This window comes from Phyllobates terribilis, unplaced genomic scaffold, assembly GCF_046119375.1.
Source record: "Phyllobates terribilis strain yellow unplaced genomic scaffold, ASM4611937v1 Scaffold_7__3_contigs__length_470593459, whole genome shotgun sequence".
Taxonomy (NCBI): domain Eukaryota; kingdom Metazoa; phylum Chordata; class Amphibia; order Anura; family Dendrobatidae; genus Phyllobates; species Phyllobates terribilis.
Window position 1 is genome coordinate 416,831,827 of NW_027362767.1, and position 72,089 is coordinate 416,903,915.

Here is a 72,089-nt window from a genome sequence, read left to right on the forward strand (position 1 = left end):
CCCGGTGTGCCGTCGTGCTCTCAACAACGCAGTTACCGGTAAAGTCCACCTAACCACAGACACGTGGACAAGTGCTTGTGGGCATGGATGGTACATCTCTCTGACGGCACACTGGGTTAACATAGTGGAAGCCGTGACCCAGTCTGCCCTTGGGACAGAATACGTACTCTCGACGCCAAGGATTGCGGGCCCTATGTCAATCAGGTTTGCCCCCATGGTCTATAGCTCCTGCACCTCATCCTCCTCAGCCTCCTGCTCCTCTTCAGCCTCCATCTCCGAAATGACCACATCAGTCACAAGCTGGAAGCACTGCAGCACTGCCTCGGCCAAGCGGCAACAGGCTGTGCTGAAGCTAATATGCTTAGGTGAAAAACTGCACAATGCTGAAGAGTTGTGGAGAGCTCTGAAAGAGCAGGGAGATCTGTGGCTCACACTGCTGAACCTACAGCTAGACATGGTCGTGTGTGACAATGGCCGGAACCTGGTGGTGGCTCTGAGGCGAGGCGAGCTCACACACGTACCATGCCTGGCCCATGTGCTTAACCTCGTGGTTCAGCAGTTTCTCAAATCCTACCCGGAGCTGCCGGATCTGCTTGTTAAAGTACGCCGCCTGTGTGCCCATTTTAAAAAGTCAGCTATAGCTCCCGCCGCCCTTGCAGTGTTTCAGCAACGTTTGCAGCTTCTGGCTCACAGAGTGATGTGTGATGTCCCCACGCGTTGGAACTCTACACTGCAGATGTTGGGATTTGTGAGCAGAAGAGGGCAGTTGTTGAGTACCAGCATCAACAAGGCCGTCGGTATTCAGTTCAGACTCCACACATAAGACCTCAGGAGTGGACATGGATGTCAGACATATGTACCATCCTCCAAAACTTTGAGGACTCCACCAAGATGGTGAGCGGCGATGACACCATAATTAGCGTCACCATCCCGCTTCTCTGTCTTCTGAAACGCTCTCTGCTCACAATCAAAGAGGATGCATTGCAGGCGGAGCACGATGAGATGGAGCAAGGAACCATACAGGGTGATTACACACAGCCAAGCCTTATCTCATCCCAACGTGGATTGGGTGACAATGAGGAAAAGGAGGAGGAGGAAGGACAGGAGCTAGTTTCATGCACTATAGACGGTACTACCTGCACAGCTGTCATACCGTCTGTTCAGCGTGGATGGCCAGAGGACAGAGAAGAGGAGGAGGAGGAGGAGAGCATGGTCAGTAGTGTTGAGCGAGCACTAAAATGCTCGGGTGCTCAAAGCTCGGGCCGAGCTCACCGTGATACTTGGGTGCTCAACCCGAGCCCAATGTTAGTCTATGGGAGACCCGAGCATTTTTGCAGCGGCACCCCCGGCAGTCTGTAGAAAGCTTAAAAAGTGCCCAAAACGATAGTGACAGTGCTCAAATGACATGGGGACAGCATGGGGATCGCCCCAGGAAGCATTTATGACCCCCAGGTCACTGCTGTCAACAACGTGGTCAGAGGTATTAAGCCACTTTTACGGGCTCACAATAAAACGTTCAAAAACAAAACTGAAACTGAAAAAAAAAAGAGGATTTAGATGAAAAAAAGAGGACTTTTCCTGGCCCCTGAGACCTGGGGCTAAGTCTAGCAATTTGAGCAGCAGCAGCACACAGGACTGTAATGCAGTGTTTGTTGGTATTACCACTGCGTCTCCTATACAGCCTGCCTGCCTGATATCTGGGATGGATATTAGTCCTGAGAAGGACTGTTTGTTTGATTTTGCAGGCTTTAGAACCCCTACACTGCCTATTTCGCAGTATAAATCTCTCCCTAGCTCAGCAGCACTCTTCCTACACTGTCTGATCCGGAGCGACTGTGTCAAAGATGGCGGCGCCCGGTTTTAAATACTCGAGGTGACGGTGTGCGGCCAGCTAATCACTGTAATGCCCACAACCAACATGGCTGCGGCATTACAGTGACTGGCTGGCAATTCCTGCATGTTCATTGGCTCTGTAAAGAGCGCCAAACTTGCAGGGAGGAGACCCGAGCTCCCGCCCAAGTAACCCGAAAATGCTCGGTGCTCGCTGAAGATCCCGAGTAGTGAGATGCTCGGGTGATTACCGAGCAGGGTCGAGCATGCTCGCTCAACACTAATGGTCAGTCATCCTCTTGGTGAGGACACGGAAGTCTTACCTGTTAGTAGTCTGGCACGCATGGCCGAGTTTATGTTACTCTGCCTTTCCCATGACCCTCGCGTTCTCAAAATTTTGAGTGACAGTCATTACTGGTTGGTGACACTTCTAGACCCACGCTACAAGGAGAACTTTATATCTCTTATTCCTGAGGCGGACAGGTCTGCAAAAATGGGGCTGTACCAGAAGGCCCTTGTTGCGGAACTATTAAAAAAATTCCCATCTGAAAAAGATGGTGGCAGAGGGCACACTTCGTTGGACAACCAAGGAGTACAGGCGAGAGAGACACAACTTCAATCCAGCAGAGGCAGGGGAACACTGTCAAAGTTCTGGGAGAGTTTTCTCAGACCCTTACATCGGACAGGCCGTGAGGCGCGGGGGGTACTCTCACAAGGAGTGCAAAGTTTGGGAGGATGCTGAGGGAGCACCTTGCCGACCGTAACAACGTCCTCCGTGATTCCGCTGTGCCTTATAATTATTGGGTATCCAAGCTGGATACGTGGAATGAACTGGCTCTCTATGCCTTGAAGGTCCTGGCCTGCCGCCAGCGTTTTATCAGAGCGGATTTTTAGTGCCGCAGGTGGAATTATAACTGATAAGCGCATTCGCCTGTCAACTGAAAATGCTGACAGGCTGACTCTTATAAAAATGAACAAGGGCTGGATTGGGCCAGACTGCTCAACACCACCAAATGATAGCAGCGTAACATAAACTCCAATCCAGTGTCTTTTCTTGGGAGGTGTATTCCCATGCACCTTTTCACACCCACACATGGGTATACGCTTCCTGATTTTGGCTATTTGCTCTTGTCCTCCTCCTTCTCCTCATCCTCCAGCACCATATCACCAGGGTGACTGTGGTCCGTGATGCAACACCCACCTAATTTTTTTAAAAGGTGTTTATGATGCCCGTAAAATTTTTTTTTATACAGTATGTTCATGTATACCCCCCAGGGGTAAATGTTTGTCAGCCCATACACTTAGTGCATGGGCATTACAAGTATAGGAGGCCTGCTCCTTTCTAATGGGAACATTTTTTTATGAGGCCCTCCTCCATGTCTCTTCCAAGGGGCATTGAAGTGCCTCCAAATTTTTGGCAGCCCTTGCATTCACTGCATAGGCCAACACTATGGGAGACTCTCTCCTTTCTAATGGGAATTTGTCGTTACTGTGGCCCTGCTCTGTGTGTCTTTAAATTCTTTGTGGTGTTTTTACTAAAATTGGTCAGTCATTGGACTCACTGCATTCCCTATAACTGTATAGCAGACCCTCTCCTTTCTAATGGGAACATGTCGTACCTTGTTACTGTGGCCCTGCTCCATGTGTCTTTAAATTCTTAGTGGTGTTTTTACTAAAATTGGTCAGCCGTTGGACTCACTGCATACCCTATAACTGTATAGCAGACCCTCTCCTTTCTAATGGGAACATGTCGTACCTTGTTACTGTGGCCCTGCTCTGTGTGTCTTTAAATTGTTAGTGGGGTTTTTCCTAAAATTGTCAGCCGTTGGACTCACTGCATACCCTATAACTGTAGAGCAGACTCCTTTCTAATGGGAACATGTCATACTTGTTACTGTGGCCCTGCTCTATATGTCTTTAAATTCTTAGTGGGTTTTTTGCTAAAATTGTCAGCCGTTGGACTCACTGCATACCCTATAACTGTATAGCAGACCCTCTCCTTTCTAATGGGAACATGTTGTACCTTGTTACTGTGGCCCTGCTCTATGTGTCTTTAAATTCTTAGTGGAGTTTTTCCCAAATTTTGGCAGCCCTTGCAGTCACAGCATGGGCATTACCACTATAGGAGACCCGCTCCTTTATAATGGGAACATTTTTTTTACTGAGACCCTCCTCTATGTCTCTTCAAAGGGGGTATTGGGTTGCATCCAAATTTTTGGCAGCCCTTGCAGTCACTGGATACTCAATAACAGTATAAGAGACCCACTTGTTAATAATGGGAACAACAAAGCATAGCCGGCTGATGGCTCTCTAACAATAGCTAGGGCTGACTGCTGGCCTTTTAAGAATAGTAAGGGCCATCTGATGTCCCCATAAAAATAGGCTTTATGACTTTCAGAGTACCTCCATCATAAATAAAACAGGATGTGTCTGATGATGTGTCACACACCACATTGCCAGATAAGGTTGTAAAATGTTAAAATGACATTTCCCGGTGAATGCATTTGTCTTAAAAACATAAATAAAAAAACAACAAAACAATAGGATCTTTCTTTAGTATAAAAGACAGCGTCACCAATTTAACAACAATGTTATCACATTGTTCATCTCATGCACCTCCTCCTCCATCTCCGAAATGACCACATCAGTCACAAGCTGACAGCACTGCAGCACTGCCTTGGCCAAGCGGCAACAGGCTGTGCTGAAGATAACATGCTTAATGCTTAATTGACAAACTGCCCAGCGCTGCAGAGTTGTTGAAAGCTGTAACACAGCAGCCTGGCTCTCACCGCTGAACATACAGCCAGGCATGGTCGTGTGTGACAATGGGCGGAACCTGGTGACGGAGAAATGACAGCCAGGGTAGATACGGTTTCCCTCTATGCCAGTCCTTTCACCGAGCTAAAGAATATGGCTGTGGTGAAATACAACTCCCACTGAGAAGCTGTTTCAGATTGAAAAACATTGTGCCCACCAGAGGATTTGATTTTGAGGGCTAACCTTTCTCCCCCGCTCAAGAGCCCAATAGCAGCTGCAAAGTAAGCTCTATCATGAACTATCCTGAGGTAGAAGCCAAGGCACACCAGAGGATTCTCTGGTGGGACCGTCCAACCCTGCCAAGAAGCAGTCCTGGCTAAGAAAAGTGTGTGGGAAGGTTCCCGGACACTCTATGGCTGCTTTTTTTACTGAGGAGGAAACCCACGCAAACACGGGGAGAACATACAAAGTACTTGCAGATGTTGTCCTTGCTGGGATTTGAACCCAGGAACCCAGCGCTGCTAGTCTTCAGTGCTAACCACTGATCCAATGTGCTGCCGTTCACCCTCTAATATCTAACAGGCTGGAGAAACTTGCACCTACTGCCACTCTATCTTCAGATCCTTTGTGAGAAAATATATTTGGGCAGCCACTGAGTCTATCAAATAAAATTCCTTAGAAGGAAATTGGGGATGGCTTCGCTACTGGTACTGGGGGCAGTGCTAATACCATGGCGTCGTACCATAGTTTGCTGGAAATATTCCAGACTGATAGGAGGCAAGCAAATCCCCACAGAAAAGTACCAGCAGTAATGTTCAGGGACCCGCGCTTGTAGAAGGCGGAGACAACACGGGGAGAAATAGTGATGGCTGGGGACCGAGTATTCACACGAGGCATGAGGCATGTGGTTGTGAAAAGCTTCCGCCTCCACGAGCCGAAAAGGCCACATTTCAAGTGAAAGCAGCTTTACAGGACTTCCTGTGAGAAATGACACGCAGGGTAGATAGGGTTTCCCTCTATGCCAGTCCTTTCACCGAGCTAAATACAACTGTCAGCAAAAAAAGTTGTGGACTGGCTCCGTACTGTCCCTGGCCACATTCACCTGTCCACGTGTTTGTGGTTAGGCGGTCCTTCCCAGTAAGTGCACTGGGGAGGGCACGGGTAATGTTGTGGGACCCGTGCTTGTGGAAGGTGGAGGCAATACCGGGAAATATAGTGGCGGCTGGGGACTGAGTATGGACACCCGGCAGCCGCTGGCATGAGGTTGTGAAAAGCTTCCGCCTCCACGAGCTTAAAAGGCCATATTTCAAGTGCACAAAGCTGCCCAGAAATCTGGCAGTTTAGTGTTGCAGCCTGTGGGTGGGTGGCTGGCTGCATACTTGCACTTGCATGCCAAGTAACAGAAAACTAAGCAGATGGTGGCCTCTATCATCATCATGGCCTCACCTCGGCACTATGAACTCTCCTGAAGGAGAAGCCAGGGCTCACCGGAGGAGTCTCCGTTTCTCTGGTGGGACTGTCCAACGCTGCCGAAAAGCAGCCCTGGCTAAGAAAAGTGTGGGGGAAGGTTCCCGGACACTCTATGGCTGCTTTTTCAATGTGGATCGGCCATGCTTATGCATGTTATTTCTCAAACTGCATTACAGATCAGGCCATTGTCCAACTCTGTATTCAAGAAATTAAATGCGCAAAGAAAGATGTGTGTGTGTCAAAGCAGCACCGACAAGGGCGAGTTGATGTTGGATGGGCTGCCATTGCTTCTGCAACAAGCTGCATTACAGGACTTCCTGTGAGAAATGACATGCAGGGTAGATAGGGTTTCCCTCTATGCCAGTCCTTTCACCCAGCTAAATACAACTGTCAGCAAAAAAAAGTTGTGGACTGGCTCCGTACCGTCCCTGGCCACATTCACCTGTCTACGTGTTTGTGGTTAGGTGGTCCTTCCCAGTAAGTGCACTGGGGAGGGCACGGGTAATGTTGTGGGACCCGTGCTTATGGAAGGTGGAGGTGATACCTGGAAATATAGTGGCGGCTGGGGACCGAGTATGGACACCCGGCCACCGCCGGCATGAGGTTGTGAAAATCTTCCGCCTCCACGAGCTTAAAAGGCCATATTTCAAGTGCAAAAGGCTGCCCAGAAATCTGGCAGTTTAGTGTTGCGGCCTGTGGGTGGCTGGCTGGCTGCATACTTGCACTTGCATGTCAAGTAACAGAAAACTAAGCAGATGGTGGCCTCTATCATCATCATGGCCTCACCTCGGCACTATGAACTCTCCTGAAGGAGAAGCCAGGGCCCACAGGAGGAGTCTCCGGTTCTCTGGTGGGCCCGTCCATCCCTGCCGAAAAGCAGACCTGGCTAAGAAAAGTGTGGGGGAAGGTTCCCGAACACTCTATGGCTGCTTTTTTAATGTGGATCGGCCATGCTTATGCATGTTATTTCTCAAACCGCATTACAGATCAGGCCATTGTCCAACTCTTTATTTAAGAATTTAAATGCGCAAAGAAAGATGTGTGTGTGTCAAATCACCACCGACAAGGGTGAGTTGATGTTGGATGGGCTGCCATTGCTTCTGCAACAAGCTGCATTACAGGACTTCCTGTGAGAAATGACATGCAGGGTAGATAGGGTTTCCCTCTGCGCCAGTTCTTTCACCGAGCTAAATACAACTGTCAGCAAAAAAAAGTTGTGGACTGGCTCCGTACCGTCCCTGGTCACATTCACCTGTCCACGTGTTGGTAGTTAGGCGGTCCTTCCCAGTAAGTGCACTGGGGAGGGCACGGGTAATGTTGTGGGACCCATGCATGTGGAAGGCGGAGGCGATACCGGGAAATATAGTGGCGGCTGGGGACCGAGTATGGACACCCGGCCGCTGCCGGCATGAGGTTGTGAAAAGCTTCCGCCTCCATGAGCCTAAAAGGCCACATTTCAATTGCAAGCAGCTGTGAAAAATTTGGCAGTATAGTATTGCAGCCTGTGGGTGGGTGGGTGGCTGGCTGCATACTTGCGCTTGCATTCCAAGGAATGGGGTAGGGACAACTGAACGCTGCAGTGGGACAAGGACGTGGACGGTGATTGTTGCAAGTCTGCAACAACAGGTTCATGGCGGGAGGCATCTTCGCATGCGCCAAGGATCACTTATGATGGGCACACTTTTAGGCAGTGACCTGGGAGTCAGAGATGCTTCCAGAGGTCTTCCCCATGCTGTTCCCATGACTTTTCAGCACTGTATGCATGTGTCTGATGATGTGTCACACACCACATGGCCAGATAAGGTTGTAAAATGTTAAAATGAAATTTCCTGGTGGATGCATTTGTCTTGGTTGAAAGCATTGCAAAAGTGCAAAAACGCATCAAAAACGCTACGTGTGAACATAGCCCAAGGTGTGGAGGAGTATTTTTGTTTTTGGTTATTTATTTTGCTTTATATACATTGTACATGTCATGGAAAGGATGTTCCTTAACATATTTCCCAGGAAAATCCATTTTGGTTCGTTTTGGTATGTTTTATTGTGAGTCCGTAAAAGTGTCGTAATACTCTGACAACATTGTTGACAGCAGTGACCTGGGAGTCAGAAATGCTTCCAGGCGTCTTCCCCATGCTGTCCCCATGTCATTTGAGCACTGTTCCCATCGATTTGGGCAATTTTTAGGCCCTCTGCAGACCGCCGGGGGGAGCAGCATGAAAAATACTCGAGTTTCCCATAGACTTACATTGGGCTCGTTGCTCGGGTTGAGCACTCGAGTATTCCAATTTGCTCGACCCGAGCAACGAATACCTGAGCATTTTAGTGCGCGCTCATCACTAGTCCTGACGAGAGTGTGAAGATTATGGTATTCAGAAGTATAAGTCATCAGTCTGGTCTTCTGAGCTCTGTAGCTCCTGTTGACCCTTCTAATTATCTATGCCCAACTTTTCCAGTTGACGCCATTGCCCTTTTACTCTTTCTCTTAGTTTTCATGCTCCTTTCATCCTCCATCTTCTTCTTTGCTAACCTCCAGCACTTTAGCACCAACCTTTTTTTTGGGTAAATCTCACATGGTGCATCAGAAGCCTCCGAGCAAGCTGCTCTCCCTGAAGGTTTTCTTTGTGAGGTGCCGGAATACTGCGCCATCAGCATTAATACTACACGATTATCGAAATAGCGGATTATTCCCAGGGACTCTCGTTTCAAAATAATCGTGAAGTGTAAACAGGCTGCCGACTGCCCGACAAACGAGAAAAATGCTCCTTTGTGAGGTAAAAGATCGTCTATCTCAGCAGCACATCACCCTGGTCAAACAGCAGATGTGCTGCCGAGACCAATGGAAGTCTATGTGGACAGATCAATTTGCAGTTGTGCTCAAAACTTTACACACCCCGGCAGAATTTTTCCTTTCTTGGCCTTGTTTCAGAGAATATGATTGATAACAAAAAAACTTTTTCTCCACTCATGGTTATTGATTGGGTGAAGCCATTTATTGTCAAACTACTGTGTTTTCTCTTTTTAAATCTTAATGACAACTAAAATCATCCAAATGACCCAGACCAAAAGTTCACATACCCCTGTTCCTAATACCGTGTATTGCCCCCTCTAACATCAATGACAGCTTGAAGTCTTTTGTGGTAGTTGTGGATGAAGTTCTTTAATTTCTCAGATGGGAAATGGGGTATGTAAACTTTTGAGCACAACTGTATAACTTAAGTGGAGGCTTCCTGGCTAAACAGGCTAATAAATGTTACCGATTGGCAGTCAGTCATATAATGTCACTAGGCGGCTGGTGTAAACCCAAACAAATTTGAGGGGCATGAAAAAATATAAAAAAAAGAAGTATGGCCTGCAAAGCCAGCATGCCTATTCTTAAAAGACTCTTGGTTTTCTAAAAGGAGAATTTCTGAAAGCTGAGAAGTATGATTGTTAAATTCCCTACAATGGGTCCTACAGAAACGAGAACTTTTCCTGCAAGAAACAAGATCTCATAGAACTACAAAAACATAAAACTGATAGGTGGACCAGAAATCAGAGCTAAATGGGACATATTGTAATAAACAAATGATTACAGGGTGTCCCAGCCATCAAACTATATTACATTGTTTGCATAGTGGTTATAGCAGGATACATACTTGCCAACTCTCTTGAACATCCAAGAGGTCCCTAGAAAAAGACAAGACCTCCCGACTTCCAAAGGAGTTGACAACTCTCACAGGTGTCACTGAAGCCTGTTAAAAACTGGATTTGGTAGGCTTTGGTGATGCATAAATCCACATTCAGTGAGTATGACAGAAGCACTGGGGGCTATTGCAGAGGTGTGAATGGGGTCTTTTGTGATCACTCGACTCTCCTCCCGCTGCTCTGATAAAGTTGGCATGTATGGCATTAATATGAATCATTCACTCATTTCATGTTGCCTAAATCACGAGCAGCATGACTGCCACCAGGTATTTTTCTGCGTTTCAGAGAATATAGTTTGAGGAGTTGGCCCTGGACCATACAAAGGAATTAAGACTAGTTGGACACAACCTCCATCTGGCTTCTCCCTTCGCGGCTCCTAGTAATATTGACATGTCTCTCCTTATGTGCACATACATAGAAAAGACCTGTCAATCATATGTGGCGCCCTGCTGCGCATTGGTGCCACAGATCTCAGAGGGGTGCATGGACGGATTCCTCCACAAGAGGCCCCTATAGCATTCACACACCTCCACCTTCCACCTCAGACCAGCAGAGGGAGCCCGTTAGGGATATATAAAGGGAAGGTGGCAGTGCAGTATAAAGAACAGTTTCCTCAGGGGACAGAGCTAGTTCCAGTCTGTGAGAATCCAGTCTGTAGAAGGAAGCCTGTTGAGAGGAGCTGCTGCAGATGCTATCCTGCAGTGGAGCACAGTCCAGACCCAGGGAGCTCAGGTTAGTGAGCCCAAGGCGTGCCGATGCCATAAGAGCAGTGAAGAGTAGCGAGGCCTACTGCCAGTGTGAAGCCTAGTGAGGGCCCTGAGCGGCCGACGGCAAGTGGAGTAAGCGAGCTACATAGGGGGCAGAGGAGCTTAACCAGCTCACCCCAAGACCATATACCGGACACCGGGTCCGTGTCTGCAAGGATCTCTAGGACCAGCAGAAACAACCGGAACCCCTGGCGAACTACATGTCCCAGGAACACCAGAAGCTGACTGTTATCCCAGGGTCAGGAATCACAGAGGCCCAAGAGACCAGGGAGTGTGATCTCCAACAGAAGGCCCTACCACCAGGTCAGCAGGTGCCAGACAGAGACCAAGTTAGGCCTAGCTCCAGGCAGTTCATAAACTTACCAAGAAAAGGCAAGAAACAGGAGGCCCCACACCCGCTCACTGGGGAGAGTCCTGAAATGCACCCTTCACCCTACAGTGCCCTGGATCGTGCCTGAAACACCACCAGTAAAGGTACTGAAGTGAACTGTTGTGAGTGTGCCTATTCTTCTCCTGACCTGGCTGGGTCCACTCTGTCCTGCATCCCTTTTCCTACGCTGCCTTGAGGCCCCACTCCACCTGTGGGGAGCCGCACCAACTAAGCTGCCTGACCACCGGCCTCAGAGGACTGTAGCAGCGCTGGTGATCCTCACCAGACACCATGGGTGGCATCACGAACTTTTCCTATCCCATACACCTTTCCCCCATTATTCCCCCCTTTTTAAGAGCGACCCCAGGGTACGGGCCCAGGAGCCGACCACCCCGACATCCCCCAAGGTCAGGCAACAACAAGGCCCGGGCGCCGAGTAGTCCCCATCCCCTGGGTGCGTCACATACAGCCAGGCTCTAGTTCATGCACACCATTGTTTGGGAAGCATGAATGGATTGACAGATTCCCTTTAAGACAGATAAAATGAATGGCAATTAGTTGACTGAAAAGTGTCTATAGACTAATAAACTGTTCAAGAAGAGATGGAGTACAGATTCACTCGCAGTGACCGGGGAGTCAGAGGCCAGCTGCACACAAAAACGTATCTGTATGTATGGTATTACGACTCTGCCTTTACAATGGAGCAATGCTTTTACAATGGAGTCATTATCTCAGCCACCCTTTTGTAACAATGAAATGACTCTACATATCTTGCCCCAGTCTATTCGGCAATGCTGACAAGTGAGCTACAGAGCAACTGTTATTATGATAATTGTGACTGTTCTAGTGGTCATTGTATAAACTGCAATATTTCACCTTTTTATTTGATATTAACAAAAAATAAAGATCAGTAGCAATAAAAACTTAAAAAAGATTTTTTTCTTTTAAATAAAAACCTGAGTAGTGAGTAGAAAATTACAACATTTTCCGATGATGCATTCTTTTTACGTCGTTCTTATGATGATGGATCATACGCTATGAGTATCTTTGCCTCCTCTGCTCTGTTGGACCGGGTGGTGTATATACAGTTTACGGTAAATGTGGGGACTGTGAATAGAGGAAGCAGAGTTAAGAGGATTAAAAAATTTGGCAGTGAGAGAAGTTTTATGAAAAGTAGTTTCGACATAGAACAATGCGAGAGTTTGTGTCGTGGATCAAAAGTGTTACCGAAAAGCCTGAAGCTACAGAAAACAGAAGTGTCGTTCCTCTGTGCCAGCTGAGACACGTGGATCAGAAATAGAAGATATAGGAATTAGACTATGAATAAAATTGCATGTGCTCAAAAGTGTTGTAAGTGTGAAATCTGTTGGAAGGTACATTATTTCACAATAATCTAGACCTTATGGGGAGAGAGCTTAAAGGGGAACTCCACCTATAATTATCTTCCCACATGTCACAGAGATCATTGAGCCAATGATCTATGGAATATCAGATCAGTACAAAACCAGTTATATTCTTTGAAGAGCAACATGGCCATTCTGGAATAAGAAGTGGTCCCGGCACATACACTGTAGATCTTCAACACAGATCTTGTGAATGCTTTTTTTCCAGATGGAAAAGGTAAAGGTGCCCATACACATTAGATTAAGATTGGATGCACCTGCTCATATTGCCAGGATCATTTGATTGTCTATTGTGTGTGGGTTTGGAATTGAGTATTCATGTGTATGAGAGAACCTGGAGAGATAGCTGATAGATGACATCTGTCTATGGTCTACAGCCAGCTTAAAGTTGGCCATAAACTTTAGATGGCTGTCAACCGAACAATACTTCGGCCGATTGTTTGGCTGAAAGCCATCTCAGTGGCTGCTCCCATAAACAGGAGTACTCATTTGGCCGAGCTCTCCTGTGTTCTCTATGAGAAAGTTGCCACCTGAAACATTGGGTGGCGGCTTATCTCCGGGAGAACAATGCGATCAGTTGTCCAAAATTGGACATGCGCGATTGACATCTGTCCTGACCATCACTCGGCCGGCACCCCCATACATATTAAACTACTGCCTGCCGAACCAGTCAATATAGGGGTGTTTGGATGACATTAGTCTAATGTATATGGGGACCTTATGTGTCTTGTTTCGAAAATCTACCTTCAAATACTATCTTCGGGCATTTTTAGTGATAGAAGAGATTCTCGGGACCTCCATCCATCAACCAGAGCAGAGATCTAGTGCCCAAAGAGTCTCTCTCGCACTGGGGCATCCTGTCTATCCATGATTCAATGGATGCCTCCATAATTACTATGGGCTTGTGTGGCGCCCCTGAGGGTTCAGTCGCCACAGAGGTACTGCATCTCACCCAGAAGTGTGGTATCTCACTCTCAGGTAAGGATGGAGTGCTGCCCGGGACCCACACACTTGCATCCATTACACTCCACTTCAGAGGGAAGGGCGAGATTGCTTCTAAGGGAGAGCACAGTCCCTGGTCCCTAACTGGAGGGCGGAACCATGTAGTGGGTGTGGGTGGAGGAAGAGGAACAGGGGAGCACTTCAAGAGTAGTATAAAAAGGGGAGCCATCTTGAAAGAGTGTGAACAGTCAGAGGAGGACAGTGAAAGGAGCAGGAGCTCTGCAGGAGCTCTGCTCAGGAGCAGCGGGCCTGAGTGAGAGAGGCCCAGGAGGTCAGACTGAAGAGAGAAGAGGAGCAGGGAGGAAGGCTCCAGAAAGAAAGAGGGGATCCTAGGGGTACGGGAAGTGCAGGAGGCCACCTGTACGCCCGAATCTACCAGGACGTGGAGGGATCAGGCTGCAAAGGGGACCGGCCGCTAACTAGTGGGAATTACAACATTCAGCTCGATACTGGAGGCTTCTACATTTTCAGGGTGTAGTTGCCCACAGCCACAATTAATCACCAAAAAGGTAGGATCCAGGGAACTCCATGTTGTCCGCCAAGATCTGAGGTTACCGGCTTGGGACACTAGTTGCAAGGCGCAGGGCAGGAGGGCGAGAGCCAGCGCAGGAAGACGACCAAGAAAGGCACACAGAACGGAGTCCCGTTAAGTACTTCTGAAATACCTGAGGGATTGCTGAACCCCTGCCTCGGTGAAAGCAGAACGACGTGGGTGGTGATAATTTGGCTGTTGTAACCAGGAGCAACGTGATAATCGTGAGTAAACCTTGAAGACTGCACCCCACTGTCTCTGTGAATTATTGCTGCGCCATCACCAGACCTGCACTACACTGCACAACAACAGCTACCTCATCATTAACCATCACTACACTGCCCTGGAGCTTAGCTCTACCTGTGGAGAGCTGAACCAATTCTGCTGCATTACCAACAGCTCCAGAGGATCTGCTCCGCAGCGGCGGCTCTATATAGCCGCATACCACAGGTGGCGTCACGAACATTAAATACAAAAACTATAATCCCCTTTCTATAATAACCCCTTTTATTGACCACCCTGGGTCGCAGCCCGTGTCACCGCCACTGTGACATCTCCCGTAGCAACGACTGGCCTGGCTACCGAGTACTCCACGGCGAGTCACTTGTAATGCTTAATTTCTCCTGCAGGGGTGGTGCATAAAAACAAAACACTTATTAAAAACTTTTTTCCAAAGATTACAACTGGTCAATGAAGGTCAAAACAACAAAACTGCAAGAACTTTTTAGATGTTGCGCAATCTGGACCACCTACATGGTTTCCATCAGTATGCCGTAATGGCTATGATAAGGGGTTTTCTCCAGAAATAGCTCTCGAAATGTTTACTGGTAACATCCAAGTTCTCACAACATATGTGAATAAAGAGTTCTACCAGGTAACAAAACATCTCTGTTTCTGAAGTTTGTCCTCCCTCCCATGTAGCCTTTCAAGTGCCATTTCTCATCGTTACATTAGTTGACGTTGACTTTGGAGTGGACTTAACAAGACGGAGCGCTCCATCTCCACATTCATACACACAGTCATTGAGACACTTTAGCACATATTTGCACATACTCCACGGTAAAGATCACAATCTGGACTATTTCTCGGCTGTGGCAATACACACACAAATATCTCCGTCTTCGCAACGTCATAGCTCAGTGCCAAGCCTTGTGCAAACAACTCTTGGAAGCAATCTTTCTTGTGCAAAGCTCGGAATTAGCCGAGGTGTTGACTTTATGGCGCTTGAATAAATATTTCTGTGTTTGGAGTGACAGGGAATATGACATGTGCATGAAGTGTCCTGTGAGTCACGGGCGATGACGCGCTATTGTCCATGACTATTGCTTCTTCGTAGCAACAATGGGAGGAGAAAAATAATTTTGAAGACGGGAGGGAATTGGTAAGACTTAACTATTTCTGATGGTCTGGAAATGGAGAAATCCAAGAGTCTGTGCTTATGTGAAAGGAGGCATTACCACCCAGATGCCCTTAAGGGGCAAAACTCAACCCTTTGTGTTGTTGATCTTGGCAGGAATTTGTTGAAATTTCTTAAAATTTGGGTAATGTGCAATTTTATGGAGGTACTGTTTGTTACCCCTCTGGACCCCATGGAACTAGACCCTTTGTGGCTACTTGGTGGCCGCATTGGGGTAACTTTTAGGTTCCAGCATCAGGTACCGTGATAACCAAATGTAAGCAACGAAGGAGATTAGTTGGGCACCCTCGATATTAAAGGGGTAGTCCTGGACTTTAACATTCATGGTCTATATTTGGATTAAGTCCATCAATGTCTGATCGGTGGGGGTGAGACATCTAGTACAGCTTGCTGATCAGCTTTTCCTGGTGTTGGTGGAACTGCACAGCACAGCTCTGTCGACAGAATAGTGGCCGCGACCTGGTACTGCACATCCACCCCTTATTGATTTGAATAGGTAGCAGATATGCAGTACCCAGCCACTATACAGTCGACGGAGCTGTGCTGCGCAGCTCCGTAACTGATCAGTTCCATCCGCCGCCGACACCAGGGACAGCTGACCAGCGGGGGTGCCGGGTTTCTCGCACCCCCACCGATCAGACATTGATGACCTATCCTAAGGATAGCCCATCAATGTTAAAGTTCCAGACAACCCCCTTTAATAGCCTGTGCTATGGATTGGACATCAAGAGTAGGGTCTCCTTATTAGGACCTACTTGCGGAAGAGACACTCCTTGTGGAGTATCCCGAGCGTCTTCCATGCAATACAAGGACACAATTATTCCCAATTTTAAATTCTGAAATTATATTTTTTCAATAATAAAATAAACATTTTCTATCAGTTCACGTAATTTTTGGCAGAAATAATTTAATTGATTTCATACTAATGAGATAAATACATTGCAGCTCATTGTAATGATATATAACCAGCTAAAAAAAGAGTTGGAGTATAACATATTTACATTAAAGGTATTGTCAAACTATTTTTTTTATAACTTAAATGCATATATTTTGGGCTAAAAATTATTTTTGCTATTGGGTTTCATTAAAATTTTTTGCACCTTTTGGCGTTTGTTTCGCTGCACATTTAAGTGTGATGTGGTCATTTAATCGGAAAAAGACATAAAAGAGCTACAAATTCTCCTGTCAGAGCATCAGAACGAGCTCAAAGACAGACTCTTAGTTAACTCATTTTGCAGCCAGCAATAGACATTGCAACACAGGGGCTATTCAAAGCAAACAATGCAAAAATTTTAATGAAACCCAATTGCAAAAATACATTTTTGCCCCAAATACATAAATGTAGGTTAAAAAAAATTCCCCAAAGGTTAACAACCCCATTATCAGCCAAACCAGGGCACTAAGCAATGTCTACCCTTCATCCAGCTAAGTCAGACAATAGCAAAAAATATGTACACAAGGCATAATAAATATAATAATATAGTAATATAGTGCAGGCTACTTATCATACCGGCTGAGGCCTGTCAGCCTAATATGGGTTGGTGTCGGGGTGTACATGGAAGAAAGAAGGCCCAGACTATATTAAGGTTGGTGGAGGTTCCCGGGTAAAATATTTTGTTGGCCGTCTATCCCACATCCCCACATGACCCCCTACAAACCGGGCATTCCTACATTTGTTATGTATGGTCACCAGACCCTTTGTTTGCCTCCTTCTGTCTCCTCTGTTGAGATTGGCATACTGGTCCTTCTGCATAAAGATGGCCGCCTCATTGGCCTCAGATCCGCGGGAAGCAAGGTGGTAAGGGTGACCCATGCCTACCCTGATTTCCCTGTGTTATGGAGACTTGGTTCAGACTTAGCCCCGCTTCTTATGTGGCCATCTTACAGTAGATGCAGCAGTACTGGTTTCAGCAGGAGGCAAATGGAGGGCAATAGGCGACTACTGTGTTTTCCTGAAAATAAGACCTAATCCCAAAATATGCCCTAGCACAATTTTACAGGATTTTGTGAGTATGCTTCAAATTTAAGCCCTTCTCGAAAAATGTGCCCTAGTTACATTCAGTACTGGTGTTAGGGGTCCAAACTGGGCTATTGCCCATAGCCCCCACCCTCTTAGGTGCCCCTAGCATTTATATTCTGAGATTAAGACTGTTTAAGGTCCTTTGGTGACAAAACAGTAATGTGACCATGTCACCAAAGGTGCTTTAACTGCAGTAATCTAGAGAAACTAGGTTGGTATGTACTGTATGTGCAGTGTGTGTGTATATATATGTGTATATGCAGTGTGTGTATGTGCAGTGTGTATATACATGTGTATGTGCAGTGTGTATATACATGTGTATGTGCAGTGTGTGTGTATATGTGTATGTGCAGTGTGTGTGTATATATATGTGTATATGCAGTGTGTGTATGTGCAGTGTGTATATACATGTGTATGTGCAGTGTGTGTATGTGCAGTGTGTATATACATGTGTATGTGCAGTGTGTGTGTATATACATATATATGTGCAGTGTGTATATACATGTGTATGTGCAGTGTGTGTGTATATATACGTGTGTATGTGCAGTGTGTGTGTATATACATGTGTATGTGCAGTGTGTATATACATGTGTATGTGCAGTGTGTATATACATGTGTATGTGCAGTGTGTATATACATGTGTATGTGCAGTGTGTATATACATGTGTATGTGCAGTGTGTGTGTATATACATGTGTATGCGCAGTGTGTGTGTGTATATACATATATATGTGCAGTGTATATATACATGTGTATGTGCAGTGTGTGTGTATAAATGTGTATGTGCAGTATGTGTATGTGCAGTGTGTGTATGTGCAGTGTGTATATACATGTGTATGTGCAGTATGTGTATGTGCAGCATGTATATACATGTGTATGTGCAGTGTGTGTGTATATACATGTGTATGTGCAGTGTGTATATACATGTGTATGTGCAGTGTGTGTGTATATACATGTGTATGTGCAGCGTGTGTGTATATACATATATATGTGCAGTGTGTATATACATGTGTATGTGCAGTGTGTATATACATGTGTATGTGCAGTGTGTGTGTATATACATGTGTATGTGCAGCGTGTGTGTATATACATATATATGTGCAGTGTGTATATACATGTGTATGTGCAGTGTGTATATACATGTGTATGTGCAGTGTGTGTGTATATACATGTGTATGTGCAGCGTGTGTGTATATACATATATATGTGCAGTGTGTATATACATGTGTATGTGCAGTGTGTGTGTATAAATGTGTATGTGCAGTATGTGTATGTGCAGTGTGTGTATATACATATGTATGTGCTGGGTGTGCATACATGTGTATGTGCAGTGTGTGTGTATAAATATGTATGTCCAGTGTGTGTGTATATAAGTGTTTGTGCAGTTTGTGTATATACATGTGTATGTCCAGGGTGTGTATATACATATATATGTGCAGTATGTGTATATACATGTGTATGTGCAGTGTGTGTGTACATGCATGTGTATGTGCAGTTTGTGTATATACATGTGAATGTGAAGTGTGTATACATGTGTATGTGCAGTGTGTGTATATACATATGTATGTGCAGTGTGTGTGTATATAAGTGTGTGTATAAATGTGTATGTCCAATGTGTGTGTATACATGCGTATGTGCAGCTTGTGCATATATATGTGTATGTGCAGTGTGTGTATGTGCAGTGTGTATATACATGTGTATGTGCAGTGTGTGTGCATACAAGTATGTGCATAAATGTGTATGTCCAATGTGTGTATATACATGCGTATGTGCAGTGTGTGGTGTGTATATACATGTGTATGTGCAGTGTGTGGTGTGTATACATGTGTATGTGCAGTGTGTGGTGTGTATACATGTGTATGTGCAGTGTGTGGTGTGTATACATGTGTATGCAGTGTGTGGTGTGTATATACATGTGTATGTTCAGTGTGTGGTGTGTATATACATGTGTATGTGCAGTGTGTGGTGTGTGTATACATGTGTATGTTCAGTGTGTGGTGTGTATATACATGTGTATGTGCAGTGTGTGGTGTGTATATACATGTGTATGTGCAGTGTGTGTGTATACATGTGTATGTGCAGTGTGTGGTGTGTATACATGTGTATGTGCAGTGTGTGGTGTGTATACATGTGTATGTTCAGTGTGTGGTGTGTATATACATGTGTATGTGCAGTGTGTGGTGTGTGTATACATGTGTATGTGCAGGGTGTGGTGTGTGTATACATGTGTATGTGCAGTGTGTGGTGTGTATACATGTGTATGTGCAGTGTGTGGTGTGTATATACATGTGTATGTGCAGTGTGTGGTGTGTATACATGTGTATGTGCAGTGTGTGGTGTGTGTATACATGTGTATGTGCAGTGTGTGGTGTGTATACATGTGTATGTGCAGTGTGTGGTGTGTATATACATGTGTATGTGCAGTGTGTGGTGTGTGTATACATGTGTATGTGCAGTGTGTGGTGTGTGTATACATGTGTATGTTCAGTGTGTGGTGTGTGTATACATGTGTATGTGCAGTGTGTGGTGTGTGTATACATGTGTATGTTCAGTGTGTGGTGTGTATATACATGTGTATGTTCAGTGTGTGGTGTGTATATACATGTGTATGTGCAGTGTGTGGTGTGTATTCATGTGTATGTGCAGTGTGTGGTGTGTATATACATGTGTATGTTCAGTGTGTGGTGTGTATATACATGTGTATGTGCAGTGTGTGGTGTGTGTATACATGTGTATGTGCAGTGTGTGGTGTGTATATACATGTGTATGTTCAGTGTGTGGTGTGTGTATACATGTGTATGTGCAGTGTGTGGTGTGTGTATACATGTGTATGTGCAATGTGTGGTGTGTGTATACATGTGTATGTGCAATGTGTGGTGTGTATATACATGTGTATGTTCAGTGTGTGGTGTGTATATACATGTGTATGTGCAGTGTGTGGTGTGTATATACATGTGTATGTGCAGTGTGTGTGTATATATGTGTATGTGCAGTGTGTGTGTATATATGTGTATGTGCAATGTGTGGTGTGTATATACATGTGCATGTGCAGTGTGTGGTGTGTATATACATGTGTATGTTCAGTGTGTGGTGTGTATATACATGTGTATGTGCAGTGTGTGGTGTGTGTATACATGTGTATGTTCAGTGTGTGGTGTGTATATATGTGTATGTGCAGTGTGTGTGTATATATGTGTATGTGCAGTGTGTGGTGTGTATACATGTATATGTGCAGTGTGTGGTGTGTGTATACATGTGTATGTGCAGTGTGTGGTGTGTGTATACATGTGTATGTGCAATGTGTGGTGTGTGTATACATGTGTATGTGCAGTGTGTGGTGTGTATATACATGTGTATGTGCAGTGTGTGTGTATATATGTGTATGTGCAGTGTGTGGTGTGTATACATGTGTATGTGCAGTGTGTGGTGTGTATACATGTGTATGTGCAATGTGTGGTGTGTGTATAGATGTATATGTGCAATGTGTGGTGTGTGTATACATGTGTATGTGCAGTGTGTGGTGTGTGTATACATGTGTATGTGCAATGTGTGGTGTGTGTATACATGTGTATGTGCAGTGTGTGGTGTGTGTATACATGTGTATGTGCAATGTGTGGTGTGTATATACATGTGTATGTGCAGTGTGTGGTGTGTATATACATGTGTATGTGCAGTGTGTGGTGTGTATATACATGTGTATGTGCAGTGTGTGATGTGTATATACATGTATATGTGCAGTGTGTGGTGTGTATACATGTGTATGTGCAGTGTGTGGTGTGTGTATACATGTGAATGTGCAGTGTGTGGTGTGTGTATACATGTGTATGTGCAATGTGTGTTGTGTGTATACATGTGTATGTGCAGTGTGTATACATGTGTATGTGCAATGTGTGGTGTGTGTATACATGTATATGTGCAGTGTGTGGTGTGTGTATACATGTGTATGTGCAGTGTGTGGTGTGTATATACATGTGTATGTGCAGTGTGTGGTGTGTATATACATGTATATGTGCAGTGTGTGGTGTGTGTATACATGTGTATGTTCAGTGTGTGGTGTGTGTATACATGTGTATGTGCAGTGTGTGGTGTGTGTATATATGTGTATGTGCAATGTGTGGTGTGTGTGTATACATGTGTATGTGCTGTGTGTGGTGTGTATATATATATGTGTATGTGCAATGTGTGGTGTGTGTATACATGTGTATGTGCAATGTGTGGTGTGTGTATACATGTGTATGTGCAGTGTGTGGTGTGTATATACATGTGTATGTGCAGTGTGTGGTGTATGTATACATGTGTATGTGCAATGTGTGGTGTGTATATATATGTGTATGTGCAATGTGTGGTGTGTGTATACATGTGTATGTGCAGTGTGTGGTGTGTATATACATGTGTATGTGCAGTGTGTGGTGTGTATATACATGTATATGTGCAATGTATGGTGTGTGTATACATGTGTATGTTCAGTGTGTGGTGTGTGTATACATGTGTTTGTGCAGTGTGTGGTGTGTGTATACATGTGTATGTGCAGTGTGTGGTGTGTGTATACATGTGTATGTGCAATGTGTGGTGTGTGTATACATGTGTATGTTCAGTGTGTGGTGTGTGTATACATGTGTATGTGCAGTGTGTGGTGTGTATACATGTGTATGTGCAGTGTGTGGTGTGTATATACATGTATATGTGCAGTGTGTGGTGTGTGTATACATGTGTATGTGCAGTGTGTGGTGTGTATATACATGTGTATGTGCAGTGTGTGGTGTGTGTATACATGTGTATGTGCAATGTGTGGTGTGTGTATACATGTGTATGTGCAGGGTGTGGTGTGTATATACATGTGTATGTGCAATGTGTGGTGTGTATATACATGTGTATGTGCAGTGTGTGGTGTGTATATATATGTGTATGTGCAGTGTGTGGTGTGTGTATACATGTGTATGTGCAGTGTGTGGTGTGTATATACATGTGTATGTGCAGTGTGTGGTGTGTATATACATGTGTATGTGCAATGTGTGGTGTGTGTATACATGTGTATGTGCAATGTGTGGTGTGTGTATACATGTGTATGTGCAGTGTGTGGTGTGTATATATATGTGTATGTTCAGTGTGTGGTGTGTGTATACATGTGTATGTGCAATGTGTGGTGTGTATATACATGTGTATGTGCAATGTGTGGTGTGTATATATATGTGTATGTGCAGTGTGTGGTGTGTGTATACATGTGTATGTGCAGTGTGTGGTGTGTATATACATGTGTATGTGCAATGTGTGGTGTGTGTATACATGTGTATGTGCAATGTGTGGTGTGTGTATACATGTGTATGTGCAGTGTGTGGTGTGTGTATACATGTGTTTGTGCAGTGTGTGGTGTGTGTATACATGTGTATGTGCAGTGTGTGGTGTGTGTATACATGTGTATGTGCAATGTGTGGTGTGTATATACATGTGTATGTGCAATGTGTGGTGTGTGTATACATGTGTATGTGCAGTGTGTGGTGTGTATATATATGTGTATGTGCAGTGTGTGGTGTGTGTATACATGTGTATGTGCAGTGTGTGGTGTGTATATACATGTGTATGTGCAGTGTGTGGTGTGTATATACATGTGTATGTGCAATGTGTGGTGTGTGTATACATGTGTATGTGCAATGTGTGGTGTGTGTATACATGTGTATGTGCAGTGTGTGGTGTGTATATACATGTGTATGTGCAGTGTGTGGTGTGTATATACATGTGTATGTGCAATGTGTGGTGTGTATATACATGTGTATGTGCAATGTGTGGTGTGTATATATATGTGTATGTGCAGTGTGTGGTGTGTGTATACATGTGTATGTGCAATGTGTGGTGTGTATATATATGTGTATGTGCAATGTGTGGTGTGTGTATACATGTGTATGTGCAATGTGTGGTGTGTGTATACATGTGTATGTGCAATGTGTGGTGTGTGTATACATGTGTATGTGCAGGGTGTGGTGTGTATATACATGTGTATGTGCAGTGTGTGGTGTGTGTATATATGTGTATGTGCAATGTGTGGTGTGTATATATATGTGTATGTGCAGTGTGTGGTGTGTATATACATGTGTATGTGCAATGTGTGGTGTGTATATATATGTGTATGTGCAATGTGTGGTGTGTATATATATATATGTGTATGTGCAGTGTGTGGTGTGTATATATATATATATGTGTATGTGCAGTGTGTGGTGTGTATATATATATGTGTATGTGCAGTGTGTGGTGTGTATATACATGTGTATGTGCAGTGTGTGGTGTGTGTATACATGTGTATGTGCAATGTGTGGTGTGTATATATATGTGTATGTGCAGTGTGTGGTGTGTATATACATGTGTATGTGCAATGTGTGGTGTGTATATATATATGTGTATGTGCAATGTGTGGTGTGTATATATATATGTGTATGTGCAGTGTGTGGTGTGCATATACATGTGTATGTGCAGTGTGTGGTGTGTATATACATGTGTATGTGCAGTGTGTGGTGTGTATATACATGTGTATGTGCAATGTGTGGTGTGTATATATATGTGTATGTGCAATGTGTGGTGTGTGTATACATGTGTATGTGCAATGTGTGGTGTGTGTGTATACATGTGTGTGTGCAGGGTGTGGTGTGTATATATATGTGTATGTGCAATGTGTGGTGTGTGTATACATGTGTATGTGCAATGTGTGATGTGTGTATACATGTGTGTGTGCAGGGTGTGGTGTGTATATACATGTGTATGTGCAGTGTGTGGTGTGTATATATATGTGTATGTGCAGTGTGTGGTGTGTATATATATGTGTATGTGCAGTGTGTGGTGTGTGTATACATGTGTATGTGCAATGTGTGGTGTGTATATATATGTGTGTGTGCAGGGTGTGGTGTGTATATACATGTGTATGTGCAATGTGTGGTGTGTATATACATGTGTATGTGCAGTGTGTGGTGTGTATATACATGTGTATGTGCAGTGTGTGGTGTGTATATATATGTGTATGTGCAGTGTGTGGTGTGTATATATATGTGTATGTGCAGTGTGTGGTGTGTATATACATGTGTATGTGCAGTGTGTGGTGTGTATATATATGTGTATGTGCAGTGTGTGGTGTGTATATATATGTGTATGTGCAGTGTGTGGTGTGTATATATATGTGTATGTGCAGTGTGTGGTGTGTGTATACATGTGTATGTGCAATGTGTGGTGTGTATATATATGTGTGTGTGCAGGGTGTGGTGTGTATATACATGTGTATGTGCAGTGTGTGGTGTGTATATACATGTGTATGTGCAGTGTGTGGTGTGTATATACATGTGTATGTGCAATGTGTGGTGTGTATATATATGTGTATGTGCAATGTGTGGTGTGTGTATACATGTGTATGTGCAATGTGTGGTGTGTGTGTATACATGTGTGTGTGCAGGGTGTGGTGTGTATATATATGTGTATGTGCAATGTGTGGTGTGTGTATACATGTGTATGTGCAATGTGTGGTGTGTGTATACATGTGTGTGTGCAGGGTGTGGTGTGTATATATATGTGTATGTGCAGTGTGTGGTGTGTATATATATGTGTATGTGCAGTGTGTGGTGTGTATATATATGTGTATGTGCAGTGTGTGGTGTGTGTATACATGTGTACGTGCAATGTGGATTGTTGTTCCTTGGAAGGAAATTAGACATCGCCCTGAAAATCAGCCCTAACCCATATTTCAGAGCAAAAAATAATATAAGACCCCGTCTTATTTTCGGGGAAACACATGAGAACTGGATAATCACTATTCTGGCCACATTGGAGTGTCACTTTAAAGTCTTATTATGGTGTCGAGGAGAGCCACAAGCTTACATGGCCACCTTTACGCTTCTTCACTGTACAGGATCACTGACCAGACATCGGGCAGAGTTGACGTCAGGTGCCTCGTAGGTGAGCAAGAGAGTAAAGATCTAAAGAAACTTGTCCCATGTGCCTTCACTATAGTTTGGCCCTGGAGGTCTGCTTAAAGAATAAAAATAGAATTGCCATTACGATGTTAGGTCTTGTCACCCAGGACTGAGATCTAGGGTTTGGTTGGGTTTGGGCTGGATTTGAGGTTTTTTCCCGTCCATGCCCTTTCCATGAGCCAATACTCACGCCTTTTTTGCAAACAGTACAGGTCATCTTTATAGAGAAATTCTGTAGATGTTTTTGGTAGAAGATGAGCCAGAACCATAGAAGTTAGAAACATTTTGGTAGCCTCTAGTCCTAGAGTCTCTGTTGCCCCATAAGTCCTTATGATCCAAGTGGAGATCAGGATTTTAGGTACTGGTGGATAGTTTGAGGCTCCATAATGGTTTTTGAATTGCAGCCCAGGAGAAATGTTACCACTGGATTGGATCAACCAGAGCCAGGCCGACTCTCTCTCGGTTGGCCACATGGTCTGTAAATGTGGCATAATATATTTCTGATGTACGTCATCTCACGTCCTTTTTTCTTGACACTTTCAGCGTTGTGTAATATAGAGTTTCTTTTTATTGTTTGAGATTTTTTTTTTGTTTTTACCACATGTTCAAGATTTTTATGGACACTGAAGTTTATTTAATAAGGATTCAGAATCTCTTCATTTACCACATACACTGTGGGTCGCCGTCTCCTCCTACATAAGCGGGCAATCTGGAAATAGAAAGAGTAATATTCATTTTATTTGTATTATAATTCACATTTATCACTATTTTGAGTACGTAAAAGGGTGAACCCTAGATGTTCCATCATTGTGAGGACAAGCTGATGGGAGAAGACAAAGGTTTGTTGGCCGGTGTGCTCTGGCCTTGACATCAGGGTCGGTGGTGGACTGAAGACTGGGAACGGACTACCCACAGGCAGGAGACATGATGTGGGCCTACTGATAAAATTCAGTGTATTGTGTCTCTGCCTTTTGACATCATATTGTTAGGCAGATGATTATACAATGCCTTGGGCTTCCATACAAGGCAGACCAGGAGGCCATAGTTTGCCTCTCGTTTCTGTTGCAACCTATCATCACCCTACCATGGTGTTGCGGAGGTGCCACTGGGTTCTCTCTTTACCAAATTGTTATTGACCTCAACATCTGAGAGATTACAGCCAGGATTGGACCTAGTTCTGATCACGGCTGTTGCATTGGGAGCTGAGATATATTGCAGTCTCCTACCATGGTGAACGGCATGGGCTCTCTTCTTGAACCCATATCCATGCAAATCGTAAAAGTATGGTGGTTTGCACCCACCTTTGCTCTGTATATACAGCACAAGGCCAGAAAGGAGTGAACCTTTTCAATTCACTGTTTTGTATATACAGCTCCTATGTCCTAATTGGATATGAGGATAGTAATTAGATGGACTATATGTTTGGACTATATATTTTCAAAAATGCTACCCATGAACAGCCAAGAGAGGTTATTTTGGGGGGTCGGGGGAGGGGTTAAAGCAGAGTTATTCATTTTTTTTTTTTTTTTTTTTTAAATGTGTTGGCGAAGAGCTGCGTAATGAGGGACATTATTACTGGAAGGGACCCAGGATAGTGGACATTATACTTGGAAGGGGCCCAGGATGGAGAACAATATACTTGGAAAGGGCCCAAGAAGGGGGACATTATTCCAGGCAGGGGCCCAGGATGGGGGACAATATTACAGGAATGTGCCAGGATGTGCACATTATTACATAATAGTGCCAGGATGCAGACATTATTACATAATAGTGCCAGGATGGGGGACATTATTCCTGGAAGGGGCCCAGGAAAAGGGACATTACTAAAGGAAGGGGCTCAGGATAGGGGACATATTCCAGGAAGGGGCCCAGGATGACGGACATTATTACAGGAATGTGCCAGGATGGACGACATTATTACTGAAAGAGGCCAGGATGGGTGATATTCTTACTGGAAGGGGCCCAGGATGGGGGACATTATTACAGGAATGCGCCAAGATGCGGACATTTTTACATAATAGTGCCAGGATGGGGACATTAATACAGGATGGGTAACATTATTACATTGTGGGTGAACATATATGTCTTTATAGGATCTAGACTGCTACAATGACCCATACATATTTCCAACATGCATATGGGGGCCTAAGTCTAAATTTTGCAACGGGTCCCTCGGACTGTAGTTATGCCACTGCACCTAAGTACCTGCAAAAACCTCATAGAGCTGGCCCTGCCAGATGCACTGTTCACCCCTGTAGGCCTAATACAAGATTTATTTTTAGTTTAATGGAAACACATTGATCTGCATAGGAGCTTTTTACGCAAAAACTGTAGTATTTTTTATATTAACTATTTGCAAGGTTGTCCTCCTTTGTTTTGACATATTGGAAAAATATGAAAACAACCTATTAAGAAATTCGCAGTCCGGAATCCTTTTGCCTGAGCAGAAAATGGGTAAAAAAAAGCATTTCTTACTCTGGAGGACCCAACACTGTATAAAGCTTAATTTCCTCTGGAGGCGCTGCAGGGAAAATTAAAACTTGCTTATAATATAATGTAAAGTACGAGCATCAGGGCACTATGTGAACAAATTATCTTAGTGGGACCCTTCTAATAAAAGGCTATTGTCTGAAGAAGATTACTCCTTTAAGTCAGTAGGAAGATGTATCATTAGTGTTATCCTCCTTATTTATTGATTCAAAATAATATTCTTTCTTTGTATACTCACTGCGTAGACGATGCAGCAAAGACATGCAAGACACAGGATAACTGCCAAGCAAATGAGAATGATGGCCCAAAACGGGAGACCCAAACCTCCTTGTGTAGACTGGTTAGTACCTGGCAGGAAATGCACAAAATAAAATATTAACTCCATTATCAGAGGATTTCTTTTGTGATTTACCTATCTGTGTTGTAATTTTTTGGAAACTATTTAGGAATTTTTGGATTGGCTTCCAAAACAGCGTTCCATTGCTGGTGGCACAAACTTGTGACCACATGGCTGATGGTTGTTGGCAATAAAAAAAACAGTATTGTTGGCTTTTTGTAATAGCGGTATAATACTGGCATGATTATGGTCACATGTTGGCCCTGGTTCCCAATAGGGACCCAAAAGGTTCCCCTACCCCATAGTTTAGACTGCTACTATAAATAGAGTGTCATAATGTGAAGTCCTGATAGGACTTGTAGTACCCAGTCACTTGTCATCTACATCTGAATCCCTGTGGAGAACTGTAAAGGTGAAGGCCAATTGTGTTAATAAAATTGTGTTAATAAAACTTATAATATAAGAACAATGTATGGCCAAAAATGACATTGAATAGCCATTTTTAATGTTTTAATGACATATAGAATAATAATAGGCTTAAAGGGATTCTCCAACATTTATATAAAAAAAATGCTAAAAATGTAAAAAAAATAAACTAGTCAAATTTTTTTTTCCATTGTAGATCCAGTGCTTACGCACTGGTGGTTCTCTTTATTGTTTTTTTTACACTTGAACAAACTAGCCAATCAGTGACTACAATGGTCACATACCCAGCCACTAGCATCACCATTTAGCAATGGGAGCCATGTTGCCAGCAATATAACACATGACCACTGAACCACTTATTGGATACTGCTGTCCTGGCTGACCACTAAACATATACTGGGAGAAGGACCACTGGAGGTTTAGTACTAAATGTCTGGAGAAAAGAAGAGTTAATTATAGTGCTTTGGATAACCTCTTTAATGGCATAAGATAATGTGTGTAAACTTACTTACCCTTACCATTTATGATGGTATGGCTGGAAGAAGACACTTTGGCTACAGGTGTCGTCAACTCTCTAGTTGTATAAGATGTTGGTTTAGACTTGACAGTTGTCTCCATAGTACTAGAGGTTAGTACTGAAGTGGTTAGTTGTCTCGTGGTACTTGTAATTATTGCAGAGGACAGTCTTGATGTCCTTTTTGGGGTACTAGTAGTAGTTGTTGTTGTAGAAGTTTGGGTTCTGGTCTGTTTGGTTGTCTCTCTAGTGCTTCTAATTGTAGTTGTGGTATCAAGAGTAGTTTTTTTTCTGGTTGTAGAACTAGTAGTACTGGTCAGGGATGTTGTTGTCTCAGGGGTAGTTGTAGTTTTCATACTTGTAGTTGATTGCAGACTTGTTGGCTTAGGCAGCACCTCATGGGTTGATGTCTGAGTCGTTGTTGGTGTCGTCGCTGTAGTAGTAATTGTAGTTGTGGTATCAAGAGTAGTTTTTAATTGTAAAGGAGTTGTTTTCCTGGTTGTAGAACTAGTAGTGGTCAGGGATGTTGTTGTCTCAGGGGTAGTTGTAGTTTTCATACTTGTAGCTGATTGCATACTTGTTGGCTTAGATAGCACCTCATGGGTTGATGTCTGAGTCATTGTTGGTGTCGTCGTTGTTGGTGTCGTCGTTCTAGTAGTAATTGTAGTTGTGATATCAAGAGTAGTTTTTAATTGTAAAGGAGTTGTTTTCCTGGTTGTAGAACTAGTAGTGGTCAGGGATGTTGTTGTCTCAGGGGTAGTTGTAGTTTTCATACTTGTAGCTGATTGCATACTTGTTGGCTTAGATAGCACCTCATGGGTTGATGTCTGAGTCGTTGTTGGTGTTGTCGTTGTAGTAGTAATTGTAGTTGTGGTATCAAGACTGGTTGTTAGTGGTAAAGGAGTTGTTTTCCTGGTTGTAGAACTAGTAGTTGTCAGGGATGTTGTCTCAGGGGTGGTTGTTGGTGCCTCCATAGTACCTCTCTTAGTTGTAACATCAGCAGTGGATGATTGTAGTAAAGGAGTTGTCTCCATGACTTTTGTCAAATGAACTGTGGTTTGCTTGATATTAGTTGCCTGTGGATGAGTAGTTTGTAAGGTATTTGTCACTGTTGATGTTCTGCTTTCTTCTGGGGTTATGATGTGATCAGTGACTTTTGTGGTCTCAAATGTCTGAGATCTTGGCTGGTTTGTAATTATTGTATCTTCTTTGGTATTAATGTTTGTCGTGCCCTTGACAGCTGTAATATGTTCATGATCAGTAATGATGATTTTGGTCGTATCGCTTATTTTTGGTTTGGTACTAGTATCAAGGGGGATTTCTGTGGTATCTTCTTGATTATTCATGGTGCTGGTGGCCTGATAGTGCAATGTAATATCGCTCTTTTCTGTTTTGGTACTAGCATCAGAGGAAAATTCCGTAGTATCTTTTTGATCAGTGATAGTGTTGGTAGTTTGAGTGTCCAATGTTATATCACTTTTCTCTGGATTGACACTAGTATCAAGTGAAATTTCTGTAGTACCTTCTTGATCAGTGATGACATTGGATGACTTCATGTCTAATGTAATATCGCTTTTCTCAGCATTGGTACTAGCATCAGAGGAAATTTCTGTAGTATCTTCATGATCATTGATGGTGCTAGAGGTCTGAAATTCCAATGTAATATCATTCTTTTCCGGTTTAGTACTAGTATCAGAGGAGATTTCTGTAGTATCTTCTTGATCAGTGATGGTGCTGGAGGTATGAATATCCAATGTAGTATCGCTTTTCTCAGAATTGGTACTAGCATCAGAGGAGATTTCTGTCGTATCTTCTTGATCAGTGATGGTGCTGGTGGTCTGAGTGTCCAATGTAATATCACTGTTTTCTGGATTGTTACTAGCAACGGGTGACATCTCTGTCGTTTCCTCTTGATCACTGATAGTGCTGGAGGTCTGAATATCCAATGTAGTATCGCTTTTCTCAGAATTGATACTAGCATGAGAGTAGATTTCTGTAGTATCTTCTTGATCAGTGATGGTGCTGGTGGTCTGAGTGTCCAATGTACTATCACTGTTTTCTGGATTGTTACTAGTAACGGGTGACATCTCTGTCGTTTCTTCTTGATCAGTGATGGTGCTGGATGTCTGAATATCCAATGTAGTATCGCTTTTCTCAGAATTGGTACTAGCATCAGAGGAGATTTCTGTCGTATCTTCTTGATCAGTGATGGTGCTGGTGGTCTGAGTGTCCAATGTAATATCACTGTTTTCTGGATTGTTACTAGTAACGTGGGACATCTCTGTTGTTTCTTCTTGATCACTGATGGTGCTGGAGGTCTGAATATCCAATGTAGTATCGCTTTTCTCAGAATTGATACTAGCATGAGAGTAGATTTCTGTAGTATCTTCTTGATCAGTGATGGTGCTGGTGGTCTGAGTGTCCAATGTAATATCGCTGTTTTCTGGATTGTTAGTACTAACGGGGGAGATCTCTGTAGTTTCTTCTTGATCAGTGATGGTGCTGGATGTCTGAATATCCAATGTAGTATCGCTTTTCTCATAATTGGTACTAGCATCAGAGGAGATTTCTGTAGTATCTTCTTGATCAGTGATGGTGCTGGTGGTCTGAATTTCCAATGTAATATCGCTATTTTCTGGATTATTACTAGTATCAGGAGAAATCTCGGTAGTTTCTTCTTGATCAGTGATGGTGCTGGTTGTCTGAGTGTCCAATGTAATATCGCTGTTTTCTGGAAAGTTACTAGTATCAGGGGAAATCTTTGTGGTATCTTCTTGATCAATGATGGTACTGGTGGTCTGAGTGTCCAATGTAATATCACTGTTTTCTGGAAAGTTACTAGTATCAGGGGAAATCTTTGTGGTATCTTCTTGATCAATGATGGTACTGGTGGTCTGAGTGTCCAATGTAATATCGCTGTTTTCTGGAAAGTTACTAGTATCAGGGGAAATCTTTGTGGTATCTTCTTGATCAATGATGGTACTGGTGGTCTGAGTGTCCAATGTAATATCACTGTTTTCTGAATTGTTACTAGTATTAGAAGAAATTTCTGTAGTATCTTCATGATTAGTAATGGTGCTAGTGGCTTGAAAGTCCAATGTAGTATCGCTATCTTCTGGTTTAGTACTTGTATCAGAATAGATTTCTGTAGTGTCTTCTTGATCAGTGACTGTGCTTGTGGTCTGAGTGTCCAATGTAATAATGCTTATCTCTGTATTGGTACTAGTATCAAGTGAAATTTCCGTAGTATCGTCTTGATCAGTGATAGTGCTGGAGGTCTGAAATTCTGATGTACTATCACTATTTTCTGGTTTAGTACTAGTATCAGGGGAAATTTCCGTAGTATCATCTATATCAGTGATGGTGCTAGTGGTCTGAATTTCCAGTGTAGTATCGCTTTTCTCTGGATTGGTAGTAGAATCAGGGGAAATTTCGCTAGTATGTTCTTGATCAGTGTTTGTGCTGGTGGTATTAGTGTCCAATGTAATATCGCTTTTCTCTGGTTTGGTGCTGGTATCAGAAGAGAGATCTGTTGTATCATCTTGTTTAGTGTTGGTGCTGGTGGTCTCAATGTCTATGGTAGTACTGATGTCCTCTGACCTGGTGTGAGTATTAGAGGTAGTTTTTGTAGTGTCTTCTTGTTCAGTGGTGCTAATATCGTGAATGCTGACAGAAGTGGTGCCATCCTTTGGAAATTCACTAGTGGTAATCCATGAGAAATCTATACTATTCGTTAGTTCTGGGTTATTGCTAGTTATAGGGCTGGTTATTATTGTATTATCTTCTTTTTTGTTGCTGGTTTCATCAGAAGGAATAGTAGAAGCAGTGATCATGGAATAAAAAGTTTCCGCAGCAGACGTGGTCTCTGGAGAAGACACTCTATTGTTTGAGTGTTCATTAGTATTCCTAGTCACCGTAGGATTTACCGTGGAATTGCTTTGGTTAATTTTTTTAGTAGTTGTAGAAGTTTTTATTGGGATAGTGGTTGTAGGGTGGGTACTAGTAGAAGCAGTAGTGATCAGTTCAGAAGTAGGTTTGGGAGTACTGCTCGTTGAAGGGTGTGCTGTTGACCTTCTAGTAGTGGTCAGTTCAGAAGTAGGTTTGGGAGTACTGCTGGTTGAAGGGTGTGCTGTTGACCTTCTAGTAGTGGTCAGTTCAGAAGTAGGTTTGGGAGTACTGCTGGTTGAAGGGTGTGCTGTTGACCTTCTAGTAGTGGTCAGTTCAGAAGTAGGTTTGGGAGTACTGCTGGTTGAAGGGTGTGCTGTTGACCTTCTAGTAGTGGTCAGTTCAGAAGTAGGTTTGGGAGTACTGCTGGTTGAAGGGTGTGCTGTTGACCTTCTAGTCTTGTGGCTACAGCGTGGTTTTGTAGGTTTATCTGTTTGTGCTGCACACAAAAAACATAAATAACTAAAGAGAAAAGCATGGACTTTAATTTATGAATTGTTCTCATATAGCCTTATGTAGCTGTATATGTGGTATTTGCTAATAATGCAAAATCATCAAGATATTGTGTCTTACTTACACTAGGTTGACAATTTCTTTCTTATAATTTTTTTTTATTAAAGGACCTGTCTGGCTTTGAGGTAGTTTACCATACCCAAACATACTACTCTCCTCTATGGCCTACCAGCATGTCTACAAGCACTACTCAGATCTATACTATTACCACTATTCCACTTTGTGCCGATCTTACAGACCAGAAAATTAAATTAAAGTTGGCCCAACTCATAAGATGTTGGTCAACTCATAAGGTCAACATTCTTTTACCGGCCTCCCCAGAAACATGTACACTTATTCGGCTTGGGTTGTTCACCTAAAGGATTTTTTTGTTTTACTTAAGTGCATGCATTTCTTGCTAAAAATTATTTTACAATTAGATTTTATTAAAAATTTTGCATTGTTTGGCTTTTACAGGCTCTTTGTTTCCCAGCGAAATTCAACTTTGATGTGGTCTGTGGTCATAAATCAGTTGAGAGGCACTCAGAGCAGCTCACGGTGCATTCTCAGTTAACTCAATCTGCAGCCAACAATGGACAGTGGCAAACGGTGCAAAATTTTTAATGAAACCAAAGTGCAAAAATGTGTTTTAATCCAAAATACAAGGATTTAAGTAAAAAAATTAAAATTGTCTCCAAAGCTGGATAATCCAGGGGTGGTTCACCTGACTCATCACGTCACACTCAGATAGTTGTGAATAGGAAGAGTAACTAGGAGGATGTATCACAATAAAGCATCTTTGCATGTAGATCTGAATTTGGTTTAAAGACATGATTAATGATACAGCAAAAGTTGCGTGTAGCCCCAGAATAAAGAGGGAGCAGTACAAATTCTTACTTTTTAGCTACTTATTTTTTAATAGTATTTTTATCAGTTCCCTAAAATATGTTTATTATCCAAATCATGTACTGAAATGACAAACATGGGAGATCAACATTTCCAGAACTGCTCTCTTACGCTAGGACCATTTCATATGAGTCCCATGTAATACCAAGTTACTCCTGTAGAGGCAGTGTAAAAGAACCTTGCCGGTGCCCACAGCCTCCTCTGGTGATAACAGCTGATCATGGGGGATATCAGCTGATAGACCCATGGTGGTTATTTGCTTTTCAGCTTGTCAACAAGTCCTCATTTAAGGAACTGGACAGACCCCATTAAGACACCTCTATTCTGTTGATAGTGCTTAGGAGAGCAGCTGTAGGAAATTTTAACTCCCTTCCTTAAAATATGCACCCCATCTTTAATGACAAATGAATAAAGAGTTAAACGGTTGATGAAGACCGAAACATACTCTTGGTAAGGTATTTGTGCTGTGTATGATTTTTACAGTTTGTGGATGTTTTTAGATGTGTGTCCTGTGTTGCGCCGAGATCTGAGCCATAAAGACCTAAGGAGATAAATGTAAAAATTACAAAAAGAAAGAATAATGGTTAAAATGACTGCTGACAGCAACAGCACACAAAGTTTTCTCTTCTAAAATTTGAGAAGTAACAAAGGAGTTATCTGAGAATCTGTTACTGAGCCCCTGGATCCCTACCGATCAGTAGAAAAAAATGCCATACTGTAGCACCTAGGGCCATCTGCTCTGCTGATCGGTCGGGGTCTAGTGGTCAAACCATCTATGGATAGGCCATCGATATATATATTCCAAGAAACATAGTTGTTCTTTTTTTGGCTACAACAACTTCAATAATACTGTACATCAAAGTTTGTAAATAGTGGCCAATTCAACAGTCCTCAAAGAGGTTGTCCACTCAGTAAAGCCAACCATGGAGATTCTCCAAGAATGACTGAATTAGCACTAATGGAATAATGTCCATGTAATATTCCCGGCAAACATTAGGATAGCTACCAGGGTGAAACGCATAGAAGCTCTTTAGTTGGGTAACCAAAAAGTCCCACCTCTACTGATTGTGGAGGTGTGCCTACTTATGGTCATGTGGGATAAAATGACATAGTAAAATGGGCAATTAAAATATCTATTGCTTTTGGATGACTTACTGAATGTGGGGTTTCAGGGTAGGCAATCCTTTAGGATTGTTCAAAGAGGACACCACTAGTATTACCATCCCTACATTTAATGAGGTCTTCAAAAAGAAGGTCATCGATGACTATGAATCTGAAAAAATGATTTAAGAAGATCGGAAATCATTCATCTCATGTACACATGGATTTCAGATGATGATGACTACAGGGTAATTAGACCTTTGGGGTTATTCATATAGGACATCACTAGTATTACCATCACTAAATCTATTGACATTTCTGAGGCTTTTATAAATAAGGCTTTCATTGACTATAAGTCTCAAAAATGATTTAAGAAGATTGGGCCCGAAAAGACAACAAGGAAGCTATGGCAGCTGGGTAAAGCTGGTAAATATAACAAAGAGTCTCAACACAAACAAAAGCTGAAACGAGATGCAAATTGTCCGGTGTGAACCAGTCTGTTAATAAGATATGTACAATCTAAGTGAAAGTACACCTCCCAACGAAAGGAGAGGCTATGATGTAATAAAATGCTGATATATCAAATGCAAGATGCCAAGTGTGATCAAAGCCATTTGTAAGACATGCAGAGTTAAAGTGACAGAGCACAACTCCCACCCAAAAATATGCACAATTCCAAAAAATTATTATTAAGTAATATGGTGAAATAGTGTTATACAGAGATGTAAGGGATGAAAAGTGTGAAAGAGTGTCCACAGCGGGACATTTAGAGGGTGCAACCCCACCAAGTGAAATAGGAGACAAGAAAATGGGGAATTGGGTTAATCAACAAATCACTTGCACCTAGACATCTTCAGATAGACATGTATATTTTGTATTTTTGGAATGTATTATCAGTGTAAGTGCTTTTCACCAATTTTTTGTCTCTCTGTTAACTGGATTTGTGGGGTCTCTTTGCCATCTTCTCCCGATTTTAGATGTTTTTATTGTTTATCTAATGAATTCATACAATTTACCAGTTTTAACCAGCTGTAGCATCCTTGCTGTCTTTTCGAGCCTTATATTATGTGGAAGTGCTACATTAAATAAACCGCTGTTTTTTTGGATTGTTTAAGAAGATTGGACATCAATCATTCCATTGTCTGGTAGACCATCTACAAGTCGAGAATTTATTCTAAATAACATCTGAGAGATCTTGAGGATACCGTGAGACCATCTAGTGGAACACTGAACCTCAACACTACAATTAATTACCCTAAACATCTAGGAAACTCCCTCAAGATATGGCTGAAAAAAGTGGGAGATTCTTGAACGGTCAAGATCTAAATCCTATTCGAATGCTCTGAAGGTATGTAAAGCAAGAAAATGTTGGTCAGAAGAAGCAAGGAGGCCAACCAAGGTGGAATTAATAGTAGCATATTTGCCTAAAGTTATCACTATCCCAAGAAAGTCTTTATGGAGAACATTTGCCACTGCCACTTACATTATATTGAGCTAATATCCATATAACATCATGATAAAAAACCTTACCATAAACCAGAAGCAGAAGACTCAGTCCAAAGAGAAGAATATGCATCTTTCCATATAGCCTCATATTGCACAGTGTAGGACGTAACTACAGTCCAGAGAGAGGGATCCAGGCAGAAAGGTATAAGGAAAAGGGCTCCAAGGCTTCTTAATGTCTATTTATGTGTGTGCCTGGAGGGCGGTTATTGGTATAAGGTCATTAACCTTATATGATGGAACATTAGTGATAATTTTCAATGATTTGATACAAGTCCATGGTGCACTAAATATAGTGATATGAGTAATTTGTTGAGGAAAGGTGTGCAGATCTGATTACGAGGCAGGAGGACTTTATTTATTTAATAGCAGATATCAAACCAGTGTTTTGTCAAACTGTAGAAGATGATGTTTGTCACTGCATGCCATTAATTCTGAGTTTTAACAAGTCATTGGAGTAAATACATCCAAGATCTCTCTAAATTAGATATTGGATTTTATTCACCTCTCAAACTTTTTGACCTAGTTAAAAAAATTGCATTATATCCACAGGATAGTTGATAACTTACCGATCACTGGGGATCAGCGCGCTCAAAGCCAACAAAGGGACCAGTGGAGCACATGCTTGACCACCACTCTATTCTGGTGGTGCACTTCAGAGGACTTTTTTGGGGATCTGAGGGGGTCCCCTCAGGGGTCAAACTTCCAGTGTTTAGTGTTTCTGCTATTTTTTGTTGTTCTGATTTTATTACATTCAATGCATGTTAGAAATGAGCTGACGACTTAATTTCTCAGGTCAGTACAATTACGACAGTATCAAGCTTGTATATTTATTTCTTTAAGTGTTGTGAAAAAAATTGGAAGTTTGAAAATAAAATAATAAATTGATTTGTGTGGCTATTTTTCTGAGACCTTAACTTTTGGAGCTATGTGAGGGCTTAATTTTTGCTTGGTGACCTGATGTTGTTATTGGCTCCAATTTAGGGCCCATGTGAATGTTTTGATCACTTTTTTTAAGAAAAAATTTAAGTGATTTTTCCATTTAGATTTTTCTTTATTGAGTTCACCATAGGGGTAATTTATTTTATATTCTGATTGATCAGACTTTTATCGACGTAATAAAACCAATTACATTAATTTTCTAATTTCTATATTTTTAAAGGGGGTAAATGAGGGAAATTGGACATTTTTTGTTTGTTTGTCTCTTTTATATTTTTTAATTTATTGAATACTAGAAGTTAATCAATACTTTGTATTTGCATTTCATGAATACAGCTTGTTCCGTAAAAAAATAAAAATTAGTTCTATGAATTCAACCATTAAAAATAGCGATTGGTGGGGGTCTCAAGGTCCAGACTCCCACCATTCTGCTTGCAGTTAAAAGGGCACACATAGGTATTAAAGAAGCTATTAAAACGCTACTTACACTTTAAAAACTGAGCAATCTTTTCATTTTTTTCATTGTTGAATTCCAAGAACCAATATCATTTTAATTTTAATTTGTATAACAAGTTTATGAATAGCACCACTTGGGGGCACATATAATTTACTAATTACGTTTCTGCAGTTTTTTGTGAGGTTGATTCACCCCCCCCACCAAAAAAAACCTCCACAATGTTATTTTACACGTCATTACGAACTAAACCTAATATATAGAGATTTTTTTATGTTTTAGAACTTTTGTTTCACTGATTTTTTTTATATAAAAAAAAAAAAGTTTCACCCATTATCTTAGCGCACCTCAAATATGTTGGCATCTCTTCCAAATATGTTGGCTTTTCTCTTCTTTTCGTGTGATGACAGAACACAATTACTGTTAATACGGACTTAAAGGGGTTTTCCCATGAACAAAAGTTCATTTTGATCAATAGATCTTGGAATAATAATAATTTCCAGAATTGGATTTGTTTAAATAAAATGTTCCTGTGCTGAGATAATCTTATAAATGTGCCCCTGCTGTGTACTGTGTAATGGCCGTGTCTGACCGTGCAGGAACATGGTCTGATCATACCACAGCTACTGGGTGGGGTGGGGGGGGGGGAGAAAAAAAGTATGCAGACACTACAGCATGGAATCATAGCTGATTCTTTTTGTGAGGTAAAACATTTCCCTGCCTGTTTCTAAGCAAAGTTTTTACTTAAAAAAATAATTGTTTGTGATCCTGTGCTGTAATATCTGTACACCCCCCCCCCCTCTGCCCAAGAGCTGTGGTATGATCAGACCATGTTCCAGCTCAGTAAGACACAGCCATTACACAGTACACAGCAGGGGCACATTTATAAGATTATCTCCGCACAGGAACATTTTATTTAAACACATCCAATTGTGGAAATTATTATTAGTCCAAGATCTATTGATTAAAATCAACTTTTGTCTGTGGGAAAACCCCTTTAATTAATTATAAAAACATAAGACGGAGAGAAAGCAAGTTTATGTTTGTTCTGAGCAGCTGGCGCCATTCATTTACGACAGGCTGAATGCCGTATAGGTTTTCTTAGGATCCCGTGCGCTCATGTCAGGATTGGTTTGACTTGGCACAGGAATAATGACATTCTCCCCATTGCAAAAAGAACTTCGGCACTCCATACATGAAAATATAAGAAATATTGTATCTAGACTAATGTCACTTTGAAAAATGAAGGTTTTTTGCGCATAATTTGGCCAATTTATGTGTGCCCATCAACCACGACAAGGTCACCTTCGTATGATGGGAAACTACGCTACGCTACCACTGGATATGCCACTCTTGGGCTGTAAGCCCCATTGCCACGTGGTACTTATTGTGTGAGTACAACTAGTCACACAGGGACACTGTTTTACCTGCTGGATGGGAGCACCATCACATAACAGAAAAATTGGACTTTTATGCCAATTTAGATTTTGAATTTTTTTTTTTACGAGATTGGAGTGTTTTGACATTTTAAATGCTTTTTACGCCATACTTTTTGGGATGCTAGATGACCAAACAAAGGAAAATCAGGCTTTTTTTTTCTTTTTATGGCATTTAATATTTCTTAGGTTGGACTTTATAGATGTGGTGATTCCAAATATGCTTATTTTTTTTCAAATTTGGGAAACGGGATAATTCAAACCCAAGGGACCACTCAACCTTGTAGAGCACACGCCATGCAGTGGAGCCATTTAAATATTGCTATCAGTGATTGACAGTGACATCTGAATGGCTAAACAGCAGCGATTGGAGCAAGCTCTGTTTGATACTGGTAGAATCAGATGGTGACTATATAATGCTGCCGGCACCGGCCGTGTATAGAGTAGGCTCATACTCTAAGATCGCTCCTTACACCCGCACCAATCATAAGGAATACGAATATGTTCTATGGTAGAAAGTGGTTGATCATCTCATAAGTTTGGACCTAAAATTTCTGTTATTGAGCCAAATCCTGATTCCTTTATGTAAAAAATGTATAAATCCATTGTCAGACCTTACATGAGTCCAGTCGGGTCCTTCTGGTCTACGACAATGCCCGGGCTCATGCAGCCAGATCTAGTGTAACTTCATTCTTCAATGTAATGCACATTTTCTAGAAACAGAGTAGGCACAGATAATCTTACATGATATTGTTTGTAGGTAAATACAGATAAGATTTCCGGATAACTATTTTTATTCAGGCGATAATCCCTCGTACACTTTGTAAAGACTTTTGACATGTGCGTTAACACGTGTTTCCGATTTGTTCTGTTTTAAAGGGAACCTGTCAGGTTCCATATACAGTATGTACAAAACAACTATTATAGCAGTACGTATACCGTATCCTGTAGTCTAATGCAGTATTCTATGTGGCACAATAACTCTGCTATAGTCTAAAAACGGAAGTTACAATCTGCAGGGTTGTATATCCGAATGAGGATGTAGGCGGGACTAATCTGTCGGGAAGTCTCTTCTCCAAGACTAGACCCAAGAAGGCTTCTAATCCAGCTTTCCTGGGCATAATTGTCATGCTTGATGCAATTCTCATATTGGTAGGACAGGTGAGACAATGTGAACTCATGTATGAGATTTCAGGGGTAGTAAATGTAGGAGAGTCACTTGTAGAGAAGGATCTGGATACTAGTAATATGGGAGCAAAAGATGTCCTAGAGGGGAGAAAAACTTGGAGAGTAACTTGTAGAGAAGGATCTGAGTGTACTTGTAGATCACAGACTAAATAACAGCATGCTATGTCAATCAGCAGGTTCTAAAGCAAGCAGGATATTGTCATGTATTAAAAGAAGCATGGATTTGTGAGTCAGGGATGTAATACTACCAATGTACAAAGGACTATAACGACCTCACCAGGAATATGCAGCTCAATTCAGGGCACCAGTTAATCAAAAAAATGCCCTGATGCTAGAAAATGTATAATTGTGGAAACAGTATAATTGTGGGAACAGAGACAGTGTGATTGTGGGAAGTTGGAACAGTATGATTGTGGAAACAGTATGATTGTGTGAACATTATGTTTGGTACCCATAGATCAGACTGGCCAAAAGCATCACAAGTCTTCCTGTGCAAGTTGGTTGTGTACTTTTGCTACAAGTTAAGCGGTACTCTTAATTAGCTGGTAACGCTGCGTATGAATTTCTGACTCTGTTTTTTTTAGGGACTGCTCTCAAAGTTAAAAACAAATGTTGACTGCGTTTTCCCTTTTTGTTGGCAGATGAAGAAGGTAGAGAGAGACACACACACAGACTCATGCCACATTTTTCTAGTGTTTATCTAACCTAGAGCTGGATTCACAGCGACACGGCTCAGTGTTGTAGTAAATTGTCCTCCATGATACTTTCAAGTAAGTGTATTATCTTACCCCTGTGTTTGATTCACAGCTACACTGCTCAATACCACTGTATAATGTCCTCCATGCTGCTACTTCTGGAGGTGTGCTACATACATGCAGGAGAGCAGGAATCTCCTATACCTGGTGAAAAATGCAGGATACAAGTCATATAGTGACCATAAATAATGTTATTCTTGCACACACATAGCACCCTATTTTAAAATATTACCTGAAATGACAGCTATGCACATTTGCTGATTATTTTTCATTTAGATATATAGATGTATACCATCAAGAAAAAAATGGCTGCAAACCCAGGTATAACTTTGACTATAGAAAGACTAGGCATACAAGAATTCCTTGTAATGGTGCTAGGCACGGAGGTAGGTCCACGTGTGCTGGTCCAGTATAATCAGCATTATACAAACATCTGATCCTTTTGGTAGTCTTGGGACTTTTATAGCTGATATTAGAGATTTGCCAGGAGTTATCTACCTATAAACAAACCTAACTTATAATCAATGTGCCCTAAAAGGTCATTTACCTGAATTAGCCCCATGGAGTCAAACACTGCACTGTTTTATTTTGGGTGTAGCAGGACTGAATGCAGATTTCCCTCGAGTGCCACCCAATTCTCATTCAGCTCCTGTGAAACAAAATGTTCTCAATCTCAGTTCTTCCTTACTACAACATTTCACAAGAAAGCAAAAGCACACACTCACTGTCTATACATAGACCAATATATAATAATAATAATCTTTATTTATATAGCTCCAACATATTCCACAGCGCTTTACAATTCAGAGGTTCATATACAACAGTCATAAGTAACATAGTTAAAGTTAATACAATAATTAAAGCAAAAATAATGACGACCCTGCTCGTAAGAGCTTACGATCTACAATGAGGTGGGGGTGACACAAAGTACAGGGGCTTATTTACAATGATGGTCCAGCCATCTCGAGGGTATGAGGGATAGATAAAGGCTGCATGAGCTCATCACCAGCCAGTACCTGTAGTGCTTTTGGGTTCGATGGAGACTTATGTTTGGAGTAATAAGGGATGGGCTATAAGAATATAAAAGGACTTCGATTAAGGAACGTGATAGGCCGCCCTTAATAGGTGTGTTTTTAGGAAGTGCCTAAAAATGTGTAAGTTGTGGTTCATCCTAATTTCTTGGGGTAGAGCATTCCAAAGAATAGGTGCAGCTCGGGAGAAGTCTTGAAGCCGGGAGTGGGAGGTACGGATTAGTGCAGCTGTTAGTCGAAAGTCACTTGCGGAGCGTAGAGAACAGGTAGGCCTATAAACAGAAATGAGGGAAGAGATGTAGGGGGGTACCGCACTGTGGAGAGCTTTGTGGGTGAGAACAAGCAGTTTAAATTGGATCCTATAATTCATGGGCAGCCAGTGCAATGACTGGCACAGAGCGGAGGAGTCTGAGTAACGATTAGCCAAATAGATGACCCTGGTTGCGCATTAAGGATGGACTGGAGAGGGGGAAGTCGAGTGATGGGGAGTGTAAAGATCTGAGGTTGTGGGCTGTGAGTAATCACCTAGGCAGGTTAGCGATGCAACAATATTTTATTGATCACAGCCATGGTAATAAAGCAATTACAGGTAAATGGCCAAAATACAGTTCTCTCGGTCCTTAAGTTCCTAATCTGGGTTCAGAAGTTCCACTGGCTTTGTATAAGGCCATACTCACTGTCTCCCAACTTTTGGTTGGCCCACAGATTTCGTATCTCCAGCCAGTATAGTCACAGTCCATGATCCTCTAGACGGCAGATAAAACGATGAAAGCACAGGTATCCAGTAGCAGCAGTGCTTTTAAGAAAGTTTAAATCCAAACGACATAATCCATAATGGTAACATGTTTATCCATCCATCCTTCCAAGTCCACGGTCTCCATCCTCTTCCTTCAATCCTTCCACACAACTCTCTAAAACATGTCTCCACTTTCTTCCACTGGGATCAGTCCCCTCCCAGGTCAGAAGTGATCACACCCTCCCCCTTAAACATTCACTGCTCGCTAAAACAATGAAGAATATTCTAGAAGTCTTCATCTGAGACTGCATGTAAGACCCCCTGTGGTGATGGCTCCACTGTGTCTACAATCTACACACACATAATGAGATTATTGGTTGTAGGAACAATGGTTAGATACTCCTGAGATACAGATATCCTGAGATACAGATTAGTGGAATGCTGGACATATTACAAGTGAATTTAGTGCACATACTGACAAGTTAGCAGAACTATATAAAACATAACAAGTAAATCACTAATAAAACACAATAATAATATTGACAAAAATGGTGGTCCGTTGCTGGAAAAGTATCATAGTCTTTAGTAAGTGGGCAGCTACTCACAGGGAGGCCAATTAATAGAGAGTTACAGTAGTCAAGGCGGGAGTGGATCAGGGCAACAGTGAAGGTTTTTATTGTTTCAAGGTGAGAAAGGGGCTGATTCTAGAGATGTTCTTCAGGTGCAAGCAACAAGAGTGGGCAAGAGATTGTATATGGAAGGTGAAGGAAAGATTGGTGTCAAACACAATGCCCAGATCGGCGTTATTGTGGTGCTACACACGGAGAGGAAGATGTCAGATTTAGGGAAGTGAGTAGACGGCGGGAGCAGAAGAAGTTCAGTTTTGGAAAGGTTGAGTTTCAGATAGAGAACGGACGTGATGTTAGAAACTGCGTCTAGACAGTCACTGGTGTTCTGTAGTACAGTGGGGGTAAGGGGATGAGGTGTATAGTTGTGTGTCATCAGCATAAAGATGGTACTGAAAGCCAAATTTGCTGATGGTCTGTCCAATTGGGGCTGTGTAGAGAGAGAAGAGAAGAGGGCCAAGGACTGAACCCTGAGGAAGGGGGGAAGAAGTGGAGCCAGCGAACGATACACTGAAAGAGCGGTCAGATAGGTAGGAGGAGAACCAGGAGAGAGCAGTGTCCTTTATGCCAATTTAGTGAAGCATAGAGAGTAGGAGGTGGAGCTCAACGGTGTCGAAAGCAGCAGAGAGGTCAAGAAGAATGAGCAGAGAGTAGTCACCTTTACGTTTTGCTGTCAGAAGGTCATTGGTTACTTTGATGAGTGCAGTTTCTGTAGAATGTAGGGGGCGGAAGCCTGACTGTGATGGGTATGGGTCTAGAAGAGAGTGAATGGAGAGGTAATAGGTAAGGCGGGAGTAGACTAGGCGCTCCAAGAGTTTAGAGATGAAGGGAAGATTGGAGACTGGTCTGTAGTTGTTTGTGCAGGAAGGGTCAAGGAAGGGCTTTTTTAATAATGGAGTAATGATGGAGTGTTTGAAGGAGGAGGGGAAGATACCAGAAGAGAGGGAGAGGTTGAAGATTTTAGTTAGGTGAATAGTGACGACTGAAGAAAGAGACTGGAGTAGATGTGAGGGGATGGGGTCAGTGGTGCATGTAGTGGGATGGGAAGAAGAGAGGTGCCTGGAGACTTCTTCTGTGACTGGGTCAAATGTGGAGAGTGATCCAGAGGGGATAAGGGGAGGGATGGGAGTCACGGCACTTGGTGGCTGGGAGCTGATTTCCTGACGGATGGTGTCTATTTTCTCTGTGAAGTAGGAGGACAAGTCCTCAGCACAAATGTCCGTGATGGGGGCCTGGGCTTTAGGACTGAGGAGGGAGTGAAAGGTGTTTTTTGGGGTTGTTGGATAGTGAGGAGATCAGGGTGGTGAATTAGGACTGTTTGGCGAGGTGAAGGGCAAAGTTAAATGTTTTTAACATAAATTTATAGTGGATAAAGTTTTCTAGTGTGTGAGTTTTCCTCCATAAAGAGACAGATAGCTGATGTTGTAGGTGGATGAACTGATAGATGATAGACTTATAGATAGATAAATAGATGGACCTATGGACAGACAGATAGATAGGTAGATGGGTGAATAAAATTCTCTTTCTAGTTCATTTTTCTCATTTTTCTCTCATAGATAAATAATCAATACTGTATGTAGATGATTGATAGATGATGCAGTGGGGAAAATAAGTATTTGATACACTGACGATTTTGAAAGTTTTTCCACCTACAAAGAATGGAGAGGTCTGTAATTTTTATCACAGGTACACTTCACCTACGAGAGACAGAATCTAAAAATAAAAACCAGAAAATCACATTGTATGATTTTTACATAATTAAATTATTTTAATTTTATTGCATTAAAGAAGTATTTGATCACCTACCAGCCAGCAAGAATTCTGGCTCTCACAGACCTGTTAGTTTTCTTTTAAGAAGCCCTCCTACTCTGCACTTATTACCTGTATTAATTGCACCTGTTTGAACTCGTCACCTGTATAAAAGACACATGTTCACACACTCAATCAATCACACTCCAACCTCTTCACCATGGCCAAGACAAAAGAGCTGTCTAAGGACAGCAGGGTCAAAATTGTAGACCTGCGCAAGACTGGGATGGACCACAGGACTATAGTCAAGAAACTTGGTGATAAGGCAACAACTGTTGGCACAATTATTAGAAAATGGAAGAAACACAAGATGACTGTCAATCTTCCTTGGTCTGGAGCTCCATGCACAATCTTGCCTCATGGGATAAGGATGATTCTGATAAAGGTCAGGAAACAGCTCAGAACGACAAGGGAGGACCTGGTCAATGACCTGAAGAGAGCTGGGACCACAGTCTCAAACATTACCATTAGTAACACACTACGCTGTCATGGATTAAAATCCTGCAGGGCACGAAAGGTCCCCCTGCTCACGCCAGCACATGTCCAGGCCAGTTTGAAGTTCATCAACGACCATCTGGATGATCCAGAGGAGGCATGGGAGAAGGTCATGTGATCAGATGAGACCAAAATAGAACTTTTTGGTATCAACTCCACTCACCATGTTTGGAGGAAGAAGAAGTATGAGTACTACCCCAAGAACACCGTTCCAACAGTGAAGCATGGTGGGGGAAACATCATATTTTTGGGGTGCTCTTCTGCAAAGGGCACAGGACTACTGCACCGTATTGAAGGGAGGATGGATGGGGTCATGTATCACAAGATTTTGGCGAACAACTTCCTTCCCTCAGTAAGAGCATTGAAGATAGGTCGTGGTTGGGTCTTCCAGCATGACATTGACCCGAAACAAACAGCCAGGGCAACTAAGGAGTGGCTCCATAAGAAGCATTTCAAGGTCCTGGAGTGGCCTAGCCAGTCTCCAGACCTGAACCCAATAGAAAATGCTTGGAGCTGAAACTCAGTGTTGCCCAGCGACAGCCCCGAAACCTGAAAGATCTGGAGAAGATCTGTATGGAGGAGTGGGCCAAAATCCATGCTGCAATGTGTGCAAACTTGGTCAAGAACTACAGGAAACGTCTGACCTCTGTAATTGCAAACAAAGGTTTCTGTACCAAATATTAAGTTCTGTTTTTCTACTGTATTAAATACTTATTTCATGTAATAAAATGCAAATTAATTATGTAAAAATCATACAATGTGATTTTCTGGATTTTGTTTTTTAGATTCTGTCTCTCACAGGTGAAGTGACCTACGATAAAAATTAGACCTCTCCATTCTTTTGTAGGCGGGAAAAGTTGCAAAATGGGCAGAGTATCAAATACTTATCTTCCCCAGAAAATAGAAACTGTAGGTAGATGGATAGATTGATAGATGGCAAAATTAAAACCAATATTCATTCTTTCTTTCTTCTCTTTCATTCCTTCTTTCTTACATACATGATTCATACAGACACGTGGAGTCATACACTACTAATCACATTATGGGATGTCAGGATATATACAGACAGGTGGGGTCATACACTACTGATTGTATTATGGGATGTCAGGATACATACACATGGGGTCATGCACACTATTAATCACATTATGGGATGTCAGGATACATACAGACAGGTGGGGTCATACACTACTGATCACATTATGGGATGTCAGGATACACACAGACACGTGGGGGCCATACATACTATTGATGACATTATGGGATGTCACAATACATACAGACACGTGGGATCATACACTGCTGATCACATTATGGGATGTCAGGATATTTACAGACACATGGGTCATACACTACTGATCATATTATGGGATGTCAGGATACATACAGACACATGGAGGCCATACACACTATTATATTATGGGATGTCAGGATACATGCAGGCCCATAGAGCCATACACTGCTGATCACATTATGGTTTGACGTGATTAAATTGGATCCATCTGTGATGTAATTGTTTTATTTCTGGGTGATTTAAAATTCAGTCCTCGATTGATTATGTTTGATAATATATACTGGCTGGTGTATTTAGTGTATTATGGCTGTATTATACAACATACAGTGGGTACGGAAAGTATTTAGACCCCTTTAAATTTTTCACTCTTTGTTTCATTGCAGCCATTTGGTAAATTCTAAAAAGTTCATTTTCTTCTCATTAAAGTACACTCTGCACCCCATGTTGACTGAAAAAACAGAAATGTAGAAATTTTTGCAAATTCATTAAAAAAGAAAAACTGAAATATCACACGGTCATAAGTATTCAGACCCTTTGTTCAGACACGCATATTTAAGTCACATGCTGTCCATTTCCTTGTGATCCTCCTTGAGATGGTTCTACTCCTTCATTGGAGTCCAGCTGTGTTTAATTAAACTGATAGGACTTGATTTGGAAAGGCACACACCTGTCTATATAAGACCTCACAGCTCACAGTGCATGTCAGACCAAATGAGAATCATGAGCTCAAAGTAACTGCCCAAGGAGCTCAGAGACAGAATTGTGGCAAGGCACAGATCTGGCCAAGGTTACAAAAGAATTTCTGCATTACTCAAGGGTCCTAAGAGGACAGTGGCCTCCATAATCCTTAAATGGAAGAAGTTTGGGACCACCAGAAGTCTTCCTAGACCTGATCATCCAACCAAACTGAGCAATCGTGGGAGAAGAACCTTGGTGAGAGACGTAAAGAAGAACCCCAAGATCACTGTGGCTGAGCTCCAGAGATGCAGTAGGGAGATGGGAGAAAGTTCCACAAAGTCAACTGTCACTGCAGCCCTCCACCAGTCGGACCTTTATGACAGAGTGGCTCGACGGAAGCCTCTCCTCAGTGCAAGATATATGAAAGCCCACATAGAGTTTGCTCAAAAACACATGAAGGACTCACAGACTATGAGAAATAAGATTCTCTGGTCTGATGAGACGAAGATAGAACTTTTTGGTGATAATTCTAAGCGGTATGTGTGGAGAAAAAATGGCACTGCTCATCACTGGCCCAATATAATCCCAACAGTGAAACATGGTGGTGGCAGCATCATGCTATGGGGGTGTTTTTCAGCTGCAGGGACAGGATGACTGGTTGCAATTGAAGGGAACATGAATTCGGTCAAGTACAGAGATATCTTGGATGAAAACCTCTTCCAGAGTCCTCTGGACCTCAGACTTGGCCGAAGGTTCACCTTCCAACAAGACAATGACCCTAAGCACACAGCTAAAATAGCAAAGGAGTGGCTTCAGAACAACTCTGTGACCATTCTTGACTGGCCTAGCCAGAGCCCTGACCTAAACCCAATTGAGCATCTCTGGAGAGACCTGGAAAATGTCTGTCCACCAATGTTCACCATCCAACCTGACGGAACTGGAGAGGATCTGCAAGGAAGAATGGCAGAGGATCCCCAAGTCCAGGTGTGAAAAACTTGTTGCATCATTCCCAAGAAGACTCATGGCTGTACCAGCTCAAAAGGGTGCTTCTACTCAATACCGAGCAAAGGGTCTGAATACTTATGACCATGTGATATTTCAGTTTTTCTATTTAATACATTTGCAAAAATTTCTACATTTCTGTTTTTTTTCAGTCAATATGGGGTACAGAGTGTACTTTAATGAGAAAAAAATTAACTTTTTAGAATTTACCAAATGGCTGCAATGAAACAAAGAGTGAAAAATTTAAAGGGGTCTGAATACTTTCCGTACCCACTGTATGTACAGTACATGTTACCTTTTGTGTCTCCCCTATTTCCTTATAGCCTGTAAGCTTGCGAGCAGGTCCCTCACTCCTTTTTTGACATGAATTATGCTTATTCTGTAACGTCTGTATTGTCTGTATAAGCCCCCCTAAAATTGTAAAGTGCTGTAGAATATGTTGATGCTATAAAAATAAAAATTATTATTTTTATTATAAAAAGTTCCTAATACTGTAGATGTACTCTATAGACTTGAATGGGGTCGTCTGGGTTAGGTTCCTTGCTATGTAGGACCACCAAAGTCAATTCAGATCAATGGACATCCATACCTTTCCATGGATGCTTTCATCTACAGCGTACATGGGCATTGGCCATAACAGATGATGGTGGGATGCCACTTGACTTTGTAGGATCTGCAATCTGTACAGGAGTTCTCACAACAGAAAACATCTCTCGAATTTGGAGTGTTACTCTGCAGGAATGAAAAAGGGCCAATCTTCACGGGATCTTGTAGCCTTCCGTTCTGGTTGGGGTCCCATAGTAAGTGATTCTAAGGACATCCCATACTATAAGTAACTTCATTCTTCAATGTAATGCACACTTTCTAGAAACAGAGTAGGTACAGATAATCTTACATGATATCATTTGTAAATAAATACAGATAAGATTTCCGGATAACTATTTTTATTCAGGCGATAAACCTTCGCACACTTTGTAAAGACTTTTGACACATGTGCATTAACACGTGTTTCCGATTTGTTCTGTTTTAAAGGAAACCTGTCAGGTCCCATATATGTACAAAATAACCATTATAGCAGTACGTATGCAGTATCCTGTACTCTAATGCAGCATTCTACGTGACACAATAACTCTGCTATAGTCTAAAAATGGAAGTTACAATCTGCAGCATTGTACAGTGCCTACAAGTAGTATTCAACCCCCTGCAGATTTAGCTGGTTGACACATGCGGAATTAACTTGGCATTGTGACATTTGTACTGTAGATCAGCCTGGAAGTGGGAAATGCACTGCAGCAAATTTTTTTTTTTTTTTTTTAAAACGTTAAAAGTTAATTCAGAGTGTCATTTATTATTCAACCCCTCAAACCACAAGAATTCTGTTTGGTCCCCCTAAAGTATTAAGAAGTAGTTCAGGCACCAAGAATAATGAGCTTCACATGTGTGGATTAAAGATCTCTTTTGCCAGCCTTTTCTGACTATTTAAGACCCTCCCCAAACTTGTGAACAGCACTCAGACATGGTCAACATGGGAAAGACAAAGGAGCATTCCAAGGCCATCAGAGACAAGATCGTGGAGGGTGACAAGGCTGGCAAGGGGTACAAAACCCTTTCCAAGGAGTTGGGCCTACCTGTCTCCACTGTTGGGAGCATCATCCGTAAGTGGAAGGCTTATGGAACTACTGTTAGCCTTCCACGGCCTGGACAGCCTTTGAAAGTGTCCTCCCGTGCCGAGGCCAGGCTTGTCCGAAGAGTCAAGGCTAACCCAAGGACAACAAGGAAGGAGCTCCGGGAAGATCTCATGGCAGTGGGGACATTGGTTTCAGTCAATACCATAAGTAACGTACTCCACCGCAATGGTCTCCGTTCCAGACGAGCCCGTAAGGTACCTTTACTTTCAAAGCGTCATGTCAAGGCTCGTCTACAGTTTGCTCATGATCACTTGGAGGACTCTGAGACAGACTGGTTCAAGGTTCTATGGTCTAATGAGACCAAGATCGAGATCTTTGGTGCCAACCACACACGTGACGTTTGGAGACTGGATGGCACTGCATACGACCCCAAGAATACCATCCCTACAGTCAAGCATGGTGGTGGCAGCATCATGCTGTGGGGCTGTTTCTCAGCCAAGTGGCCTGGCCATCTGGTCCGCATCCATGGGAAGATGGATAGCACGGCCTACCTGGAGATTTTGGCCAAGAACCTCCGCTCCTCCATCAAGGATCTTAAGATGGGTCGTAATTTCATCTTCCAACAAGACAACGACCCAAAGCACACAGCCAAGAAAACCAAGGCCTGGTTCAAGAGGGAAAAAGTCAAGGTGTTGGAGTGGCCTAGTCAGTCTCCTGACCTTAACCCAATTGAAAACTTGTGGAAGGAGCTCAAGAATAAAGTCCACATGAGACACCCAAAGAACCTAGATAACTTGGAGAAGATCTACATGGAGGAGTGGGCCAAGATAACTCCACAGACCTGTGCCGGCCTGATCAGGTCTTATAAAAGACGATTATTAGCTGTAATTGCAAACAAGGGTTATTCCACAAAATATTAAACATAGGGGTTGAATAATAATTGACCCACACTTTTATGTTTAAAATTTAATAAAATTCAACTGAGCAACATAACTTTTTGGTTTGTAAGATTTATGCTTCTGTTCATAAAACCTACTCTCGTTTGCAGTTTGAAGGCTCTAACTTATTTGCATCTTATCAAACCAGCTAAATCTGCAGGGGGTTGAATACTACTTGTAGGCACTGTATATGCGAATGTCGCTGCAGGCGGGACTAATCTGTCGGGAAGTCTCTTCTCCAAGACTAGACCCAAGAAGGCTTCTAATCAACCTTTCCTGGGCAGAATTGCCATGCTTGATGTAATCCTCATCTTGGTAGGACAGGCGCGACTCGATGTGCTCATGTATGAGATTTCAGGCAATCTAGGGGGAGTAAAACTAGGAGAGTCACTTGTAGAGAAGGATCTGGGTGTTCTTGTATATCACAATACCAGCATTTAATCTCAATCAGCAACTTCTAAAGCAATCAGGATCTTGTCCTATATTAAAATAAAAACTGATAGATGATATACCTATAGGTAGATAAATAGATGGATCGATGGACAGATAGATAAATAGGCAGATGGATGAATAAAATTCTCTTTCTAGTTAATTTTTCTCTCATATAGATAAATAATCAATACTTTAGGTAGATGATTGATAGATGATAGTTATATACCTAGATAAAAACTGAAGGTAGATGAATAGATTGATAGATGGCAAAATGAAAACCAATATTTCTTTTCTCTTTCTTTATCTGTTTATTCTTCTTTCTTTATTATTTTCTTTCCCTCTTTCTTCCTTTCCTTTCTCTTTTTCTATTTATCTTTCTTTCTCTTTCCCTCTTTCTTCCTTTTCCTTTCTCTTTTTATATGTTCTTTCTTTCTTCTTTCTTCCTTTTCCTTTCTTTTTTTTTGTTTTTTTTTCTCTCCCTTTCTTTCTTTTCTCTTTGTATCTTTCTTTCGTTCTTTCTTTCTTTCTTTCTTTCTTTCTTTCTTTCTTTCTTTCTTTCTTTCTTTCTTTCTTTCTTTCTTTCTCTTTCCCTCTTTCTTCCTTTTCCTCTCTCTTTTTAGATTGTTTCCCTTCCCTTCCCTCTATGAGGCTGCATGTTTAGTTTTGACATTCAGGTCCATATGCGGACTGTGAAATGCGGCCGTCTGAACCTGTCCTTTATTTTCTGCTCTCCTTTTCAGGTACAGGTCTCTCTCGGTAGAATCATGGTCATCAGTGCTGCGTCTCCACCTGCTGGATACCGTCCATAATTATTCAATACGACATTGCACTTCATAACATCCAACATTGGAGGAAGAACTTTTAGTGCACGTCATTGTCCTAAAAGCTTCCAATAACTTGTCAAATTAATTACTTTGTACATTCTCCTCATTATAATTCTCAAAAAGATACTGTACACACCAGACATTTATCACAAAAAAACTGCACATGTTTTGCTTACATGGACATATAATGTAAAAAAAGTCTCAAAAAGCAAAACGAGCAACTAAAAAACAACTATTAATATTTTATTATGAATGGACATATCTCGGTAAACAGGGAAAAACAAGAATTCAGTTTGTGTTCCAGGTGGCATTTATTTTGTTTTCTGTCTGCAGATCTCTCATCAGAACAATCTCTCGCCTGGGACCTACAATTGGAATATTCTTCCAGTGCTATTTTGGGAGACCACTACAAAGTATATCCAGAAAAAAACTTGTCTATACTCACAGTGCCCCCTACTGTCACGGACGTGGTTTGTGGAACTACTGTGCAACGGACCCCAGAGAGTCTGGCGGGGCGTGACTGAGCGAGCACCGGACTGTTCACTAGAGCCTCTGATGGTGAGGTTAGACTTGGCTCCTGATAAACGCCAGGTGCCACTCCAGGACAGACCAACGGACGCGCAGCAGGCAGAGTTTGCATCAGAGTACAGCAGGCAGGATCTGCACCTGAGTGCAGCAGGCAGGATCTGAACCAGAGTGCAGCAAGCAGGATTTGCACCAGAGTGCAGAAAGGTCTGGTACGCAACCTTAACAAGTTAGACTGCAGAACAGGAAGGTTGCTCAGACACCTCCTCAGTGGGGAGGAAGCAATATATATGTAATGTCCCACAGCCACTGGCTGGGGACTTAATAGCAAGTGCACGCGCTGACCCTTTAAGAAGACGTTAGTGCGCGCGGGCGTGCCTTAGGGACATGGCTGGAAGCCCTGCTGGAAGCAGGCAGAGCACGGGGAAGGGAAGCAGCGACCGCAGCACGAGTGAGTGAAGTGACCTGCCGGAGGCCCTGCCTGTCAGAGCAGGGATCCGGCGTGGTGCTAACAGTACCTTTCCTTTACGCCCCCTCCTCTTCAGGTCATCGAGGAAGTTCCGGAGGAGAATCGGAACGTGAATGTTCTCCTTAGGCTCCCAGGATCTCTCTTCGGGACCAAATCCCTTCCAGTCGACAAGGAAGAAGGTCTTGCCTCTCTCCTTGTTCATGGCCAAGATATTCTCCACCTCAAATACATCATCCAAGGTGGTTGGCACGGGTGTGGTACTAGGATCCTTGAAGATGGGGCTCAGGATGACCGGCTTCAGTAGAGATACGTGGAAAAAATTCGGAATCCATAATGAAGGAGGCAATTTCAGTTTATAGGAGACCCCGTTGATCCGCTTCAGTACTTTGAAAAGACCGATAAAACGAGGACACAACTTGTAAGAGGGAACCTTCAGCCCTACATACTTGGCCGAGAGCCATACCTTGTCGCCAGGGCGGAAACACGGAGGGTCCAGGCGCCTTTTGTCTGCATATCTTTTCATACGAGCGGAGGATGCTTCTAGAGTGGCTTTGGTGTCCTCCCACAACTTTACAAAATCCTTGGAGAGAACATCTGCCACCGGAACATCAGAAGGAACCGTCATCGGAAGGGGAACCTCGGGTTGCCGACCGTAAACTATGTAGAAAGGAGACTCTCCCGAGGCTTCACCAATGTGATTGTTGTACAAGAACTCAGCCCAGGGAAGTCATTTCACCTAATCATTGTGGTGGGCATTGACGAAGTGTCGCAGGTAGTTGCCTAGGACCTGGATGACACGCTCCACTTGCCCATTGGACTGAGGGTGATAGGCCAAGGAGAAATCCAAGATGATATCCAGATGCTTACAGAGAGCTCGCCAGAATCTGGAAGTGGACTGCGAACCTCGATTGGACACAATGTGACGTGCAGACAGAAAATATGTTTGATGAAATTGTCAGCCAGTTCGGGAGCAGATGGTAAAGCAGATAACAGGGTACAATGCGCCATTTTGGAGAAGCGATCTACGACTACCCAGATGACTGTGCAACCCTGGGATACTGGCAGATCTGTAATGAAGTCCATTGCTATGTGCTTCCATGGACTGGATAGCACTTGTAAAGACAGGAGAGAACTGGTGGGAAGTCATCTGGGGACTTTATTGCGGGCACAAATCGGATAGGCAGCCTCGTAAGCATAGATTTTCCTCCTCATGGATGGCCACCAGTAGTGGCAAGAAATCAATTGTAGCATCTTCCTTTGTTCTGCGTGACCAGCCACCTTGGACGAGTGGCCCCATGACAAAACTTGCTCCTTCTCAGATTCAGCCACAAGGGTTTTTCCTTGGGGAATACGCGACAGGCTGACTAGAGCGACAGTAACCATCTTGGACGGTTTGATGATAAATTGAGGATCCCCCTCTTGGTCCCCGGACAGAAATGAGTGACAGAGAGGCCATCAGCTCTGACATATTTTTCACCGGACCTGAAATGTAACAAAAAGTTAAAGTGGGCAAAAAACAAAGACCACCTGGCCTGGCGTGGGTTAAAGCCCCCGTCTCACATAGCGAGATCGCTAGCGAGATCGCTGCTGTGTCACGGTTTTGGTGACGCAACAGCGACCTCACTAGCGATGTCGCTATGTGTGACACTTTGCAGCGACCAGGCCCCTGCTGTGAGGTCGCTGATCGCTGCAAAGTGTCCTGGACCATTTTTTGGTCGTTGGCCTCCCGCTGGCCAGCACACATCGCTGTGTGTGACCAGCGGGACCAACGATCAGGCTGGTATCCATGGTAAACATCGGGTTACTAGGGGCACGCGCGCACTTAGTAACCCGCTGTTTACCATGGATACCACTCTGCTACGGTGCGCGGGAGGTTACCGTTCACCTTAGCAGAGTCGTATCCATGATAAACATCGGGTTACTAAGTGCGCGTGTGCCCCTAGTAACCCGATGTTTATCATGGATACGACTCTGCTAAGGTGAACGGTAACCTCCCGCGCACCGTAGCAGAGTGGCATCCATGGTAAACAGCGGGTTACTAGGGGCACACGCGCACTTAGTAACCCGCTGTTTATCATGGTTACGAGTCTGCTCCTGCTTCAGCAGCAGGCTGGTAACCGGGAGCAAGACATCGTGGAAAGATCCTTTCCACGATGTCGCTGCTCCCCTGATCGCTGGTGAGCCTGCCTGTTTGACAGCTCACCAGTGACCACATAGCGACGCAGCAACGATCCCTGACAGGTCGTATCGTTGTCGGGATCGCTGCTGCATCGCTTAGTGTGACGGGGCCTTAAGTCTCTGGGCGGTCTGAAGATACGCCAGGTTCTTATAGTCCGTGTAGATGACCACTGGATAGACTGCGCCCTCCAGCAGGTATTGACACTCTTTCAAAGCCATCTTAATGGTGAGTAACTCCTGGTCACCGATGGAGTAGTTACGCTCTGGAGCGGAGAAGGCCTTAGAAAAGAAACCGCAAGACACCCGGCGACCCGAGGAAGATTTCTGAGTGAGCACAGCCCCAGCCTCTAACGAGGGTGTGTCCACCTCTAGGAAGAACTGTTTGTTCAAATCTGGATGATGCAGAATGGGAGCGGTGGAGAAGGACCGTTTAAGAGAGCATTGGGCTTCCTCAGCCTCAGATGACCAGTTCTTTGCATCAGCTCCTTTTCAGGTCATGGCAGAGATGGGAGCGGTAAGAGTGGAGAAGTGAGGAATGAATTGTCGATAATAGCTAGCAAAGCCAAGGAATCTCTGTATTGCTTTGAGACTCCAATGGGCAGCAGCCATTTAAGGATGGAAGAGACTTTCTCAGGATCCATCCTGAGTCCGGTATCTGAGATAATGTAACCCAAGAAGGGAAGGGTGGACTGTTCAAAAATGTATTTCTCCTACTTGGCTTATAGTCGATTCCCCCTACGATGCTGAAGAACTTGCCAAACTGCTCGTCTGTGGGAGGCCACTTGCGGGGAAAATACCAAAATATCGTTCAGATACACAACAACGCAGGAATAAAGCAAGTCCTGGAAGATATCATTGACGAACTCTTGAAAAACTGCCGATGCATTACTGAGACCGAAGGGCATTACTCGGTATTCATAATGTCCGTCCCTGATGTTGAAGGCTGTCTTCTTCTCGTCTCCCTGGAGAATGCGGATAAGATTATAGGCGCCTCTTAAATCTAACTTGGTGAAGATCCTGGCACCCCTTAATCGTCAAACAACTCAGGGATCAGTGGGATATGGTATTTATTTTTCACCATGATCTGGTTGAGGCACTGATAGTCTATACAGGGTCGGAGCGATCCATCTTTCTTTTTAACGAAGAAAAACCCAGCTCCAGCAGGAGAGAAGGACTTCTGAATGAACCCCCTGGCCAAATTCTCTTGAATGTAGTCCGTCATAGCTTGAGTCTCAGCTGGGGACAGAGGGTAAATTTGGGAATCAAGTCGATAGGGCAGTCATACGGCCTGTGAGGGGGAGGAGTCCTGAGGAGACAATTTTCATATTCTCACTGCATTTTGGGATAAGTGAAGAGTCTCCACGAGCGGTGAATTTTGGAGCGTTTTTCACTGTTTTCATAACATATCAACAATAAGAACATGGAAGAGTCCAGGAGCCATTTGGTGAGCTGCATATCCTGCTACATGTTCACAGACTTGCCAGTGGAAAAGCCAAACTTCACATGCCAGAAATGCAAGCTTGTGTCCCTGTTGGAGGAAAAGTTGCGAAATCTAGAAGAGAGGTTAACCACCTTGAAAATCATTAAGGAAGGTGAAGAGTTCTTAGACAGAGCAGAATTATCTCTTCATGATACAGAAAGAGAAGAAATTCAAACTGCACCTGACGAAACAGAGGAATGGAAGCATGTGACCCAGAGAAGCAGGAGGATCGAGAGGCAGTCAGCACCCATACTGCTCAGGAACCAGTACCAGGCTCTCACGCAGGAGAACCACGAAGAAATAGAGCAAGATAAGACTTTGGCCACAACGAAGAACCTTGTAAGCCCTCAAAATCCTCCTGGATTGAGAAAGAAAAATGTTGTGAAGAAAAAACGGAGAGTGGTGGTCATGGGGGATTCCCTGTTGAAAGGAACAGAGGCCGCTATCTGCAGACCAGACATAACCTCAAGAGAAATGTGCTGTCTTCCAGGAGCAAAAATTAAAGATGTGTCTGACAGGATATCAAGACTCTTCAGACCTACAGATCACTACCCATTCCTGCTAATACATGTGGGGACAAATGACACCGCAAGAAAGGACCTGGAAACCATCTGCAGTAACTTTGAAGACTTAGGCAAGAAAGTGAAAGAATTGGGAGCGCAGGTGGTCTTCTCATCTATCCTCCCAGTGGATGGCCATGGAACAATGAGGTGGAATAAGATTCTACCGTGAACAACTGGCTACGTCGATGGTGCCGTCAACAAGGATTTGGATTTCTGGATCACGGAATGAATTACCTATACGATGGACTACTTGCTAGAGATGGGGTGCACCTTATGAAGAATGGAAAACATGTATTTGGAAGTCGCCTTGCTACACTCATCAGGAGAGCTTTAAACTAGAATATTGTGGGAAGGGAAGCAAAAGGCCAGAAAAAGATATACAGCTGACAAATACTATTGAGATCTCTGCTACTGGAAGTGGAAAGGAAGAACAAAGACAAAAAAATTTAAATAATAAAAATATGGGAGGAAGAGAAACCAATCACAAACTAAAATGTTTTTATACAAATGCACAAAGCATGGGCAACAAACAAGGAGAATTGGAACTACTAACGCAGGAAAAGGAATATGATGTCATTGGAATCACTGAAACTTGGTGGGACGATACACATGATTGGAATACAAGGCTAAAAGAATACAACTTATTTGCAAGAAACAGACTTGATAAACGAGGAGGAGGTGTCACATTGTATGTTAGAAAAGCGTATATCTGCACAGAGATTGAAGCAGAGACTGGGAGTTCTGTGGAAACTGTTTGGGTAAGAATACAAGGAGATAACAACGGAAAGGACACCATTGTAGGCATTTACTACAGGCCACCTGGGCAAGCTGAAGATATGGATGAACTCTTTATGTATCAAATGACCAAGTTCTCCAAAAAATATGGCGTAGTGGTCATGGGAGATTTCAACTATCCAGACATTTGTTGGGAATCTCTCTCAAGTAAAGCTAACAGGTCAAGCAAATTCTTATCCTCTCTTGCTGACAACTTTAATTTCCAAAAGGTAGGGGAGAAAACAAGGGGATCTGCTACTTTGGATCTAATCCTTATAAACAGGGATGAAATGGTTGAGGAGGTAAAAGTGGCTGGGACCCTAGGAGGCAGCGATCATGCTATTATAGAATTTTGGATAACTAGAGGAGGAAGACATGTGAAGACTCAAACTTCAAGGTTAGATTTCAGAAAGGCTGATTTTAAGCGACTCAGAAAGAGAATAGGAGGGATCCAATGGCTGGATGTCCTTAAGGACAAAAATGTCCAGGAAGGATGGGATATTTTTAAAAATGAGATTCTCAAAGCGCAATCGTTAACAATCCCGAAAAGTAGGAAGAATGGGAAGCATTTAAGGAAACCAGGATGGATGAACACAGAACTTAAAATCATGCTAAAAAGAAAGAAAGAAATGGTTATCAAATGGAAATAGGGAGGCATATCTAAAGAAGATTATAATGCAGTCTGCAGATCCTGTAGGGCACGTATCAGGTTAGCTAAAGCTGACAATGAATTAAAGCAATAAAAAAGGATTTTGGGGGTATGTCAAAAGTAAAAGAAAAGTCAAAGATGCTATAGCATTTTTGCAGGATGAAAATGGTGAAATGGTAAGAAAGGATGTTGAGAAGGCCGAACTTTTTAATTCCTATTTTGCATCTGTTTTCTCTCAGAAAGAAAATGTAACATCAACTGATCTTCACTGTCCTATTAAAGGAATAGAAGAATCCAAGTTATCTGTAAAGAGAGAGATTGTGAGGGAATATTTAGCTAACATAAATGAGTTCAAGTCTCCAGGTCCAGATGAATTACACCCCAGAGTACTGAAGGAGATCATAGAAGAAATTTTAGAACCACTCTCCATAATCTTTGAAAATTCTTGGAGAACAGGAGAAGTTCCAGAAGACTGGAGAAGAGCAAATGTTGTTCCTATCTTCAAAAAGGGGAAGAAGGTGGACCCAGGGAACTATAGGCCGGTGAGTCTGACTTCTATACCAGGAAAGATCTTTGAACAAATTATTAAACAACATGTATGTGAGTACCTGGATAAGAATGAAGTGATTAACCAGAGTCAGCATGGGTTTGTAACTAACAAGTCATGTCAGAGTAACTTAATTTCCTTCTATGACGGAATCACTGACTGGGTGGATCAGGGAAATGCTGTAGATATAGTATATCTTGACTTTAGCAAAGCATTTGACAAAGTATCTCACACCATCCTTATTGAAAAAATGCCCAAGTATGGAATGGACAAGGCAACTGTTAGGTGGATTCATAACTGGCTTAGTGATCGGACTCAAAGAGTGGTCATAAATGGCTTCACATCCAGTTGGATGAATGTCTCAAGTGGGGTACCACAGGGTTCTGTCCTGGGACCTGTATTGTTCAACATCTTTATCAGTGATTTAGATGAAGGAATTGAGGGTAAACTGATTAAATTTGCTGATGACACAAAGCTAGGAGGGATAGCTAGCTAACACTAGAGAAGAGAGTGAGAGGATTCAAAAAGACCTAAATAAACTGGAGCAGTGGGCAGTAACTAACAGAATGGTTTTTAACAGGGAAAAATGCAAAGTACTACATCTGGGCAATAAAAATGAAAAAAGCATATACAAAATGGGAGGAATAGAGCTAAGCAACAGTACATGTGAAAAAGACTTAGATATACTAATAGATCATAGACTGAACATGAGTCAACAGTGTGATGCAGCAGCAAAAAAGGCAAATACAATTCTGGGATGTATTAACAGAAGCATACAGTCTAGATCACGTGAAGTCATTATCGGACTTTACTCCTATTTGGTCAGACCTCATCTGGAATACTGCATCCAGTTTTGGGCACCACATTTTAAAAAAGACATCGACAAACTGGAGCAAGTTCAGAGAAGAGCGACCAGAATGGTGACCGCTCGGCAAACCATGTCCTATGAGGAACGGTTACAGGATTTGGGAATGTTTAGCTTGCCAAAAAGAAGACTGAGAGGAGACTTAATAGCTGTCTACAAATATCTCAAGGGCTGTCACATTGAAGAAGGATCATCTTTATTCTCATTTGCACAAGGAAAGACTAGAAGCAATGGGATGAAACTGAATGGGAGGAGACACAGATTAGATATTAGAAAAACTTTTTGACAGTTAGGGTGATCAATGAGTGGAACAGGCAGCCACGAGAGGTGGTGAGTTCCCCTTCAATAGACGTCTTCAAACAGAGGCTAGACAGACATCTGTCTGAGATGATTTAGTGAATCCTGCTTTGAGCAGGGGGTTGGACCAGATGACCCAGGAGGTCCCCTCCAACTCTACCATTCTATGATTCTATGATTCTAAAGTCTATGCTTCCTTTTTGTCTAATACATCAGCAAAGGACCAATAGGCAGACGGCAAACCAGGCAGCGATGCTGGAGAAGATGGGGCCTTAGCCGGATTTACTGGAGCCAGACAATTCTCATGACAGGAATGTCCCCAGCGGAGCACCTCTCCAGTCCAACACAGGTTCATGCTGTCGTAGCCATAGTACGCCTAAGAGAAAGGCGTGAGACATGTGGGAAAGAACATAGAAGACTATCTTCTCAGTATGGAACATCCCAATATGGACCTCAAGTGGCTCAGTAGCCAGATGAACCGTCTCCCGAAGAGTACTCCCATCGACAGATGTTATAGCCAGAGGGTTTTAGAGCGGATGAACCGCGATTTGGAACCGATCCACTACAGCCTGGAGGATAACATTTCCTGCAGCCACGGAATCCAAATACGCTGTCTCAGTAAACTGCGATTCACTGGTTGTCACAGCCACAGTAAGGGTCAGGGATTGAGAGGTGTATTTTCCATCTAGGGAGGCCTCTCCTACCGACCCTAGACGCTGGAGTTTTCCTGCTTCACCGGACAGGCGCGAATGAAGTGGCCAATATCTCCACAATAGAGGCACTGGCCTTTAGCGCGGCGATCCCTCTGTCGCTGACTGGCGAGGGCAAAGCGGTCGACCTGCATGGGTCCAGGTGAGGCCTCGACAGGGTAGGGCGAAGGAACAAGTGGCCTTTGAAAGGACGGAGCCAGGCACTGAGATCCTCTTTCACGTGCCACCTCACCGGCACGCTTTTGGAAACGAAGGTCTATACAGATGGAGAGGGAGATCAGGTCGTCAAAGGTAGTTGGTAGGTCTCGACCAGCTAGCTCATCCTTAATGTCTCCAGAAAGCCCCTCCCAGAATGTCGCCATCAAAGCTTCATTATTCCATCCAAGTTCGGACGCCAGAGTGCGGAAGCGTACCGCATATTGTCTCACAGATGAATTGGACTGACGTAAACGGAGAAGAGCGGAAGCTGAAGAGGTGGTTTGTCCGGGTTCATCAAATACTTTGCGAAAAACCTCCAAGAATACTGGCAAATTGGAGATGATCGGGTCCTCTCTCTCCCATAATGGGTTCAACCGCGACAGGGCCTCGCCTCCAAGGTGCAACATAAGGACTGCTACCTTTGTTCGGTCCGACGGGAAGTGGTGAGGAAGAAGTTCAAAATGTAGCCGGCACTGAGTTATGAACTCGCGGCATAGCTTCGGATTGCCATCAAAGTGTGGTGGAGCTGCGAGTCGGGGGCCTGAACCTCAAACTCAGTCTGAGAAGTTTCCAGAGAAGACACAGCTGCTTGACCACGAGGGGACTCTGGAGAGAAGTTTAAGGCCTCCAACTTGGTAGTCAAGGACTGCAACTGCATCGACAACTTTTTCTGCACACTTTTCTGTCGGCAGAGCTCTTGGTACATCATGGTCTGATCAGGCGGGATCCGGGGTCCAGCGGGGTCCATAGCCTGAGCAAACTGTCACGGGCGTGGTTTGTGGAACCACTGTGCCACGGACCGCAGAGAGCCTGGAGGGGCGTGACTAAGCGAGCATCGGACTGTTCACTAGAGCCTCTGATGGTGAGGTTAGACTTGGCTCCCGATGAACGCCAAGTGCCACTCCAGGACAGACCAACGGCCGCGCAGCTGCTGGACCCAGTAAGACAGACTGGATGGTGCAGCAGGCTGGGTTTACACCGGAGTGCAGCAGGTTGGGTTTGTAGCGAAGTGCAGCAGGCACGATTTGCATCAGAGTGCAGCAGGCAGAGTTTGCATCAAAGTGCAGCAGGCAGAGTTTGCATCAGAGTGCAGCAGGCAGGATTTGCACCAGAGTGCAGCAGGCAGAGTTTGCATCAGAGTGCAGCAGGCAAGATTTGCACCAGAGTGCAGCAGGCAGGATCTGCACCAAAGTTCAGCAAGCAAGATTTGCAACAGAGTGCAGCAAGGACTGGTACGCAACCATAACAACTTAGGCTGCAGAACAGGAAGGTTGCTCGGGCACCTCCCCAGTGGGGAGGAAGCAATGAATATGTAATGTCCCACAGCCATTGGCTGGGGACATAATAGCAAGTCCACTGACCCTTTAAGAGGGCGGGAGCGCATGCAGGCATGCCCTAGGGACATGGCCAGAAGCCCTGCTGGAAGCAGGCTGAGCACGGGGAAAGGAAGCACCAACCGAAGCATGGGTGAGTGAAGTGACACGCCGGAGGCCCTGCCTGTCAGAGCAGGGATCCTGCGTGGTGCTAATACCTACACAGTTTTATGCCCCATATGTCACTACATACTATATGATGCCTGCATAGTAAATTTCCCCTACATACAGTATTATTCCCGTGTCTTCACACACAGTATGATGCCCCCACATAGTATAATATCTCCACAGAGCCTTAAACACAGTATGATGCCCCTATAGTGTTCCCCCAAACAGTATGATGTCCCCCCAGTTTTAACCCACACAATATGATTTATGATTCCCCCACAATCCCCCACACTGTATGATGCCCCCTCAGTTTTCCTCCATATAACATGATGCTCCCCCAGAGTATAGTACCTTCACACAATATTATGCCAAAAGAGTTCCCTACACAAAATACAGTATGTGGCCCCCATAGTTAACCACTTACAGTATGATGCCCCTAAACACAGTATGATGCCTCTCCACCCCACCAGCAAATGACTGGTGGCCGAAAAGTCACTAGACCTTTTTAAAATATAATAACGATTTTGCAATATTTTTTTTCAGATTTATTTTCATATTATTTATATGTAATCTTTGGAAAATAGTTATGGAGAAATTCACGACAGAGCAATGAATAAAAGTAATCCAATTTTATCTACAAAATCAACGATCAATTGTGCTTATGTGGTTCCCCTGCCGGTCCAGTTGCCACAGAGGTACTGCGTCTCAGCCAGAGGTGTGGTACCCTACTCTCAGGTAAGGAGGAAGCACTACCCGGGACCCACACACTCACATCCAACACTACACCACTCCATTAGGGAAGGTCCAGATTGCTACTAAGGGAGAGCACAGACCCGGTCCCTGTTTGGAAGGTGGAACTAAGTAGAGGAGGTGGGTGGTGGAAGTAGTTTAGGGGAGCACTGAAGAAAGAGTATAAAAGGAAGGGTAGAAAGATCTAGAGGGTTCAGTTCCGGTCCTAGGAGTAAGAGCGCAGTGAGAGAGGACAATGGAAGAGAGAGAGTTAGTCAGTCAGAGGAGTTGGCGACAGGAGTCTGTCACAGGGAGTGAGGAGAGAACACCGGAGCAGTGAGAGGGGCTCCAGAGAGAAAGGATCCTAGGGGCATGGGAAGTGCAGAGTCCACCCATGCGCTCGAGTTCACGCTGACCGTGAAGGGATCAGGTCGCAGTAGGGGACCGGCCACAGACTAGTGGAGGACTGCAAGACTCAGCTAGCGAACCGGAGGTTGCGGTATCTTCAAGTGCCATAGCCAAAAACCCACACACATTCACTGAAAAGGTGTCCTTTTAGGACAAAAGGGGACAGACAGGACGCGGCCCAACAAGGCCACTGGCTCGGTACTCTGTGTGTGAGATGCAGGGCAGGAGGGCGAGAGCCAGCGCAGAGAGACGACCTGGAAAGGTACACAAAAAGGGGATCCCTTTCAAGTGCATCCAAGATATCTGAGAGTTGGCTGGATCACTTCCCCAGAGGACACAGGACTCGGCAGGCTGTTATAATCTGGCAGTTGTAACCTGGAGCATCTTAATAACTGTGAGTAAACACTTGAAGACTGCACCCCGCTGTGTCCTTGACTTAATTGCTGCATCACCTGCCTTGCACAACATCAACATCGTAAATCAGTGTTTCCCAAATTCCAGTCCTCACGGCCCCCCACATGTCATGTTTTCAGGATCTCCTTAGTATTACACAGGTGATTGAAGTATCATTAAGGCATCAGGAATTCCCTCAGCTGTGCAATACTAAGGAAATCCTGAAAACATGACCTGTGGGGGGCCGTGAGGATGGCGTTTGGGAAACACTGTCCTAAATCTACCATTTAACTGCCCTGAGGCCTAGCTCTACCCGTGGAGAGCTGAGCCATCTTTGCTGCGTCACCAACAGCCTCAGTGGATCTGAACAGCAGTGGCCTCCATCTATAGCCGCATACCACGGGTGGCGTCATGAAACATTATCCCCCAATTGACTTTTCTTTATTGACCACCCTGGGCCACGGACCGGGTCACTGCCACTGTGACTACCCCAAAAAGGACCGACCCAGCTACCGAGTACCCCTCGGCGTCAGGGGGCGCGTCACTTACATTCGTCGTATTCAACATCAACCCAAAAGCGATCCCAGCATCTGGGCATATTCCGAAGCTCACTGCAGAGGATTCAAAGGATGCTGAATTTATTCCCCTATTAAATACAGGTAGTGCAGCAATTGAACCCAGCAGATTATAGAGCATAATTAGTGTATGATGAACAGATTGAAGATTTGGCAAGGCAAGAAGATAATTTCATTAGCAATCTCATTAAGGGTGACGGGGCCCACTTTCATCTAAATGGGCTTGTCATGAACAAAATATGCGATTTTGGGGGAGAGAAAATCCAAGAATACCCCATCAGCCTCAACCTGTCAAAGGTAATGGTTTGTTGCGTGGTAAGTTGAGAAAGAGTTCTTGGCCTTTATTTCTATGAGGATAAGGCACAAAACGATCATAAGGCCAATTTTTGGATGGCGGATAATTTTATGAAACTCTTAAATCAACTGGCCTCCATGCTCTCCAGACCATACGGCTCCAGACTTTTTAAAAATTTTTTAAATAATAATTTCCAAGAAGTATATTTATTGTTTATAAAAGAATAAATGAGAACTTGTAATACATAAAAGAGTTACTGTATTTTTAAATGGTCTAATGACTTTTGGACCATCCTGTATAAAAAAAAATCCCTGTTTCCATGAGGAGTGGAGGAGATCTCTGCTCTGTGCTGTGTCTTTTCTCGGCAGTGGATCATGGTGGTCCCTGCACTGGGCCAGACATACAGGCTGAATGACGGAGCAGAGAGCTGAGCAGAATATGCCATCCATCTCCCTGGGCAGCCCCCCAAACCCTAGGACTATCCCACTGGATGCAGGACAGTTAATGGACATACTGGTTATACTACTAACTGTGTTACATCATAACATAAGACCTAATTTTTAAAACAAGAATTATAATCGGTGTCAGATGACAAAGTTCTGATATCTCTCCCGGAAATGGATGGCTGCCACGTGATCTGCTAGTGCCACCTATTGTGAGACTATGACAAGTTAATAATTTTCTTTATTAATAAGGTTATCTGTCATCGAGCCCTGTCCTGGCTTCTCAGTACCCTCTAATCTGAAATTATATTGATAATGATGCTCATACACAGATTTACTATGGCCGAAACTGATGAATATGGCAGGACGGGAGACCGTCTAGTGTGAATGAGGGCATCGCTGCTATCCAAAGTAGATATCCAGCTTCAATGAAAGTGTGTTTGGTGCGAAAAATGACAATATGTCCATGGTAAGTGAATGCATCCTTTATCTGACTATACATTATATCAGGGCTCTGGAATCCCGAAATTGTGGCTCTACAGTCTCATCCCAATTGGAGTAGAAGTGGTCATAATCGGTCTCGGCTCCATTCATTGTACATGGGACTGTCAAGTACAGTGGTCCACTTTCTCAGGCAGCCCCATTGACAGTGATCTATATGTGGCGCCCCTGAGGGTTCAGTCGCCATAGAGGTACTGCACCTCACCCAGAGGTGTGGTGTCTCCTTCTCTCAGGTAAGGAGGGAGTGCTGCCCGGAACCCCAACACCCACATTCAACACTACACTGCTCCAGGCCTGCTGGAAGGGCAAGATGCATGTGCACAGTGCTGAGCCCTGACCCTGGCTGGAGTGGGGGGAACCCAAAGGTAGGGGGAACCAGTAGTGGGTGTGGGTGGAGGAAGCAGTTTAGGGGAGCACCATTGTAGGAGATATATAAAGGGAAGCCATCTTAGGGTGGCAAGTCAGTCAGTAGTTCAGTCAGTAAGGAGAGGAGGGGAGCAGAGTCTCTTTAGGAGCTCTGCTCCACAAGTAGGGCCTAGTGCTAGAGGCCCAGGAGGGGAGCAGAGGAGGAAGGCTCTGATCTATAGAAGGGATCCCAGGGGGTACGGCGAGTGCAGGACGGCACCTGTACGCCCCGAATCTGTCAGAAGACAGAGGGATCAGGCCGCAAGAAGGGGACTGGCCCCTGGACCAGCCGTGTTACTCCAGGTCTCGGCTGGAAAAACCAGAGGCTTCTGGCTTTTATAGTTCAGTTGCCAAAGCCTCATTCTAATCTCCGTGAGGGTCAAGCAGGTCCTGGGAACTCCAGTTAGACAGGAGGAACTTTAGAGCACCCGAGCGGGACTGAGAGTGGGGAAGCGCAGGGCAGGAGGAAGAAGACCCAGCGTGAAATCGGTCTAGAGAGGAACACAAGAAAGCGGGGTTCCGTCTGGTGCTCCTAACCTACCTGAGGAAGAGCTGAACCCCCGGTCTGGTGAACGCAGCGTGACGTAGGAGGCTGTAAGCTGGACAGTGCAACCTGAGGAACTTAGCAACTGTGAGTAAAGACTCGGATGACTGCACCGCACTGCCTCCGTCCATTATTTCAGCTGCGCCATCTTTCCCTGTGCACTACAACGCCCAGCGCAACCAACAACCCCTACACTGCCCTGGAGCTAGCTCTTCCTGTGGAGAGCCATACCATCCCTGCTGCAGTAACATCAGCTTTAGAGGACTGCTCCGCAGCGGCGGCTCCCTTTAGCCACATTCCACAGGTGGCGTCACAGACACTTCCTAAAACTACAAACCCCTTACAAATATCATTTCCCCTTTTTGTTGACCGCCCTGGGCCACGGACCGGGCCAGCTGCCGTGATATCCCCCACCAGCATCCATAGGCCCGGCTGCCGAGTACCCCACGGCCCTGGGGGCGCGTCATATACACCACTACTGGTCAAGTTGTAGATGCATTACTGCTACTGATACTATTGTACGTCAATAACAGAATGGTGGGCAGAACTCTATACCATACAATCCAAGTATGTCGGCCTCGTGATGGTGCTGATACAGTACAAAGTGCTCCTTTCCCGGAGATCCGGAGAACCCAGACAGAAGTTTGGGGCATGTGCATTGTCTTAGATCATCTACAAGACACTGCTACTTTCTTTTTTTCTTTTGAAATTTTGCACCCCTAAGAATTTTGTGTCGCGCCCCCGGGGCCGTGGGGTACTCGGCACTGGGCCTTCAGAAGCTACGGGGGTATCACGGTGGCTGGCCCGGTCCGTGGCCCAGGGCGGACAACTGAAAAGAGGGGAATGTATATTGGGATAATAGGTTTGTAAATGTTCGTGACGCCACCTGTGGTGTCTGGTGAGGATCACAAGCTGCAGCAGTCCACTGAGGCCGGTGTTGTGGCAGCTTAGATGGTATCGCTCCCCACAGGTGGAGCAGGGCCTCAGGGCAGCGTAGGAGGGGGGATGCAGGGCAGAGGGGACCCAGCCGGGTCAGAGCAAGAATAGGAGCACACACGAAAGTCACTTCAGTACCTTTTACTGATGGAAATTCAGGCACATCCCGGAGCACTGTAGGGTGAGGGGTGCACGTCCGGATTCTCCCCAGTGAGCGGGTGTAGGGCCTCCTGTTTCTTGCCTCTGCGTAGTAAGTTTCTGACCTGCCTGAAGCTAAGCCTAACTGTAGTGCCGGCGTCCCTGCCCTCTGCTAGGCAGGGACGCTGTTCCCCTCACCGCTCTGCTCCGTGCCCGGCGTCCCTCTCCCGCTCTGCTGGCAGCGCGCGCTCCTTCCCGACCACTGTGCTTAGGGCGCGCGCGCGCGCCCTCCCTCCCTCTTAAAGGGGCCGCGTGCGCCGTCCTAAGGAGTCCCCGGCCAATGGCCGGAGGACTTTACCATATATAAGGCACCTCCTCCAAAATGGAGGTGCCCGAGCAATGTTGTTGCACCGTTCTACTCTGCTTCAGCCCTCAGGTCCCGTTGCCAGTTACCTGCCAGTTGCCTGCCAGATTCCTGCCAGCTTGCTGTCCTAATCCTGCCTGATTTCCTGTTACCTGCCTGCCTGCCTGAGGTCCGACGGTCTGCCTTACAACTCCGGTCAGTCTGTCTAAGGACCAACTTGCCCGCTCACCTGGGAGCGCACATCAGCTACCTGCCTGCTTGCCTGAGGTCCGACGGTCTGCCTTACAACTCCGGTCAGTCTGTCTATGGACCAGCTTGCCCGCTCACCTGGGAGCGCTTCTCCGCTACCTGCCTGCTTGCCTGCCCGGAGGCTCCGCTGTCACGTGCTGTGACCACCAGCTATTCCAGACTCTTGCCCGCTCACCTGGGAGCGTTTCTCCGCTACCTGCCTGCTTGCCTGCCTGGAGGCTCCGCTGTCACGTGCTGTGACCACCAGTTATTTCAGACTCTTGCCCGCTCACCTGGGAGCGCTTCTCCGCTACCTGCCTGCTTGCCTACCTGGAGGCTCCGCCGTCACGTGCTGTGACCACCTGCTATTCCAGAGACTCTCGCTTGCTCACCTGGGAGCACACATCCTCCATCTGCCTTGCTAGCCTACCTGGAGGTTCAGCCATCACAGGTCGTACCTACCCTTTACCTAGAGACTGCCCGGGTCACTTGCCGTGACCTCCAGCTCGTTCTTCCAGAGACTGCCCCGGTCACTTGCCGTGACCTCCAGCCCGTTCTTCCAGAGACTGCCCTGATCACTTGCCGTGACCTCCTGCCCGTACACCCAGAGACTGTCCCGGTCACCTGCTGTGACTGCCTGCCTGGTCGCCACCCGCTCCCTTACAAGGACCGCTCCCTTGTATAGTAGCCAGAGGTTCCGCCTCCCAGACCCGTTACAGTTTGCTCGGGCCATGGAACCCGGTGGCACCCAAGCTCCCTCGCTCTCGGACCTGTGTCATGAACTGTCCCGTCAAAGGTCCCAACAGGAGTCCATCCTGGGTCACCTGCGGAATGTCAATACTCGCCTGGACACTCTGACTGCTCCACCAACAACCTCCGCCAGTGCCATGTCTCGAAATCCGGCAGCTCCGCTGTCCACTAACACCATGATATCCTACTCCGGACCTCGGCTTTCTGCACCTCCTCGCTTCGGAGGCGACTCAGCCCAGGCTCGGGGCTTCATAAATCAGTGCACCCTGCACTTTGAACTATTGTCCCACCAGTTTAACTCCGACCGAGCCAAAATTGCATTCATCATGTCCCATCTCACCGGGGAGGCCCTGGCCTGGCTAAATCCTCTATGGGAGAGAGGAGACCCCCTGGTGTCCAACTTGCCTGCTTTTCTCACGGCTTTCCGGAAAGTCTTCGACGAACCCGGACGGAAGACCTCATCCGCATCATCGTTGCTACGCCTCCGTCAGGAAAGTCTCACCGTGGGCCAATATGCCATACGGTTCCGTACCCTTGCCTCGGAGCTGGCCTGGGATAACGACGCTCTGGTTTCCGTCTTCTGGGAGGGTCTGTCCGGCCGTATTAAAGATGAACTTGCCGGTCGGGACATTCCTACCACTCTCGATGACTTAATAACTCTTGCCACCCGGATTGACCTACGGTTCCAGGAGCGTGCCAGAGAGGTCACCCGTGAGAGGAGGTTACCACGTCTAGCTCCTACTTTTCAGAAACCCGTCACTCCTTCTGTCTCTAACCAGGTACACCCTCCTGAGCCTATGCAGGTCGACCAGACCAAGATGGTCAAGACCCGTCAGGACTTACGCCGTGCCGAGGGGACCTGCTTCTACTGTGGCAGTAAGGAGCACCGGATCCGTGCCTGCCCGGAGAGGTCGGGAAACGCCTGTGTCTAGGTTCGCTCAGAGAGGTCCACCTAGACAAGAATAAATCCTCTCCATCCCTGCTGTTGTCAGTTTCAATCATCTACGGGGAGAACCGTTATTTCGAACTAGCCCAACTGGACTCTGGAGCAGCCGGGAATCTTATTTCACAGTCCCTGGTAGAGAAATACCGCATCCCCACCAAACCTCTGGCTGTACCCTTGTCTGTTGCTGCCGTGGATGGGGGGCTCTTACCACGCCCCATCCAACTCATCACCGAATCCATTACTCTGCAGGTGGGAATGCTGCATTCTGAAAGTATCTCCTTCCATGTTCTGCCTGGACTCTCTCACGCCCTCTTGCTAGGCCTACCTTGGCTCCAGAAACATGCACCCGTTCTTGACTGGCAGACCGGAGAAGTCCTTCGCTGGGGACAGGGCTGCCATAAGACCTGTCTGGTTCCCGTTCATCCCGTCCGTCCTTCTCCTACCCCAGCTAATCTACCTGGACTTCCGATTCCTTATTGGTCTTATGCTGATGTGACGCGCCCCCCTGGGCCATGTTGTTAGGGA

General features: G+C 44.1%; 1 protein-coding gene across 3 annotated transcripts; it reads right to left on the minus strand.

The window, feature by feature from the left end:
• Positions 1–17,690: 17,690 nt before the first annotated feature.
• LOC141155120 (uncharacterized) lies at positions 17,691–37,097 on the minus strand. Of its 3 annotated transcripts, none has more exons than XM_073641791.1 (5): positions 36,936–37,097; positions 34,750–34,845; positions 28,966–33,345; positions 27,923–28,032; positions 17,691–25,903 (listed from the first exon to the last, which is right to left on the minus strand). In XM_073641791.1, exons 1-5 carry the CDS (start codon positions 36,997–36,999, stop codon positions 25,829–25,831), a joined length of 4,725 nt encoding a protein of 1,574 aa, XP_073497892.1. In that variant the 5' UTR covers positions 37,000–37,097; the 3' UTR covers positions 17,691–25,828. The 3 variants fall into 3 exon arrangements, with proteins under 3 accessions (XP_073497892.1, XP_073497891.1, XP_073497893.1); XM_073641790.1 differs by having other exon boundaries at positions 28,960–33,345; XM_073641792.1 differs by lacking the exon at positions 34,750–34,845 and having other exon boundaries at positions 28,960–33,345; positions 36,936–37,096.
• Between the last annotated feature and the right edge of the window lie 34,992 nt (positions 37,098–72,089).

Bases quoted from the DNA above. Each gene is read 5' to 3' on its own strand.
- LOC141155120 (XM_073641790.1), bottom strand. From the start codon at position 36,999: ATGAGGCTATATGGAAAGATGCATATTCTTCTCTTTGGACTGAGTCTT. The intron at 34,846-36,935 runs GTAAGGTTTTTT...TTATCTCCTTAG, and splicing joins TCTTCTGCTTCTGGTTTATG to GTCTTTATGGCTCAGATCTC. The intron at 33,346-34,749 runs GTATGTTTCGGT...TTTTGTGTGCAG, and splicing joins GCACAAATACCTTACCAAGA to CACAAACAGATAAACCTACA.